Source organism: Chanodichthys erythropterus, chromosome 15, assembly GCF_024489055.1.
Source record: "Chanodichthys erythropterus isolate Z2021 chromosome 15, ASM2448905v1, whole genome shotgun sequence".
Taxonomy (NCBI): Eukaryota; Metazoa; Chordata; class Actinopteri; order Cypriniformes; family Xenocyprididae; genus Chanodichthys; species Chanodichthys erythropterus.
Genome location: NC_090235.1, coordinates 36,434,472 through 36,506,560, shown reverse-complemented (window position 1 = coordinate 36,506,560; position 72,089 = coordinate 36,434,472). Strand labels below are relative to the sequence as shown.

General features: G+C 39.2%; 1 protein-coding gene, 1 long non-coding RNA gene and 1 pseudogene across 2 annotated transcripts in view; 1 reads left to right on the top strand and 2 right to left on the bottom strand.

Annotated features, from left to right (window-relative positions):
* The window catches only part of LOC137002186 (ubiquitin-conjugating enzyme E2 E1), an 18,796-nt gene extending 18,072 nt beyond the window's left edge, over nt 1-724 (bottom strand). Inside the window, exons 1-2 of the mRNA XM_067361694.1 lie at nt 667-724; nt 1-22 (exon numbers count right to left, since the gene is read on the bottom strand). The exon at nt 1-22 is cut by the window's left edge and continues 142 nt beyond it. Of these exons, the coding sequence (XP_067217795.1) occupies nt 1-16 (16 nt within the window). The 5' untranslated portion in view covers nt 17-22; nt 667-724. The remainder of the gene's footprint in view (nt 23-666) is intronic.
* Nucleotides 725-12,106: 11,382 nt separating this feature from the next.
* Nucleotides 12,107-43,187, bottom strand: LOC137002187 (ubiquitin-conjugating enzyme E2 E3-like; annotated as a pseudogene).
* On the top strand, nt 27,307-30,342 carry LOC137002188 (uncharacterized). Its single transcript, XR_010891783.1, has 4 exons — nt 27,307-27,331; nt 27,593-27,668; nt 29,624-29,692; nt 29,964-30,342. It is a non-coding gene; the product is annotated as an uncharacterized lncRNA (long non-coding RNA).
* Nucleotides 43,188-72,089: the final 28,902 nt, after the last annotated feature.

Here is a 72,089-nt window from a genome sequence, read left to right as displayed (position 1 = left end):
AGTCCTCATCCGACATCCCGATCTATGAGAGAGAAACAAACATACACTTCAATGAGAAAAATGTAAAACACTGTATGACAGTGATATAACAGCGTATCTACGCAAAGATTTTGTTTCGCTGTAACGATGCAATGGGGTGTAACAATGTATGAATGTAACCATGTATCAAGTGTTTCGACGCGGGTTTGACCTTTAACTCCAGATCAACAACACGGCGCGATCCTGCGTGTGATTACACCTCGGTTCATCTTATAAAAAAAACGTAAAACAGCCTCTAAACGGTCGGACGTTAATCCGTCGCTCGTGTTTGTGTTTGATCCACTCAAATATAACGCTGAATCTGATCGAACAGAATCAGTACACAACGCGATCAATGACAAGAGATTAAACCGAAGGAAGTCAAGCACAAACACGCATCGATGTCGAGTTCACCAAACTCCAACTTTACTTCGTTACACAAATCCGGTGAATAGATATGGTAAAACACAGTAAATGTGTCGTCATAACTATAGGATCGTAGTTGTCCGAGCTCAATCTTCATATAACATCGATGGATAACTGTTTCTGACCCTTACAATACAGCCGACATTAAAGGCATCCTAACGCACCACCGATGTAAATATAATCAAATATGAAGTATATTGTAAGGTTTGAAGAGTTGTATACCTCTCTTTGTGTCGGTGTGTGTCCGTGGACGCGCGTGTCTCTCAGAGCGGAAGTGCTGCTGCAGCAGGCAGACACACACACGAGAGAGAGAGAGAGAGAGAGAGAGAGCGTTAACAAACGACTCTCAAACACGTAATTCATTCATATATTACCAATTAACACAGTCTTTTCATATAATTTATGCACATTCCACTCAAACCTATTTTTGTTATTTGTTAGTATATTTTATTAATGTTTCAATTATTGTTACGTATAAATTTATACACACACACACACACACACACACATATATATATATATAAGAGAGAGAGAGAGAGACACGTAATATTATACATATTAATAACATGAATCATTTCAAGACTGTGAAATACTTGTACAAAGTATTTTATATACATACATTTCAACATATTCATTAACGACCTAAGGAAGCTTTTATCTTAAAACAAGACTTTTTTGCCTTGCTGTTTGCCTTTCTAGTTTTTTAAAAAGTTGATTATATATATGATGTAAGTGTTTCTGTGATTTGCATAAACACAGTCACGTGAACACATACAGTATAAGTTGCACACAAGCATGGAAACTTGGAGACATTTGTGTAGAGCTTTGGCATGATCCAGATCCTTTATCCTTATCCTTATGCAATTTCGGTAATTTTTCCAAAACAGGTCAAATCAGAGATTCTTAGCTGTTTCTGCTTTAGGATCCATATTTTATATTTACATCAAGTGATTGTTCAACACAGTACCACACTTGTTTATCATTACTGTTGTTTAACAGTAAACAAAAATATCCGCTATTCATACAGTATTACCAATAATGGCATATAAGCCCAACAATTTGTAAATGTATTAATATGACAGAGGCTGAACAGAATAATGGACAACTTTGGTTTCTAACTATCTCTTGAATATGGATGATTTCATGCTATTGGCCACCAAAAACACATTGTGGCTGAACAAAACGAATTTATCATGGCTGCCAGTGAAGGAGTAAAGCTATTTTCCATAGTTTCACCAGACAGATGGCCTGTTACATCAACAAAAAATATAAGTGATGAGCCTGTTTATTTTATGATTATATGGTTGTTTTATTATTTGCTTTTGCCGTGGTTCACGACCATCAGAACGGACCTGCAACCCATTTCCCATCTATTTAGAGCCTTGTATCTTATGCTTGCATGAAAAATGTTCCTCTCTGGTGTTATAAGAAGATCTGAGGGTCATGCTTGTGATGCAATACTGGTCAAGTAAAATGTGAGGTCAAGTTCCTTCCTTTTTCCAGGCAACCCCGTTATATAGGAAACCCCCTATTATTCCATATTTGATCTTCGCATAAAAACACACCCTCCTCACATTTAGAAAGGGGAAGGTGAGCCGATCTACTTCCTGTCTGTCTGCTTTACAGACTCTCAATGTGATGTTGCATGGTGTATTCAGTGCAGCATGAGGTCATGTGGCATACAGGGAAACAACAGCATGCAGCGAGAAATCTTTCTTGATGACTTTTATTGATGTGGGCAGATTGTCTGCTAGCAAGCAGCAGTCAGACTATTATTGAGTTACACTCAACAACCAATGCCACATACACACTTAAAGTCAATAAGTTACTCTTTAATTGCCATTTAAAATGGTTGTTTTGACTCTAAAAAAAAAACCCAGAAAGAGGGAATGACTTCATACAATCGCTAGATGTTCTGGTTATGGTCAAATTGGAATATTAGGTCATATTGCAAACAGTGCAGTATACTATATACTGCATTTTTACATTGTCACGTTTAATGCGTGTATTCATAATGTCAAGTAAAGAAGCCTATAGTCTCTGAGTGCCTGCAAATGACAGGGAACTATGTCAAAATCTGAATGGGTTTTCCAGAGTACCTGAAAATCCATCTCAGTTCTGTAAGAGTTCTTGTTTTTTTTCCATTTTCTTTTTTCCGTTATTTACTTTCAGGAGCAGAAATGACAGTGAATGTGAGTATGTGTGTGTATGTGTGTGTGTGTGTGTATATGTGTATGTGTATGTGTATGTGTGTGTGTGTGTGTGTGTGTGTGTTCCTTGTATTATTATTTAAATTTTATGTCATTTGAAAATGTAACTGTCAGTAATTATATTTTCTCTCTTCAAACCCACAGTAACAGGGCCTTCAGTCCCCTCATATTTAAGTCAATATTTTTGTACATTGTGCCAAAAAAAAAAACCCTACATTTTTACAAATACATTTAAAATATTCATCTTGACAAGGCCATTGTAAACAAAAATAAAACTACATGAAATGAGGTGTTAAATTAGGGAATGTTTAATTCATTAAAAGCCAAACTAAGCAAAATGTAATATTTTTTGTTCTATATCCTACTGAAATGTAATGGAGATGCAAATTGTCTGTAGGCTATATGATATTAAATGCAAAAATTAATATTTAAAATTAAAGTGTAATGGTGATATTATGGACTATATACACATTACATACAAATGTTGCTTTGCAACAACTGCATGTGTGGTATGATGGTTGTGTCATGAACATTCAAAGTTGCTCATAACAATAGCATTGTGGTTTTGATGCCCGTCATATCGGAAGGTGGATGGAAATTATTAACAAGCCACAGAGCACCACTGACAAGACTATTAGTCTGGTTAAATATGTGGTAAACCATTTATTTACTGAAGGAAAGCTTTAGCCGTGGTAATTAACAGCAGTCAAACAGTGCAAACACTTATTAGAATAGAGTAGAAATGAGTGGTCACCAATATCACAAAGAAAAAAAAAATGTCCTGTTTAATGTCCTAAAAACAGGCTTCATGTTCATCAAGTAATACATCTCATTCTTTGTTTTTCTTAAAGGGTTATTTCACCCAAAATTAAAATTCTGTCATTAATTACTCACCCTCGTGTTGTTCTACACATGCAAGACCTTCATTCGTCTTCAGAACACAAATTAAGATATTTTTGATAAAATCCGATGGCTCAGAGAGACCTCCATTGCCAGCAATGTCACCGAACCTCTCAAGATCCAGAAAGGTACTAAAGACGATAGTCGACTAGACTACAGTGGTTCTACAATAATTTTATGAACCATCAAGAATACTAGGTGCTCAAAAGAAATAAAAATAACGACTTTGGTCTACACGTTCTTCTCTTTCATCTGGGCCTTTGACATTCGCTCACGAAAGCACCACGACGCATGCGTGGGAAGATGACTTAGAAGCTGGCATTCTCACATATGACCCCGAAGCACAGCACTGTGTTTGCAAGCAGAGGAAGACGCGCTGTATGCAAGCTATTGAATTCTACTTTAATTGTGCTTTAGGTCTTGGTGTAGTGTTTAAAATGGTGCTACAGTTTGCATTTACTGGATGCCCGAACCGTGAGAAACGAATAAGAGTAGGTAAAAGAATGTGTATCATTCGTTCATTCATTTTTCTATATAAAACCAAAAATGAAAACAGAAAATGACTCGTTTTCCGATTTTCGATTTTGTGCTCAAATTAAAAATGGAAAAAACTGATAACGAGCCCTCAAATTACATTTTGGTTTTCTCATGCAAGTGGCTTACCGGAAGTGATAGTTACGCGCGCGGGGAAAGCGTCAAAGCGAGTGACGTGGCCGGACTGAAGTAGTTAACAATGCATATACTAAAATACAATAGAAAGATATGAGACGAAATAATTAATAAATATAAATGTGCAAAACATATAGGCCTACAACAAATAAATGCAATGTAAAAGCTAAGGAAACTGAATCATCATATAGAATATATAAAGTTGCTCAAAATATTGGCCATATACAGTGTTAATGCAAAAGTACATTTACATTTAGTCATTTAGCAGACGCTTTTATCCAAAGCGACTTACAAATGAGAGTAGTAGAAATCAATCAAATCAACATGAGAACAACAGTATGTAAGTGCTGAGTGAAGTCACAGTTATGTCAGTAAAGTGCTCATAGCATTTTTTTTTTTATATATATAAATAAATAAATACACAGATAGGAGAAGAATATTAGTCAAGGTAAGTGCTACTACTACTGGGTCAAGTGCTGACGAAAAAGATACGTCTTTAGCATTTTTTTTGAAAATGGCTAGAGACTCAGCTGCTCGGATAGAGCGTGGTAGGTCATTCCACCAGCCAGGAACAGTCCCGGAGAACGTCCGTGAGAGTGATTTTGTGCCCCTATGTGATGCCACCACAAGGCGCCGTTCACTTGCAGAACGCAAGTTTCTGGAGGGCGCGTAAGTCTGAAGTAGTGAGTTAAGGTATAGCGGTGCAGAGCCAGCGGTCGTTCTGTAGGCAAACATCAGAGCCTTGAATTGGATGCGAGCAGCTACTGACAGCCAGTGCAGACTGATGAAGAGAGGAGTGACGTGCGCTCTCTTCGGTTCGTTGAAGACCAGTCTTGCTGCAGCATTCTGGATCAGTTGTAGAGGCTTGATAGTGCATGCTGGAAGGCCAGCCAAGAGAGCATTACAGTAGTCCAGTCCGGATAGAACAAGAGCTTGGACAAGAATGTGTGTGGAATGTTCCGATAGGAAGGGTCTAATCTTCCTGATGTTGTACAAGGCAAATCTGCAGGACCAGGTCGTTGCTGCAACATGATCTGTGAAGGTTAGACAATCATCCATCACCACTCCAAGGTTTCTGGCTGTCCTGGAAGGAGTGATGGTTGAAGACCCAAGTTGAACTGAAAGGTTGTGATGAAGTGTTGGGTTTGCACCGACCACAAGCAGTTCCGTTTTTGCAAGGTTGAGTTGGAGGTGGTGGTCCTTCATCCAGGCAGAAATGGCTGTCAGGCAGGCTGTGATGCGACCAGCAACCGTCGGATCATCTGGTTGGAATGAGAGGTAGAGTTGTGTGTCATCAGCATAACAGTGATAGGAGAAACCATGATCCTGAATGACCGATCCTAGTGATGACGTGTAGATGGAGAAGAGAAGTGGACCAAGCACTGAGCCCTGAGGTACCCCAGTAGCAAGATGATGTGACTTGGACATCTCACCTCTCCAAGATACCCTGAAGGACCTACCTGAGAGGTAAAACTTGAACCACTGGAGCGCGGTTCCCGTGATGCCCTTCGACATAAGTGTAGACAGAAGGATCTGGTGGTTCACTGTGTCAAAGGCAGCAGACAGATCCAGCAACATGAGTACTGATGATTTTGAAGATGCTCGTGCCAGTCTCAGGGCTTCAGTGACTGAGAGCAGGGCAGTCTCAGTAGAGTGGCCACTCTTGAAACCAGACTGGTGGTTGTCAAGGAGGTTGTTCTGTGTGAGATAAGTAGACAGTTGGTTGAATACAACTCTCTCAAGTGTCTTAGCAATGAAAGGAAGAAGGGATACTGGTCTGTAGTTTTCTAAAAGTGCTGGATTCAGAGTGGGTTTCTTAAGCAGTGGGGTAATCCTAGCCTGCTTAAAAGCTGTGGGAAATGTTCCAGTGTGAAGGGAGGAATTGATAATGTGAGTGAGTGCAGGTAGAATTGAGGAGGAGATGGCCTGAAGAAGATGAGTGGGGATAGGGTCTAGCGGACAGGTAGTGGGGTGATTGGAAAGAATGAGTTTGGAAACATCTGCCTCAGAAAGCATGGAGAAGGAGGGGAGAATTTGTGTGTTTTCAATTAAGATGTTCTTGTCAGTGTGTGGTGTGGAGAATTGGCCGCTGATGGTTGTTATTTTATGTGTGAAGAAAGTGGCAAAGTCATCAGCTGTAAGAACTGATGTGGGAGGGAGGGGAGGAGGGCAAAGAAGAGTAGAGAAGGTTTTGAAAAGTGTTCGGGAGTCATTTGAGTTGTTAATTTTAGTGTGATAGGAGGTTTTAACATTGGAGACATTTGTAGAGAAAGAAGAAAGGAGTGACTGATATAAGCTAAGGTCAGTACGATTTTTAGATTTGCGCCACTTCCTCTCTGCAGCCCTGAGTCTAGACCGATGCTCACGGAGAACATCAGAGAGCCAGGGGGCAGAGGGGGTGGTGCGGGCTGGTCTGGTTAAAAGGGGTCAGAAATCATCTAAGCAAGATGATAGAGTGGTGCAGAGAGTATCAGTAGCAGTGTTAGTGTCCATTGATGAGAATTGGTTAGCGGGAGGAAGTGTGGATGAGAAAGTAACTAGTTATTGTTATTATTGTTATTATTATTATTATTATTATTATTATTATTATTACTACTATTATAGCTACATGAATTATTGCACTTATTGAAAAGTCACATTATCTTTATTAATTCATGTAATTAAATAAAATGCATGAATTAATAAAGCTATTTCGTTAGGGCAATATATTTATATTGTCCCTTAAAACTCCTAAAATTTCGTATTTCGCAAGACCAAAAGCTATGGAAGCCCGTTTCCGCCACTAAAAAATAAAAAGAGTAATTGCGACTTTTTATCTGAGAATTCTGACTTGTTTTCTCAGAATTGCGAGTTATAAAGTCAGAATTCTGAGATATAAACTCGCAATTGCGTGATATAGTCAATTCCTTTTTTTTTTCTCAGTCAGAATTGACTCTGTACCACGCAATTGCGAGTTTATATCTCAGAATTCTGACTTTATAACTCTCAATTGTGAGAAAACAAGTCAGAATTCTCAGATAAAAAGTCGCAATTACTCTATTTTTTATTTAGTGGCGGAAACGGGCTTCCATAGCTTTTGGACTTGCGAAATAGGCCTACGAAATTTTGTACAGTTTTAAGGGACAATATAAATATATTGCCCTAACGAAATAGCTTTATTAATTCATGCATTTTATTTAATTACATGAATTAATAAAAATAATGTGACTTACTTTTCAATTAGTGCAATAATTCATGTAGCTATAGCCTAATCAGCGTGCGATTTGTGAACAAAACAGGGGGGATTGTTTTGAAGTTTTTTTTTTTTTTTAAATCTATATTATATATTTATATATATATGTCAACAAATACATGCATGCACAGTTTAGAGGCAGCTTTAATCGTATGTTTGGTAATTTCATGACTTAACTTACAACGGAACATTTTTATTTTTATTTATAGGCCTACATAGCTTTATTTAAGCTATAATAAAGTAATAGCGCGCGCCGGCGCATTTGCTCATGTAATTCTTGAGTGCGCACCATGAGCACAGTATAACGGCTAATTGAACAGTCATGTTAATTGTTAATTGAGTTTAACCGACATAGCTTGACAGCATCTCATCTGACCGCAGTTCACTGTTGTTCAACTGAAGCTCCTCGTAGTCACCTGTAGCCTACCTTTTCCGCGCTCGTTTGACTTGAGGTAAGGTTGGAATGCGCGTCTGAAAAATGTCCAGTTTGTTGTGGTCGTCAAGAGACAGCTCTATATAAACGCAGCGTTTTACTTTGTGATGTTTTAAAAAAAATATATATTTTTGGTATTTTATATGCTCTTTTGGTGGTTTGTGGAGCAGCATCACCCGGGGGGGATATTTTTTTATACCCGGGGATAAAAATAATTCAGCAGATACAGGGATACACAGACCAGACAAATCGCACCCTGGCTATAATAATAATAATAATAATAATAATAATAATAAATAAATAAATAATAATAACTTTTGCATTAACACTGTATGGCCAATATTTTGAGCAACTTTATATATTCTATATAATGATTCAGTTTCCTTAGCTTTTACATTGCATGTATTTATTGTATATGTATATGCACATTTATATTTATTAATTATTTCGTCTCATATTTTTCTAACTATTGTATTTTAGTATATGTATTGTTAACTACTTCAGTCCGGCCATGTCACTCGCTTTGAGGCTTTCCCCGCGGGCGTAACGATCACTTCCGGTAAGCCACTTGCATCCAATGAGAAAACCAAAATGTAATTTGAGGGCTTTTTTCCATTTTTTAATTTGAGCACAAAATCGAAAATAGGAAAACGAGTCGTTTTCCGTTTTTTCATTTTGGATTTAAAAAGGAAAATAAAAAATAAATAAAAAAAACACTATTTTTTTTGTTTTTTGATTTTATATAGAAAAATGAATGAACGAATGATACACGGATTTAAAAGTGCCGTAAAAGACCTGCGTGAAGTTGGCCCCCCACCCAACGCAAAACGTCGGCAAAATAGTCTCAATCGTTTGTGCTCTGTTTGTGCCGTAAAAATTTGTTTGTGCTGCTTTGGTTTTTTTAGATATTAAAAGAATATTTATAGGTCATTCTGAGGTCACCCAGCCCCCCCACATGTTCCAAATTCACCGAAAATAGTCTCAAACGTTTGTGCTTCCTTTGTGCTGGTTTGTGCCGGTAAAAGTTTCGTTTGTGCTGCTTTCGATTTTAAAATATTAGACTTTGAATTACAGGCGATGACGTCACTCAGCCCCCCAACAAGCTCCAAATTCACCCCAAATAGTTTCAATCATTTGTGCTTCGTTTGTGTTGGTTTGTGCTGGTAAAAGTTTCGTTTGTGCTGCTTTCGATTTTAAAATATTAAACTTTGAATTATAGGCAATGACGTCACTCAGCCCCCCACATGCTCCAAATTCACCCCAAAATAGTCTCGTTTGTTTGTGCTTCGTTTGTGTTGGTTTGTGCTGGTAAAAGTTTCGTTTGTGCTGCTTTCGATTTTAAAATATTAAACTTTGAATCATAGTCGATGACGTCACTCAGCCCCCCAACATGCTCCAAATTCTCCCAAAATAGTCTCGTTTGTTTGTGCTTCGTTTGTGCTGGTGAAATTTTCTATTGGACTGCTTCGGTTTTTAATATATTAAAAGAATTGGCTATTCATTCTCAGGTCACTCAGCCCCCATATGCTCCAAATTTGCCCAAAGTAGTCTCAAGCGTTTGTGCTTCGTTTGTGCTGCTTCCATTTTTTTTATTTTAGATAGCCTATGTTTATTAAAATAATATTTATAAAATCTCAGGTCACTCAGCCCCCCACATGCTCCAAATTCACCACAAACAGTCGCAATCGTTTGTGCCGATAAAAGTTTCATTTGTGCTCCCTCGCTTTATAAATATTAGACATTGATTGCATTGAATTGAATGACACTGAACGGCTGCAAATGCAAATCGCATAAGAGCATATTATAGTGACTATTAGGCTATATACCAAAGCATATAAATAGGAGCAATGGGATTTCAAATTAAGTCTCTGTTTGCTTTCTTTCTTTTCAGTGACAAGCGCGTGTCAGAAACGGAAAGTTAAATGGCGTTTCAGGGCGCCACTCATGCGAAACAAATATTAAAGAACAATCACATTTTTACCCATGAATAAAATTACGAAAAATCTAGCTTTTTCAGTTTTCAGTTTTTTTTTCACACACAAACACAAAATCAAACTCTTATTTCTCTTTATTTCTTTTTAAGTAAAAAATCAAATCAGCCTATACCATGGCGCACGGATGACGGACCCGGACCTCAATTAAACATCCAATATTGTTATTTCATTATTTCTTTACAAAACCAAAACGAAAAACCAAAAACAAATATAGAATTATCATCAAATAATTATGTAATCATGATCAATTATCCTTCAGGAAACAATATTATATAAACCTTTCAACAACGTTGTAGGCCTACTTGTATTTTTGTATTATTAAAGCACGTTTCAATACAACCGAAGTTGTCCAAAGGGCTGTACATTAAAATGGAGAAAATACAAGGCACAATTAATATAAAGCATACAAAACATAAAACACATACACATCTAGGAATCAATCACTCATCAGAGCACAATACTTCTCTTGTCCGCGGAGGCGCCTGCGCAATCCCTTCCATTGTTTTCTGATATTTTAGGTTTTACTAATGAAACACAAATTATGGTATTATTTATAAAAATAAAAAAAACAAACAAAAAAAAAACTGCTTGTAATAACGAGTGAAACATAACGAGTTGCATCATTAGGCCTTTTAAGAATAAAATACAAATAAATAAATTTCCTCAATGTTGTTTTAGACCACATAAAGCCAAAATGAGTATTTTAGGGGCCACCCACACATTCGAAACGAATTTTAAAGCATAAACTAATTTGTTTAACCCATAAACCAAAAATACAACAACAAAAAAACTCTTAAAGCTCATTTTCTTTGTCTTATTGGCCTATAGGCTTAATTATTATTATTATTATTATTATTATTATGTCTTTGTTTATTTTCAAGTAAAATCAAATTAAACGAATGTCTTTGTTTTTTTTTTCGATTTGGTTTAGTTATACAGTTAAATAAGTCGTTTTTTTCTCGACATAGGGTAATTAATTGAAGGAATTACACGGACTGATGCAGCTTTTTTGATGCAACACGCGCTTGTCACTGAAAAGAAAGAAAGCAAACAGAGACTTAATTTGAAATCACATTGCTCCTATTTATATGCTTTATATAGCCTAATAGTCACTATGCTCTGAACGGCTGCAAATGCAAATCGCATAAGTGTCATTCAATTCAATGCAATCAATGTCTAATATTTATAAAATATATATATTTTCACCAGCACAAACCAGCACAAACGAAGCACAAACAAACGAGACTATTTTGGGCGAATTTGGAGCTTGGTGGGGGGCTGGTGACGTCATCGACTATAATTCAAAGTTTAATATTTTAAAATCGAAAGCAGCACAAACGAAACTTTTACCGGCAAAAACCAGCACAAACGGAGCACAAACGTTTGAGACTATTTTGGGCGAATTTGGAGCATGTGGGGGGCTGAGTGACCTGAGAATGACCTATAGCCTACAAGTTATTTTAATATTTTAAAATCGAAAGCAGCACAAACGAAACTTTTACCGGCACAAACGAAGCACAAACAAACGAGACTATTTTGGGGTGAATTTGGAGCATGTGGGGGGCTGAGTGACGTCATCGCCTATAATTCAAAGTTTAATATTTTAAAATCGAAAGCAGCACAAACGAAGCACAAACGTTTGAGACTATTTTCGGTGAATTCGGAACATGTGGGGGGGCTGGGTGACCTCAGAATGACCTATACATATTTTTTTAATATCTAAAAAACCAAAGCAGCACAAACAAATTTTTTTTAAGGCACAAACCAGCACAAACAGAGCACAAACGATTGAGACTATTTTGCCGACGTTTTGCGTTGGGTGGGGGGCCAACTTCACGCAGGTCCTTAAAAGTACCTTTCACCATTTCCCATCGAATGATTTTGAGCGACTGAATCTATGGCCGCTGGCCATTAATCAGCATGTTGATTTATCGCTTCGATACGTCAAGCAAATGAAGTTGTGCAGTGAACATTTTTCACCAGACAACTTCAAACTGGGTCAAGGAAACACTCAACGACTTCTGAAATAAACCTTCCTCTTCCTCAGCTTGCAAAACACAGTGCTTCACTTTCCGGTCATATGTCAGAACACCGGCTTCTACGTCATCTTCCCGCACATGCATCATGGTGCTTTCGTAAGCACACGTCAGAGGCCCAGATGGAAGAGAAGAATGTGTTGAACAAAGTCGTCATTTTTATTTTGTTTGTGCACAAAAAGTATCTCGTCGCTTCATAAAATTGTAGAACCACTATGTAGCGTAGCGTTTGGTCCACTGTTTGGCTATCCTGTCGCGCTTTGGTCTGTTGGTCAGGTACTGTACGGCGATGCTTCCTACCAGAGGATCAACTGTAAGGAAAAGGAATAGTGAGGAGTTAATAGTTTGGCCCCCTTCACACTATTGTCTGAACTGGTCTATTATGTTTTCCTACTTTAGAAGCCTTTTTTATAAAGATGTGCATAGAATGATCCTAAATGTTAAAGTACAACAGTTTCCAAAATGTTCCTATGAATTCATAAAATGTGCACAAGTGCATCAAGACATTTACAGATGCCCTTATGGTTCTGAAGTAGTATAGCACTCAGACTTTCTGTATAAAAGGTGTGTGAAGGGACATTTCTTCAGGAAATCATTTATATAGAATAATTTCAGCAAAATTGTTAAAAGAATTTTAAATTACATTTTCATAATGTTCAATTAATTGAATTGCTGGTATACGAAGTGCCAAAAAGTCTGTAAACATGGTCATCAGCTGGCGTTCGCATAACACTTTCATATCAGTTTCTGCCTATATAAATCATGACTTGTTCCTCACTTTTGACATAGGATAAAATCCATAGAATTCAAGTTCAAATATGTTTGTGCATATACATTATAAAAGAGGACCCCGGATCCTAAAAAAAAAAAAAAAAAAAAAAAAAAAAGGCCAATCAGATTGAGAAAGCTCTTGCCACTTTTGGTAGGAGCAGGTGGTCTGTGGGCTTTCTTTTTGAGAATGAAACTACACTTATGATTCCAGCATGTCTGATCACTGGTTTAATGTGGGAAAGGAAAGTGTGTCAGGACGACTTCAGAGGGGTTAAAGGTTGTCCAGATGTAGGAGATTGTGATTGGGATGAAAGCCTGTAAGAGGTTAAAGAACTGTCATTGGCCCTTTCCCCCACGATTAATGAGCTGAATCTCATAGATGTCACAAAGACTGGAGGGGATGGGCACACAACATGGGGGGAGGGTTGGATATCTTGATTCAGACCCAAAGCCTGAGCTCAACAGCAGGGAAACCGGGGGATGGGTGTGTGTGTGAGAGAAACACTTAAAGGGGTCAAAGTCCTGATAGAGTTTTTTTTTTTTTTTTTTTGAGCAACAGTATAGTAAATTAGTGCTGCATGCTATTCTCAACACAAATGCTGTTTTCTCACCGCTGTAATTTGTATGTTTAAGAAAGCATCCAATTACAGGAGTGCAGATATATTCAAACCAGCTCTTCAAGTCAACACGATTTTACTCGTGTCTGACCTCCACAGAATAAGAAATTAAGATTTTCGTGTAAAAGGTGTCTTTGTAGCACTCACAATTCATATACACAATTATGTCTTTCATGTTATTTAAACCAAGGTTTATTAGAAAGTATAGTTAATATGGTTACAAACCACTTTCCCTTTAACAATCAGAATAATGTCTGATGTCGTTTTCAGCAATGTGTAACAAAAAATAAATAATTGAAATCCTGAAAACAGAATTTCATTTCTTTTTTTGTTTGTTACACATTGCTGAAGACTGTGCTCAGACCTGCAAAATCAAGACATGTTTACGAAGTACATTATTATAGGGAGGTCTGGGGGCATCCTCCCCCAGGAGAAAATTGTGATTTTAACATGTAAATTAAGCATTCTTGTGCACTCTGACAAGAAAATAAAGACAACAGTACTGGACATTGACATTTCACAGTTGGAATTGATTTTGATTCCGGAGCTTGCGATTTGATAACCTTCAATTCAATTTTGATTAATTTGGGGCCTATCAGGCACAGTACATGGCAAATTTCTCTCAACTAATAAACTATACAGGGAACCACAGCTGGTACATTATAATAATTGATTTGTAAGCTACTTATACATTACACATAAGGAAGTTACATTTTAATGACGATTATGTTTCTACTCATTTTTATATAGGCCTAAAACATTTAAATGGTGGCCGTCATAAAAAGGATTTAAACATTCAATATTGAAGCACGTGTTAAGAACAAATACAATGAATATGCAATAGCCTATAGTGCATTTATTAAAATGCTCCTCTCAAAGTTCATTTTTGTAACCAACTAAAGAGTTTTTGGACATTGAACAGCTTTTCTGAGGTAAACGTGATGGTAAATGTAACATTTTTACAAGCTGTTTTATTGATGCCTTACCGTGGTTGAAACACTGATTGATCGTTTATATGTGACACGATAGGGATTTCGATAAGTTGTACTGTATCTTTCAACATACCTTCGGATGTTCATTCATGTTTATTTTGTGTTGTAACTAGTAGACAAGGAGCTCTGAGACATTACTAGCTAGCAAGGATAATATAATATAATATAATATAATATAATATAATATAATATAATATAATATAATATAATATAATATAATATAATATAATATAATATATGTATTTTATACGCAAGTTGTGGAAAGGAAAGAATCTGAAACATGTAGAAAAATAAGGTGTCTAATCTACATCATTTACCAGCAGTGAAAGCAGCAATAATGGAGAATCTGTTATGTAATTAGACTAGAATATGCAAAATAATGCATTTTTTTTTCTCCTGTAGCTCAATGACCTTGCTTATTTAAATGGAATGAATGAGCACTGAGCTTATGTTCAGAGATGTCTGTGATATAAAACTGAATGCCACTATAAAGATACTCATCTACTGCACATTGTACATGCTCTGAAAAATCAATACATCTACTGAATATTGAGTTGTTTGGCTTGAACAAATAACAGAACTGTAAACCATTAATTATATTGACAATGGGACAATTACTAGCCTTGATGAGCATTTAGAACATTCTATTTGTTTTAAGTTCATGAAACTGACATAATATAAATTAACCAGGGGTGCATTTCCTAAAGCCAACTATGGTCGCAAGTTCAGTCATTACCAGAGATCAATGGAACATGCAATCATAGTTGGCTAACAATGCTTTTGGGAGTTTGAACTTTAAATTTACATGGGCATAAACAGTTAAGCTCACAAACCATCACAATGTTACAAAAATGTTTTCTAAAATTAATAAAACCCAAAGGGATAACCGATGCAAAAAAAAAAAAAAAAAAAAGATCATTCGTTTCAGCCATGGTGCATGACGGGAACTAACCCTATCTTCAATATCGTGTGCAAGACAATCAAATTGTATGTAACTGCACTTAATTTGAAATATCAAGAAAGCTGTCATGCTTTTTGTAGTACAAAAGCAATCTAAAAAGTGTTGAAAAATGAACTTACCTTAAACTTAAGTTATGCTAAGTTAGAGTTCACAGTCTGTAACAATCAGACATTTTAGGTGGGCAACATACTATACTGACAAATTTATTTAAGAGCATCAAGTGGTTTTTATACTAAAACAAAAGACCACTGCATGCATTAATTTCTACTTTAAAAACACAAGAAATTAAGCACACACACAAGCTAATTATAAAAAAAAAAAAAAAAAATCTTGAATAACTGGAGATGTAATGCATTCTGATATCACTAGTGGTCAAAATTTTGCACTCTTTAAAGGGATCCTTCACCCAAAAATGAAAATGGTCATTTTCTCACCCACAGGTTGTTCCAAACCTGTATAAATGTCTTTGTTCTGCTGAACACAAAAGAAAGATATTTGGAAGAATGTCAGTAAGCAAACTCATACCCCATTGACTACCATAGTATGCATTTTCCTACTATGGTAGTCTATGGGGGATGAGATCTGTTTGGTTACTGACATTCTTCCAAATATCTTCCTTTGTGTTCAGCAGAACAAAGACATTTATACAAGTTTGGAACAAACTGAGGGAGAGTAAATAATGACAAAATTCTCATTTTTGGGTGAACTATCCCTTTATGAGAGTTTGAGAGCACTAGAAAGAAATTTTAACGTCTCAAATTTAAACCTCTGCAAAAACTCCCTCTAAAGTTTCAGGGATTAATTACTTTCAAACTCCGTTTCATTTAATCTGTTTAAAACACTGATTCAATCATTCATCACTTAATGTAAACTGAATTCCTAAAACTTGGTACCTATGGTTTTGTTAGGAAAACTGACTAAAAAAATATCTTTGAACATGTGTACGCAGTTTTATACATGAGCATTAAGCAACTGCATATATGCCCACACCTGAAACTGCCTCTGATGTAGTCTAGGTCAAACAGGTGGAGTTCCAACATACTGATAAACACTGGAGCTTCAGCCCATGACCAGCTAACAGGTGGTATTTAGCCCTTTCCAACCACCACTTCTCCTTAAACAAGTTAGAAGTGTGTCATATAGGTGTGTATCTTACCAGGGTTACAGTCTGTGAGTAGAGAGCAGATGGACAGCAGCACTTTGGAGATGGTGAGCGCTGGGCTCCAGTTGTCCTTCAGGATGTCCAGACAGATCACACCCTGACTGTTGATGTTGCAGTGGTAGATTCTCATGCAAAACCTCACCTGAGAGATCAGAACAGGACAACAACCGTTGATGTAAACATAAAAATGAGACACTGTGTCCATTAATTAGTGGTGAAAGTCCACAAACATGTTCAAGACAGCATTATGAAAACAATTAATTTTGAGAGAAGTGAAACATAGATCAGTGGTTCTCAACTCCAGTCCTCGGGACCCACTGCTCTGCACATTTTGTATGTTTCTCTTATCTGACACACTCAGTTCAGTTCATGCAGTCTCTCCTAATGAGCTGATGATCTAAATCAGGTGTGTTAAATAAGGGATACATACAAAATGTGCAGAGCAGTGGGTCCAGAGGACTGGAGTTGAGAAACACTGACATAGATTGTGGTGGTTACTGTGATGGTGAGACAAGGTTTTGAGGAAAGAAGCTTACGATAAACTAACTTGGTGAAGCAGTGCATTGTGTCTGTGTCTGTGTCTGTGTCTGTGTCTGAAGTAGAAACAAGAGCGAGAGGATCCAAAAACAAACAAAGCACACAAACCAAGGTACAACAAACCATAGAAGAACAAAACCTGACATATAAATACAAAGACACTAACAAGGTTAACAAGACACAGGTGGAAACAATCAAGGAGAAATAAGGGAATCACAGTACAGGAACTGAACTAGAATACAAACTAAAAGTCCAACAAGGAACACAAACACAGAATATGACACTATCCTTCTTTTGTTCACTCATTAGGCTACATCTTTGGTTTGATGCCGTTTGAACTATTCATTTAAATTAACTATTTAAATGCTTTTGTGATGAAATCGATGGTTTGGTCCTGAATTATACAACCCATCAGAGAATAAATATGAAATGTAGTTTAAAAAATACCACACTTGATAAAATATTAATTAAAATGAATTAATTTAATATAAATTATTATTATATTATTTAAAGAAAAACAGCACATGCACAGCATTTCAAGCAAAATATTAAACAAAACATAAGTGTAAAATAATGAAATTAAGATCTAGTGCTGAAACTGAAGGGGAAAAAAACGTTTGTGACACTCTGAGGTTGTCAAACATTAGTGGAAAATAAAGTGATGAACTACACCTGTGTTTGCTTCAGGGTGCAACAAAACACCAGCTGATTAAACGTTATTGCAAACATTCCAGTGAAGTGAAGTTCTGAACTTCCCTAATAATATACAAATGCTGGAGCTCTATTGATTTTAGTTTGGGATATTTTAGGACAGATTTGCAAGTTTACCCAAGGCTGGGTTCTCGCTGTCCAAATGGACACTTCTCCAGTAGCCTATACCTGATCTATGGTATAGGCCTACTGTTTGCAAACATCCTGACAGTGCCCATGCTGTTTGGAGCAGTGTTGAGATGAATATGTAAGTATGAGGTTGTACGCTATGGAGTTTCTTTTGTGTCTTTTTTATTCAAACAAACATATTGTGTTTGAGAGTAAAACTAATCATTTTGTAATTAAAAAATATATATATTGCAAAAAAAAAAAGTCTTCTTAAGGTTCAAAAATAAAAAGTTGATAACAGAATTATTTGCAGTGCGTGTAAATCTTTAAAACCTTTATTTTTTTTTTGCACTTCGAGAACTTTTCATCCCAAACCCACACATTTTGCTCTCTTTTCTGCTGTCTTTTTTGCGGGTCAAAATATTTTGCTTGCGATGTGAATAGGTTTGCAAGCTGAAAAGTTTTGCAAGTTGAAAAGTTTTGCGAATTTAAAAGTTTTGTTTGCACGTGAAGCTGTAGCTCAGTGGGCGGTCTCTACCAACCAGGATGAAAGGCATTTTTCTATTGGTCACCCTCGATTGAAGTGACAAGTTGGCCACGCCCACTACGGTTTCCCGCCGCTGCTGCTGCCACCGAGAAGATAAGAGAAGCGAGAATGGCGAGCAACAGGTTTACTGGGTAAGATAACTAATTTAGTATCAAACGCAGTGACAAGTGAACTGAATGATTCTTTCTTCTTATGCTGTCCCATTTAAATACTTAACGTTGGCTAGACCAGTCTGTAGTTAGTGTTACCGTTGACTAGATTTTATTAACGTTAGCCAACACTGGCAGCCAGAGCCACCTTTAGTAACGTTTGCCGTGTGGTCGATGTCCAGTGTTGCTAGCTGAGCTGACATTCATAATCACATTGTCTGCGTCCGAAACCGCCTACTTCTCTACTATTTAGTAGGGGAAAAGCAGTAGGTGAGCGAATAAGTATGTCTGAAGCAAAAAGAGTAGGCGAAAATTACCTGCGTGACGTACTAATTCTCGCGAGATTCGGACGAGCGCCTACTTAAAGTGCGTCCTAAACCGCCTACTTACCTAATATATAATGGGGAAAAGCAGTAGGCGAGCAAATAAGTATGTCAGAAACCTCAGTAGTCATAAAATAGTAGTCGAGGAGTTCCCGGATGGCCTACTACTTCCGCCCGGATTCTTAAGTATTCCTCGCTGGATACTTTTCTATCCCAGGAGGCCACGGCTGAGGATACGTCATAAACAAACACGGAGGAGAAAAATGTGTCAAAAGTGAGTATTGAAAACCAAAAACACATTTGCTGAACTACTGTAGAGTAAACTGCTGAATGTGTAAAGATGCTAGACACTATTGTTGTGATTTTGCAGTAAAATCACGATTTATTATGTATAGATAACGGGATCTCTAGTAAACACCTTAATTTTCCAAAGTGGATTTACATATTCTAAACCATATACATCTTAAAGATGCTTACTAAATGTTTATTTAACATCTGACACGAATATCTTCTGCAAGTATTATGATTTATGAGTGCTGGATTATGTATTATGAGTGATGTGTTTGTGCTATTATTCACTGTTGTCAACACTGCTTACATTACATGAATGAAAAGAATGTAAATAAACAAATCTACAGTAACTACACAAGTTTAATCTATTTTATTTGTCCATTAGTACTGTTAATAAATTAAGGAACATTTGTATTGGATAAGAAGTGAGTTAACACATCATCAACATGTGAATGTAGATTTGAGCACATAAATCTCAGAGGAAACTTGAATCTGGGGAATGATGCCATCAAAGGCTTTGAGTGTGGATACTACAGAAATGAATACAAAGTCTATTTAAATCTAAAGTCTAGTTTATTTTAATTATTGGAATTTAAACCGTTATTACAGCACTTTTCTGATTCTTGATGTCTGTGCATTTGCTGCAAAGCTTTGGTGGAGCAGGACCTGCAAGAAAAGCTGACGACAGTATTTGTTAGGAAAAAAAGAGGAAAACCTGAAACTAAATAAAAATATAAAGTAACAAAATATAAAGTAAGATCACTGTTATTTCTAATGCAGAAATCAAGTGACATTGTGCTGTTAAAATGACTGCTTTTGTATTATATTTGTGCATTATTGTACAATGTGAATGTCCTCAGACTGGATGGAGAGACACAGCAGATCCTGGGAATGGTTCAATGTCATGGACGAGATCCTCCATCACTCCTCCTTTCAAGTGTCTCTATCAAGGACACACTGGAGGAGACGCTGCAGAGATCGAACCAGCAAACTTCTGCTGACCAGCTCAGTGGTTTAGACCATAAAACCACAAAACGAATGAAGCCACGACAAAAATTAGCAAGTAATGGTAAAAATATGAAATGCCATATGCAAGAAACAGAATGCTGACATGAATTAATTGTAAAATGTTTTAATCTGCTGATGGAGCGCACATGAATGTTTGCAGCAGCAGATTGTCCCGCACAACTTCTCCCACTCCTGCTCCAGGGTTGAGGGGTTCAGGGGTCCATCATCTTCATCTTCAGCAGTGAGGGACATGCTGATGAAGGTGTTCATCAGCTGCTTCATCAGAATAAAGCTGCAGAATTGGCACAGCTGTCTTGAGATGACAACAGGACTGTAAATACCTGATTGTTAGATCAATACATTTGAATAAAGCTTTGTTTTGTGTGTTGTTGACTTGTATATGCATTTGTCATTATTACTTTTATTAATTCTTTACTTATTAATTATGCTATTATCAGTAAATGTATATATTAAGCAATGAATTAATGCATGAATTCACATCAGCCGTGTTCATGCACAGCTGTCATATAACTAAACATTACATTTTCCTTGTTTTATTAAAGTAGTAAAATGAAAAGTAATAAGTTTTTGTCAGCATTTATCATCATTATTGTGTGTAAGTGTTAGGGTGTGTTAGAAAAGCAGCTCATTCTGGTGTAATCTTAATTTTAAGTATTTTTTACTACTTTGAGTACAAAGACGAGATCTTCGAGCAGCTGTCTGATGTTGCCTCTGTGCAGACATCACTAACACTGAGGAAAACCACTCTAGGTAGGGTTCAGTTACTGGTGCTGTGAGGTGTTGGTGCACCTGTCACTCATACCTTTATTTTTATTGCAGGATCTACAATTCGTATAGTTTGGTCTGGGGTAAAAATATCCGCTTGTTAACTCGTGACGTAAGAAAACAACAAACGGTGCTAATATACAGACATAATGTGGTGTAATACTACAAAAAATATATATATAATCATAACCTTTACCTCCATACCAAAATCCCAGATGGCCAGACAGTGATTCATCTTTTATAAATCGTTAAAATATTAACGTCTTTGACGCTGTGACCATGGAGACTGTTGTATAGACTAAGTATTTTAAACGTGTAACTTTAAAATGATAAATGTTTATTATGAATAAATAGCGCTCATAAACGGCCGCGGAGATGGCATTCTCAAATCAAACTAGCCGGGGCTTGGACCCAGAAACGGCGTTCCTTACGTCACGAGTTAACAAGCGGATATTTTTACCCCAGAACCTAGGCCCAACATCGAAAATAGTGCCTCTCAACCTTTACGCTGAGAAAATCTAAATGTGATTATGAATGTCAGCTCAGCTAGCAACACTGGACATCGACCACACGGCAAACGTTACTAAAGGTGGCTCTGGCTGCTAGTGTTGGCTAACGTTAATAAAATCTAGTCAACGGTAACACTAACTGGTCTAGCCAACGTTAAGTATTTAAATGGGACAGCATAAGAAGAGAGAATCATTCAGTTCACTTGTCACTGCGTTTATGATATTAAATTAGTTATCTTACCCAGTAAACGACATGTTGCTCGCCATTCTCGCTTCTCTTATCTTCTCGGTGGCAGCAGCAGCGGCGGGAAACCGTAGTGGGCGTGGCCAACTTGTCACTTCAATCGAGGGTGACCAATAGAAAAATGCCTTTCATCCTGGTTGGTAGAGACCGCCCACTGAGCTACAGCTTCACGTGCAAACAAAACTTTTCAATTCGCAAAACTTTTCAGCTTGCAAACCTATTCACCTCGCAAGCAAAATATTTTGACCCGCAAAAAAGACAGCAGAAAAGAGAGCAAAATGTGTGGGTTTGGGATGAAAAGTTCTCGAAGTGCACAAGGAAAAATAAAGGTTTTTAAAGATTTACACGCACTGCAAATAATTCTGTTATCAACTTCTTTATTTTTGAACCTTAAGAAGACTTTTTTTGCAATATATATATTTTTTAATTACAAAATGATTAGTTTTACTCTCAAACACAATATGTTTGTTTGAATAAAAAAGACACAAAAGAAACTCCATAGTACGCTACCTCAGCTATTTTCTGTAACACAAAACAAAAATGATGAGAAAAGTCCCAAACTGTTTCAAAACCCTGAAGCAATGAACTTTGTTTTGGCCAGTTTAGTTCTAAATTATCCAACCATCCATATCATCATTCTGAAAAGTGACATTTTGACAGAGAACAAATCTGAGTTCAAATTTTTGAGTGAATGATTTAAAGACTTACTTATAATACACAAAAATAGACTTAAGGTCATTGCACACTGAGTCCGAAATTCGCATGCGAAACTTTCGCACGTTAAAAAATAAATTCGACCTCACGTTATGTCAACCGCATTTGCACACTGCCTCCGAAACTTTCGTCCGTCAAAAAAATATTCGGATCAGGTTCGATTTTCTGCGTTTTTCGCATCCGTGGCACGCATTTTGAGAGACGTTTTGACAATTCAGAGCCACCGTACGCGAACGCAAAAATCCAGAATGCCATCTGACAAGTTGATCCACGTCGTCTACAGCACAAAACAGCAGCACTGAATGACTAACAACGTGAGGAATACAAAGAGACCGAATATAAAGACAGATTGTGCCAGTAGTAAAGCATCAAACAGAGCCACTGACATTCTGAAGTAAACTTTGAAACGCTCGGATAATCCCGCAGCTCCTTGATGAGGTGAATTCTCCTTTCTCTCTATGCAATCTCGGGATTGAATAGACCCAATATTTTCTCTTTCTTTTTCTCTAGGAGACAACTAATCGTGCTCACTGCTTGAAGACTTCATTTTGTATTGTTTTGCGATTTTTTCGCAACGCATTCATTATTACGCATCGGACTCAGTGTGCAAGGTCTCGGTGCGTGACGAATTTTTAGGATTGCGAATACGAAAAAACGCATGCGAAAATTTCGGACTCAGTGTGCAAAGGCCTTTACTGTTAATGGTGAAATGATGTAACCTAGAGAAAAAAAAGTGAATAAAAGTGTCACACTTGTGATTTAAAATTAAAGATTTAACACCACTAATTTTGTGTCTGAATCAACACTGAACTGACTTCAACTGAACAATAGCTGAAATGCATAATTATCCTGTTATCACTTTTCGTTCTTCGCTTAGGGGTAAAACGAAGTTCGAAATGCATGACCAGCGATATACTATAAAGGAACATCTGACGCCGCACTGCTAGAGCGACACTTAGATGAATATACAAATATGTGCCGTGCACTTTCTTCCAAAATAAACTTCCAAAATGGTCTAACAAAATAAACACAACAAAAATGAGAAAACAGTAAGCATTTATTATAGAAAGCATAAGAAAAGCGTCTGATCGTAACAGCATGGGTATGTTTAGCACGAGCTCTACAAATTAGCACTCCAGTCACGTCACGTCTTCATATAGCACTTTATTCAATGGATTGCTAAAAATCAAGCAGCTTTACAGTATCAAACATGAAAAACAGCGTTAGTAACTCATTTTTTTTACAAGCACAACTTAATTTTGTACTATAAAGCAGCTATCTAGTCTTTTCTCACCCGCGGAGCTCTTACCTCAACAAACTCTACAGATCAAATGAGTCAGAGATGCGCCCACGCGTGCGAAGGCGGAGCCTCAGCGCACGCCTCCTGTTACGTTATCGTCACGGACCAATGGTTGTACGAAGGTGTTTTGGTCAAGCGGCAACCTCCCCCTTTCTCTCGTGAAGCCAATACGGAAGTAACTTAAACTGCGATTCATCGACTGGCCGATAGGGACAGGCTCCAAAAGAGAGCAGAATCTCATAGAGTCCCATGTTAAATTGGCCAAGTTTATAGCAGAAAAAAACATGTTTACAAGTTGGTACAAATTGTGCTTTTGGTCTATACTGCTATTTTTGCCATTCATGACAACTCTGAGGGGGGTGAATTTTTTTATAACTTATCCGTTTAAATTATATTAAGCCTTAAAAGTTCTGCATAATTAAGGGCGTGGTCACTTGAGTGACAGGTAGAGTGCGCTGCTCCCAGATAGCAAACAGACGTCGATTCAACGTTTATTTTTGGTTGTAAAGATCAGTATCAGTCGCCGATCAAATTTCAATGTTGATTCAACGTTCACTATTTGATCGGAACATCAGAACGTTATTACGTCGAAAATATAACATCGATTCAATGTCGAAATGAGGTTGTTTCATCAACTGATAGCTACGCCGACGCATATGATCGAAATCATAACGTCTGATAAATGTTGAAACTTGGTTAGAGGAATCGGACATTGCGTGCACTATAAATCCCTTTTCGGACGGAATAGGACGTGCATGTCTTTTGTCTTATTTACTGATATAATTTTAATTCATTATAAAAACCCTATTTAAGTAAATTAAACAAGTTTATAGAAGTGGCTATTTATAATAAATCCACATAACTGAGCAGCGAAATCTAGCAGGCTCTTCTGACACTGATAAAATGAGCAGTCTTCAAAGTTTCCGTGATTTTTTTTTTTTTTTTTTTTTTTTTGTCCGATGCCATCCATTTTAATATTAAATGAAAGCATAGCCTACCGAAGATTGCTCAAACGGTATCGCAGGCAGTTCATAAAACACACGAGAAGGAGCGTTAATGAAAACCATAAATGCAACATACTGTATGAGAAACATTGTTAATATTATGAAGACTTCAGATGCAAAAGCCTCTAAGTGCCGTCTGAAATTTTCTTCTAAAATGAGCATTTTTATCAAGCTCGTAGGTTCAGTAATTATACTTGAATGGCAATTAATAGGTCCTTTTCATTGCCATTAAAGTGAAATAACTGAACATAAACATATAAGCTTCATAAAAATGCTCATTTTATAAGAATTTCAGATGGCACTTAGAGGCTTTTGCATCTGAATTCTTCATATATATATGTGTGTGTGTGTGTGTGTGTGTGTGTATTTATAAATGTATATATATATATATATATATATATATATATATATATATATATATATATAGGCCTACTGTTTATATTTTAAAAATGCATAGAACATAAAGCTTAAAAATTGATCTTCATGTTACATGTATAAATAGGCCTGTGTACATATGTAAAATATTTAAAAAATATAACCTATTCATGAATCATGTTATGTATAGTTTTTAACAAGAGACAATATTGTGAAACAACAAATGTGAAATGACTATGAGTGTACACAAAGCAACACACACACGCACACACACTGATGCCTGGATGATATGCACACAATCACATATTTATCAAAACAAGCAAGTACACACATAATTCACCCACTCGACCAATAAAAAGAATCAAAATGTTTTTTGAGACTCCATCCTATCTTACATTTTTTTTCATTCTGATTGTCATTGCTCATTGTTTCAGTATGTGTTATAATCAAAATCTTCAACGCTAGTTCACATACTGTGTTTGGTTTGAACTCTATCTCATAATACTGTATGGTTACAATTTTTTTTGTTGTTGTTGCTTCCGTCCTGTGCTCATTGTAGTGGACATGAAAAAAATCTAATATATTGTATTATTTAATTTTTTTATTTCATTTATTTATTTATTTTTTTTTACAGTTAAAGAGAATCTGAAAGCACAAAAAAACTGGCTTTATATATATATATATATATATATATATATATATATATATATATATATATATATATATATATATATATATATATAACAAAAGTAAAGTGTTGGTATAAAAATACTCCAAGCACGTTTTCAAAAAATATAAAGAAGTTCTTTTAAAGTTTCACTTTCTCATTTTGCACGAATGGGTCGATAGAACTACAAAATGCATTTTAAATTCATGATTTAATAATTATTTAATTATTTTAAATGATGTATTGTTTTAATTATAGATGTATTTATTTACATCATGTTATAATTCTACATGTTTATGTTTGTAAATGCTGCGTGACTGTGGCGTGTTTTAATGCGCGTGCGCGTTGAACGTTCGAATCGCTTTCAAACGCTGGAGCGGATCTGAGTTGCCATGGAAACGGGGAAACGTCAGGCAGCAAGACTCCGTCTCGCTGTTGTTTTCACTGATTTTAGGTAAGTTTAGTCCATAAAATCACACACATAGTATATAAAACTGTTCCTGATACTTTTCTTAAGTGTAATTGACACACTTCTGTTGAATATTTACTTAAAAGAAATGATTTAGTGTCTTTGAAAAAGTCCGTTAGCATCTCAACCGTTTTCAGAAGCGGTTGGCTAACGTTAACTATAGATTGAGCTCTTGTTTAATGAAAGTTTGGGCGTTTAATCGCGTCTTTATGTGTAGATGAGATGTTTTGATAGTTTTGTAAAGGTTTTGCTGGCAAGTTATCAATGAATGATAGTAAACATATTTATTTATTTAAACTAAAAGTATGCGCTTGCTGTACCGTTAATCGGTGACGTCACTTACACGAGCGCGAAAATGAACTGAAACTATTTCAAACATGTTTTGATCTCTACTGTAATTTCAGGGGAGACAGAAAAACCCCTCTACAACAAAGGGGAAGCTGACAGAGGAGGAAACACAGGTGAACTGAGAAAGCTCATTAAATAATTTAATATGCATTTATTTCACAATATATCTAACCTATATCACCATGCATCTGCAGTGTTCTTTTGCAAAATTATTATTATATTATATTTTTAATTTATTAAGAAGTCTTTGACATCCAAATGTAAGTGACACTGTATGTACAATAGTGAATTCTAATACTAAAAATATAAATTCTGTTAACTTAAGAAATTACTTTTTAATATTATGTATATTATTCTTCCCACCTCTGCTCTAGCTTGGTTCCTTGTAATAAACCTGTAGTAAATATTGTTGGCTCTGAGACAAATTCCATGTTGTGTTCCTAGATCCTTCCATGCAGATGGCCTCCTGCACCCCAGCAGAGCTGAGTGACCTCCTGTCAAAGGCCATGAACCAGATGACTATAGTAAGCAAAACCTCAATCATTCAGTACACTACTGTTGAAAAGTTGTGGGTCTGTAAGGTTTTTACCTGTTTTTGAAAGAAGTCTCACATTCCTTGAAAGGCCTGTAGGCTAAATAATCAGCTAAATGAGGTAACATAGGTGACAAGTATAATGTTATAATGCTTGTAGTTATAATCATTTATTTAACTATTATGATAACAGGATATCATGGTCGTTAATTTATTTTATTGTATTTCTCTAGGTCTGTTTTGAGTTATGTTTTCAAGTGTAGAGACGCCATACTGTTCCACTCAAAGGTATTTATTTATTTGTATATGTGCATGTATTTTTTACTGATATATTCTTAAATACTTTTTACTTATAAATGCTGATTGTGGTTCAGGGGGTCGACAACTTTAGGCATGTAAGTTATTTTTCTCAGAAATTTGGCCAGCTTACTCATTGCTCATACTCTTAGCCTCTAATATGTTTGAATTTATATCATCAATGCAATATCAGGGGGTAAAGATATCATTAGAGTTCTTACAGTTATTGCTGTACTATGCTCTTGTTACCAGATGAGATGTAATCTCTAGCGTTTGGAGCTGTGATTCTTCAGGACAAGATGCCATTCACACTTGATACATGAAGATGGTGAGTTTCACAATAGCTGCACAGTCACAAATCAAGAGACTGACTCAAGCTTTCATCCTTATGAGCTCACCCATATGTAGGGATGGGTACCGAAACATGGTATTAAACAGGCCCCGGGGATAAATTATGAAAGACCAGAGTATCGATAAGCTTGAACATTATCGGTTCTGCCGTCGGTACTGGAGAAATTACACGCACTATTCATTATTGCTATATAGATGTTAGGGCTGGGGAAAAAAAATCGATTCACCTAACTATCACAATTTGTTTACGATTAAAAAAAAAAACATTTTTATTCCAGAATCGATATTAATTCATATGAAATTTCTCTATTTTAGTCCTTGCCTATAGACGAGGTGGACAGAAGTTACCCACTCTTGTGTCATTATCAATGCTTGTCACATGACGTAAACCAGTCCTGCTGTTAATGAGCAGAATTACTGAAGGAAAGAAACAACAACAGAAAAAGAGAAAAACTTCCAGCCACAGCCTTAGATGAAATCAACCAAAGATAAAAGAAGACCTTAAAGGGTTAGTTCACCCAAAAATGAAAATTATCCCATGATTTACTCACCCTCAAGCCATCAAGCCTAGGTGTATATGACTTTCTTCTTTCTGATGAACACAATCGGAGATATATTTAAAAATGTCCTGCACTACAAAAAATTTTTCTTACTTAGTATTTTTGTATTGTTTATATTCCAAATATCTAGAAATTGTTAAATCAAGATGCCTTTTCTAGATAATTAAAATTACATAAAATATTTCTTGTTTTCTGGGGGGGGGGTAAGAAAAATCTTGTTTCTGTTTGAAATCCCAAGATGAAATTCAAAAATCTAAAATCTGTTACAGTTGCCGATGGATATTGCCGCGCATATTGTGGGCAGCCTATAACACATCTCGATTGAGACAGACTGCTTCAAAGCTCATATGTGCTGTGATGCACGGGATATCTGTGATCACATAAACAGTAACATCTTCTCAGCATGTTTAATAATAGAACCTGTTATAATCTGTGATTTTGTCTACACTGGATGAGGAGTGACGCAACACAACAAATTCCTGACAGTAAGCGGGCTCCCCGTTCTATTTTCAACAGTCGGTCAGCTTTTAGCTGTTGAGGCGCGACACAAAAAAAGTCACGTCTGGTGTAGACACGGTGTTAGTTGTTGTTTAGAGTTGTTTAATCCTCCTCTGCTGAGATCTTGAGAGATTTAATGTCTTTTATCTTCAGTTGATTTCATCTATAAAGCAATGTTAATTATGTTCTTAATTTGTATATAATAAAAAGAACCGATAAGAATACCGTTGAAATACCCGATCAATAATTAACAGTAGCAATACCGTTAGAACTATAACGATACCTATCCCTACCCATATGACATAACTGACATAACTTCTATGAGTCACATGAAATAACTTCTTAAGGCTGTCCTAACCTAATGTAGCTTTACCCAACCACTGCATGGAGGCTGAAAGATGGCTTCCTGAAGATGAAAGGACAATATGGACTTGAGGAGGGGAAATACTTTATATGATATGTGAGGATTAGGATGGGTGTTTTATTCCAACTCTAGTCTTCATACAACATGTGTTTGTCAGGATGGTTGTTATTTTGTAAGATTAGGGAGAGACTGTACCTCTCATTTGTGTGTCTTGTGTACTATAATTTTAGAACAGGAGCTTGTACTCCTTTGATTTGATTGAAAAGTTTCAGATGGAGCTGTTTTTTACTTTCTGTTCCCATTATGTTCATTTACATGCAAACAGCTCATGGTGAAATTTTTCTAGCATTTATATATACTACTACTATTACTATTATTAATATTGTTCATATTATTAAACAAAATTAACAAGATCTTTTAAAAACATAATATAATGACTTTATTATAAAAGGACCCACTATGAAAATACAGTTTTACAGTGTTATTCGTGTCTTTCCTTTTACTTTATAGCACATCACTGACAGGCTTTCCTGTGTAACACTGATTCAAGTTTTCCACCATTGTATTTATCCAAATGAGGTTTGTAAATGCATGGATGTTTCATATTTTGCATTAATTATTTCTCTTATATGAAAATTACAATGTAAAAGAAGACGTGACAAGGTCATTGGTCTTCTCACAAAATGCCACGTTAGAGGAATATTCAGAGGGGCGAATTGAAATAATTTCTTTTGGGCATTATCATGCCCACTAAAACTAAACCAGGAATGATAATTTGTGTTACCAGATGAGATACTTTGTAATGGGTATGTATGATGTATGATTTTGATCTGTACTATTTCTATTGCAGGTTCTCAGGGATCCCCAGTTGAAGGCATCAGGACATCAGATGTTGGCCTGGACAGATGTACCAACAGTACACCACAAAGACCTCTGCTTTTAAATGGATGGCTGATTACTACCATGTTCTGTGCGGGTATTATTATAGCAAAACTGAGCACCTGTGACAGTGGGATTTCTAATTTTAAAGAATAGTCATACATCAGTAAATTATTTATTTATTTTTTTATTTAAAAATTTGAAAGGATTTTTAAAAGTTGCAAACTTTTTTCTCCAGTTACAAAAACAGCTACACCTTTTCAAATTCTTCATTGGGGGTGCACAAATCCTATTTCACAAATTAAGAAATTCATATGCTCACATTTAAGCCGTGCTCTTCAGACACTGTAACAGTCCTGATATGTCACACTTTGCAGTATCTTTTTTATTAACATGAATTCAAATTTTAACAAATATATTCAAAATGTAAAGATATACAATCTGACAATCTGATCTTGTCATTATTAATCAATCAGTAATCAACACTGCACCACCCCGAAATTACATGCACTGTAGAAGTATGGTTTTGGCAAGAAATGAACAGTAGCTAAATATTTATTATAAATGCTACTATTTGACATTCAGTATTTTAGTCTATATTAAAGGGATACAAGTCTCTTTTATGTATGATTTTTTTTTATTACAAACTGTTTTTGTTTGTTTGTTTGTTTGTTTGTTTTTAGCTAGCACTTAATATTTCTTTAATGTTACCACATGAGAATAGCCAAACAGTGTAGGTGATTCACAAAATCATACACAAAGAAATGTGCATGATTGGCCAAAGTTTTACTGATCTACAAAAAAATTGAGCTTATGAATTTCTTAATTTGTGATTTGTAGAATAGGTTTAGTGCACCTGCAATGAAAAAGATTAAAGGCAGCGACTATTTGCACTAAGTGACAATAGCACATTTTCTTACACTAGGTGAAAATAGTGATAGATTCTATTTACACCATGTAAAGTATCAATTCTTTGCAATAAGAGTAAATAGATGCTATCTATAGGCCTACTTAATATTGGCAGATACTATTTGCACCTCAGTATTTTTGTACATTAACAGGATGCAATAATATAGAGTGTAAATGATTGTATTTATTAAAATGATTAAATGGATGCTGCCTTATTGGTAGAATAAAACCCTCCCTACACCTTCTCCTAACCCTACCCAATAAACATTTTTAATATTATTAAACACTCGTTCAGTTTAGTTCCGCTTTTAGAACATTATTTTCATTTTTATTGAAAATAAATGTGAGCTTAACAAAAGGCAGATTTGAACCTGCATCAAAAGCCAGAACTCCCTACTCTCTACTGCTGTGTCACTGAAGACGTTGCCTTCTGTGCTTCTTTTTTAAAACTTGAGTGGCCCAAAAGCTAGTGTAAATAGCGTTTGCCAACAAGGGACGCTATTTGCACTTTATGTAAATAGACACTCTGAAATTTAAAAGGTGTAACTGTTGTGTTGTGTTTTTGAGAGAGAAAGGAACTAAGTTTTCAACTCCTAAAACATTTTGATGACTTCACTGAAATATTGTCTACACCTTCCACTGTCAGTTGCTCAGTTTCACTACAATAATGCCAGATACAATACAGCATGTGCATAATTGAGTCACTGTTCTAACAGCTGGGGGCTATAGAGAACCACCTGCACTGCAAATTTTCAGGAGTGACATTCGCATTTATCCAATTACAGGAGTGAATCCGTTAAATCATTGGGGCACTTCATGAATTGACACTGGTTTACATTTAGATAAAGATGAAATATTTTAATTTTGATATAAATGTCAATAATAATTATGAAATAAATTTAAATATTCATAAACCTTGAAATTAAAAAAGTAATTAAAAATATATATTTTATTGTCCATTGTATTGAAATTGTGGGTTACATCTTTGTCACCATTTTCACCCCTGATGAGTTTACATTCCTGTTGTTACAAGAGCAAGGAACTTACATTTTAATTGCAAAGGAAAACCAATTCATCGTCTATATTCTTCTGTCCTCCATTTTTAAGGGTAAGATTTCTTTATAAATCATCTAGTGACCCATATGTCTTTATTTTTGTTGAACACAAAAGGAGAGAGTAATATAGTCTCAGTCACAGCAAGAAAAGAAACTGATGGTGTATTCTGACTCAGGCTATCAGTCTCTTGATGTTCTGCCTTGCATCTCCTTTTGTGCTCCAATAAAAATAACACATTTGGTACAAAAGAACATGACCAGTTTTATACTTGAGTAAATATTGCTTTTAATTTGTAGCTTGAGACTATTTATAATAGCTAATAATTAACTTGTATACCTCTTTGTGTGTATTTGAGAGTAAATGCCTTTTCTATGTTAGTCTTGTATAGAAGGTTTGTATGCTCTAACGATGTAGGCTATTTGTACCTGTATTTTGTAAATATTAAAGCAATGTTAACTGAATGTGATGTGTGATTATTTTGTAAACAGGCTTATCTTTTAGTATTAAGTGTTTGAGATTTTTAAAATAAGTAGAAAATGTGTTAATTGTATAGAATTATTTCACCCAAATGAAATCAACATCAACGTTGGGTAAGCAAACCAGTTAGATCGATTTCATGTTGAATTCGTGTTGATCTACAACGTCGTTTCACTCAGCTGAAATCAACATCGTTTCGACGTTAGGTAAGCAAACCAATTAGATCGATTTTATGTTGAATATGTGTTGATTCTACAACGTCGTTTCAACCATCCGAAAATCAACATCGTTTCAACGTTCGGTAACCAAACCAATTGCGTCGATTTTCCGTTAGATTTGAATGGAGTGTCTGACGTTGATTCAACATTACCCCGATGAGCAAACTGATGCCGGATCAACGTCGGAGATCAACGTCGTTTCGATGTCACGAGAAACGTCGTTTCTACGTTGATTCTATGTCAGTTTGCTATCTGGGCTGTCTGTGAGCTGTCACTTTACCTCAGCTGCCGCTGAATTTGGCATCTCAGCCGTTTTTGTGCTTTTTTTCTCGATTATTTTATACAATTATAAAATATGGCTTGCTGCCAGGGGCGGCGCCAGCCGATTTTTCCGGGGCTTCAGCCCCGAATGTTTTGAGTCAAGCCCCGAATGTAATGACTGTCACTGAGAAAATAACTGGACAATAGCCTATGTAAACCCCCGAAATCATAAGTTGCTTTATTTCATTGCGCTTTGGCTTTGCATATACTGCATACAGCCTGTAAAAATAGACCTTAAAAATAATCTAGCCTATAGAATACATTTCTTTGCTGTCGGTAGCCTATGTCGGTAGCCTCCGTTTCTTCCTCTCTGTTGAATATGCAGCAGGTAGGGGAGGAGCTAGCACAGTCAACCGCAAGAGTGCGAGACAGTCAGCAAGCAGGAATTTCAGGTTAGAGGTTTCTTAACAGTGCTCTCATAATACAATTTTTCTTAAAACATCTCTCTATTAAAATACGTTAAGCTGTTCAATACCGCTTTTCTACAGTATCCGACCGTACACAAGCCGCGCTTTCTCTCTCTCGCACATTTGCGCACACGATCAGCTGGTGATGATCAAAATAAAAGCTCAAGGATTTATCTTTTAAAAAGAAATGAGTACAAAAGTATTGTAAAAAAAGATGTTTGAACCCTTTTTAATGTCCAGGTACAAGTCAATGCTGTTTCTTTGTTCAATTTGCACACTGTACATGTGTTGAAGCTCTTAATTTTGAGTTTCCAGAGTGCACCAGATTGATGCATTTAACCTTAAAATGTACAAAATTTTCTCCCAGGGGGAGCATGCCCCCGGACCCCCCTACAGCTGGTACGTTCAATAAAGTTTTACAAATTACAGTAATGTACATTTTCTGAACAAGAATACGACAACAAAAGCTCCTTTCATGTCAGTAAAGCTGCTAATAGAAAATTAAATGTCTTTGGACAAACATAGATTTGGCCTAAGCCCCGAATGTTTACAATGTCTGGCTCCGCCCCTGCTTGCTGCATAATATTCGAGACTGATGTGTGTCTGTGTAGATGTGCATGCATACGGAAGTGACAGAACACACGTTGTTGGATCGTGGCATTGGCTGAAAGTTTTGATTGCGAGATTTAACGTTACTACAATGACAAAACCAGGAGGATATACAACTCTGACAGCACTGCTTGGATATTATAACTAAAACTGCTGCACTATTTTGAAAAAAATATACTTTGGACACAGGCTCATTTGTTTGTTAGATACGATTTATGCTCAGATTGCATCCTTTCTTGAAGAACGATGACAGAGAGCAGATCATTCAGAAGAAATGTGAAATGTTTTTTGTTGTTGTTGTTGTTGTTTTTTTTGCAATGAACATTTATATTTTACCCAAGTGCCACAGATTGGATTCATCTCGCGATCTCTATTATAAAGGTATGACGTCCCATTTGATGTTCCATGTTGTTATTTGCACACCCAACACAAATTACTGGTGTTGGAGCATCTATATCTTAAAAAAACACCGTAAATTGACAGTAAACCTTTATAACTTTCTGATGTTAAAACTTATCTTTATTAATAATTTATAACTCCTTTGCTTGCTAACGTGGTCACGTCGAGCTAGGCGGGCGTGGTTTCAGCAACCAATCACATCAGCTCAAACCACCTCCCCGCCTCTTTGCCCATTTTCAGTTATCCGGGAGTGACGTGCGGTGACGCGCAGCTAAGATGGCCGGGTCCTCATTTTCGCTTCAAAACTGCTGTTCAGAACTCTATGGGTGACGTCACGGACGCTACGTCCATATTTTTTTACAGTCTATGGTTTTGGTGCTGGCAATCCGTTTCGAACTTCCAAAAAGAACACAAAATGAACTTTGTTTTGGCCTGATTTTGTTCGAAATGACGTCACATCAGTTCTTTCTTCGATTTCATATACACCTTATTCCGCCACGCCCATTTTTAATTCTCCGCTCTTCCGCATTTTATCATCCGACTTCCGCTAAACTGACTCGGCACATCCGGTAGCTAGATCAGAAGATTGTTTATAGCGAGCTATAACTTTAGAGAAATGACAAATAACGTTAATGCAGTAAATGTTTCAAATTGGGAGCACGGAGAAAACTTTATACAACGATCAGATAGTCTCATATCGTCACTGTTAACGGCCGTAACTGGTAGACGATATGAAGAAGTGGCCAGAGGAAACCTGGGACTGTCAGGAGTCGATGGAGCAGCATGTAGAGGGTGCACAGTCTATGGTGTAGGTGAAGACGATTGGAATTATTTTAAATCAGTTTTGTTAAAGATAACTTTGTGATTTGTATTTTAGAAAATGTGTAATTTAATAAGTTGTGATAAAATCAGTCGTAAGAGTGTTTGTTGTTATCAGGAAGCTAGACACCTTTTACTGACCTTCATGTTTCACCATTTAATTTTCATATGCAGTAAACCAAGATAGAATTAATTTGCAAACTTGACATGACTTATTCTATTTAAATCAGAATACTTCATCCCTTTAAATTGTAAGAGCTCACATTATATGGTTTTATTAAAAAGATACTGACAGCTAACATCTGGCCACATTGTAAAGATAAAAGGAAACCCCATCACATATGATCATATTGTAAAGGTTTATAGAAATAATTTTAAGATAGACAACATTTGGTCATATTGTAAAGGTTCATAAAAATATCTACATACACTATTTACACTGATTAGTTAAAGTAAAACCACAGCACAGAGAAACATACCTAAAATCAACATTTATTCATCCTCTACATCAGAAATTATGTTGCTCAGAAGGGTAAAATGGTCAAATTGTCTAAATGATCAATTTTAGGGGTGAGGTTAATTTGAACTGTTGTAAGAAAGGATTTTGAAGATTTTCAGTCATATGACCCATGTACATTAGCGATGCGCCTGGTGTTGGTGGTGTCTTCTTCAGAAAGTTGCATTGCATAGCATTCACATCTTGGTGAATGCTGGAATGACACGTTTCACCTTCCATTGATATTCAACAGTGTTTTGATCTGTCTGCATTGACAACATTGTATGCAAACTGAACTTAGCTGGATGATGACATCACTGTTTACTCCAGTGCTGATATAAATTATCATCCTGATATGACCACCCTAATGATCACCCTGCAATAAATTACGACGCAGCTCCATCAGAGTCGTCAGGAGCTGATCCCAAGTGTGTAGCTGGAAACTGTTGGTGTATGTATTGGTAAGGTGCTCGGCGACTGAATGAATTGTGGTTGTTTCTCAGCAGAGTTGTGTACAATGGCACCAGCTCAACGCATTTCATTCTCATATCAGATGTAGGAGGCTTCAGACTGAGATGTGATTTTGAAGTGTAGTTGTGGTCAGAGACAGATGGATCCTCCCAGTGTGTTTCTGCATCACAGTTCAGGATGTGATCATCTTCACAGTTGATCACTGACGCTCATCGATGCATCTGTGGAAATAATATAACCATACACATTTTTTTTTTACATTAGTAATTATTGATCATGAGAATTAATGTAAGATTGCACTCATACTTTAACAGAACAGTGTGAGAGAGAGATGCATTAAAAACGAGACAGTATATACACAATCTCTAACTAGTGTTAATAGTTAGGTCAATATCAATATGAGAGATGTAGCTAGCTGGCCTGCTATCACCTGCAATCTCTATGAATTACAGGAATAATGTAAGTAGCTAACTTAAGCTATTATTAAACTATAATGTACCACAATCCTATCTTAAATATGTACCATTGTACTATCTTACTTATGAAATATATAGGTGGCAATTAATGCAAGATTCGTTGTATTTTGCAAACTGCTCTTCTTAACTGTATTCATAGAAGGGACTTCACAAATCTAATGTTAGGTTAACATGTACATGGCTAGCTAAGTTAGCTTACCTGAATCTGACAACCAGTTCAGCATCCGCCATGACTTATTTACCGGAACATCGTTGCCGAGCCATTTCTCGGGGAAAGGGTGTTTGTCAGTCGGCCTCCCATCCATGAAATGGTACGAACACGCATAAGGGCGCTTGGGTGGTCACTTCAAGTTTAGCGCCTTCAGCCATTGCCTCAGGTGCTCCTCGTCTTAAGGTGGTGGGTGTAAAGTGCACCAGAAACCTCGGACCGCTTCACATTGTATTCGTAACATCGTTGATGCCGTTTCAACTGTTCTCTCTTCTTAATCTAATTGTTATGACAGCCCCTAACTGAGCATATAATACTCATCTACCGTTACAGCTATAGGATTACCGCTAGCGACTACAACGGCTCTGGCGACTACTAGCTTAGGTCCCTCAACCGGAAGTAAGGTGACAAAACGAACGTAATGGCGCCACCCTTGTTGTCGCGGAAAATAAGGTGAATACCGGGGCCCACTTAAAGCTGCTTTGAATCAATCTCCACTGAGTAAAGGCTATATAAATAAAGGAGACTTATCCCACACAAAACAGGCAGAGAAATGCCCGGAGAAATATGTTTGTATTCTGCAGTTCATTTTTTCTGATTCTCAAGCAAAATGTATCTTTTTCTATCCACCTGTTTCCGCGGGGCGCTACTGTAAAAGAGAACGTGGGTACAACTTCCGGTGAAGCGGCGGAAGTAGCAATGGTATTTTGTGTGCTAATTAGCGAAGAGGCTAAGTGTTTTTTTTTTTTGTTTTTTTGGATCATTGTTTACTTTGTAAAGTTGCAAATCTTTATGTTTAGATTTTTTACTGGAAAAAAAATTTGATAGGATTTCTTTCAGAGATTACTCAATATATCACAAGGTACTTAAGCTTCATAAAGACTCATTAGGGCCCAGCTTAAGTGATAAATTCATAGCAATTTTCTGCACATTTATTGAGCAAGCATATAGATTCTGAACATTTTTGGTGAAACAAATCATTTTGAAATGTTTTTGAATCAGTCCTGAGGGTCACTCACAACACATTCTGTATCATGTCATCATCTCTTCATTATCTGATCATTATATCTCATTAAATCACACATATTTCCCCTACTCTCTTCTCATATTATCACTTTAATGTGTTCTTTACGGCCACACAAGATGTTAACAGCTAACTAGCAGTGAGTAGAGCCAAAGTGAAAGCTGTGCTGAAGGGGGTGACGGCCCATCTTTCTACAGAAGGCTTTCTGGGATAATTACATCTGGGAAGTTTGCTGATCTAAGATCAAGCTCTCTTTTGGACCAATTTCAGTCTCAAGGCTTTAATGATTAAATTAACTTTTTGAAAGACACTAAAAAATGGTTTCTTGAGAAAAAAATCCAGCCCATAACATAACACATCTATTTTTGTCTTCAGTTAGAGATTTCAGAACTTGTTCTGGAAAGTATGGAAAGTTATAGGACCATAAAAGCCACAGGACTGCTGTCACATCAGCAGATGAAATATAGCAGTGAGAGCAGGTAAAACCACATATTTTTAAAAGGACACCACAGATTCCCTCCCATCATCAAAAGACAAGGGAGAGAGAGAGAGAGAGAGAGAGAGAAAGAGGAGATAGACCAGAACTTGACATCAGGAAACTGGGTTTTCTAGTCTACATATTTTAAGAGGCATGTGCAAATACTTGTGATACTGACATTGTATCAATAGGATCAATTCTCACATATAAATATTGATATGTTTCAACCAGTCATTTTTTAAATTAAAGTGAAAGTTAATGCGCAAAATAAACTTAGTGGGGAAAAATGAACTGGCAGCTCTCACTCAAACAGAGAGAGCTGATATTGACAGAGACAAAATCATCCCTATACTATATACACTATATTAAAGGGTTAGTTCACCCAGAAATGAAATTTCTGTCATTAAGTACTCACCCTCATGTTGTTCCACACCCATAAGACCTTTCATCTTCGGAACACAAATTAAGATATTAAAATATTAAGATATTAAGGTATCTGATCCACACATAGGCAGCAACGTCACTGCACCTTTTGACGTCCAGAAAGGTAGTTGAAAACATGGTTAAAATAGTCAATGTGACTAAAGTGGTTCAACCTTAATGTTATCAAGCAACGAGAATGCTTTTTGGGCACAAAAACAAAACAAAAATAGTGACTTTATTCAACAATTTGAACCGTTGTCATATGTAGTGAAGTGCAGGCTTTCTTGTTTACGTCCGAATGCTGGCTCAATATTGTCCGGGTCCTGTGTCAGCATCACATGCATGTGTCATGCTGCTCACGTGTTCAGCTTCAGCCAATACTGAGTTGGCGTTCGGATGTAAAAAAGGAAGCCTGCACTGAGTTCACTATGACAACGGTTCAAATTGTTGAATAAAGTCGTTACTTTTGTTTTGTTTTGCACACAAAAAGTATTTTCGTCGCTTGATAACATTAAGGTTGAACCACTGTAGACACTTTGACTATTTTAACCATGTTTTTAAGTACCTTTCTGGACATCAAAAGGTGCAATGATGTTGCTGCCTATGTGTGGATCAGATAACCATGGATTTCATCAAAAATATCTTAATTTGTGTTCTGAAGATGAACAAAGGTCTTACGGGTGTGGAACGACATGAGGGTGAGTAATTAATGACAGAAATTTCATTTTTGTGTGAAATAACCCTTTAAAGGCACATTTATGTGAAGGTTGTTTTAAGTTCACTTAAATCAAGGTTTTGAGAACAATTGAGAACAATACATTTAAAGTTAAAAAAAAAAAATGCCATTAAACATATGCCATCTTTATGCTGTTTCAACATTAAAGAGATAGTTCACCCAGAAATGAAAATTTGATGTTTATCTGCTTATCCCCAATGCATCCAAGATGTAGATGACTTTGTTTCTTCAGTAGAACACAAATGATGATTTTTAACTCCAACCGTTGTGGTCTGTCAGTTGTATAATGCATGTCAAAGGGAATTCCATCTACAAGAGTCAAAAAAAACATGCACAGACAAATCCAAATTAAACCCTGCGGCTCGTGACGACACACTGATGTCCTAAAACACGAAACGATCAGTTTGTGCGAGAAACCAAAAACACCAACTCTAAAACACCACTATGTCCAACTGCCCTGCACATCTGGTTGGTGAGGTCGGAAAATGCATTCTGATGATGGAAGTGATCTCTCGCACTTTGCTTCAATGAGTGGGAGACATCACTTCCATTGTCAGAGCGTGTTCAGACCTTACCAACTGGACGTGCAGAGCAGTTGGATATAGTGGTGTTTCAGAAGTAAAAAATTATATAAATACTGTTCGGTTTCTCGCACAAACCGATCGCTTCGTGTCTTAGGACATCAGTGTGTTGTCACGAGCCGCAGGGCTTTTTTTTTTTTTTGACTCTTATAGATGGAATTCCCATTGACATGCATTACACAATTAACAGACCGCAACGGTTGGAGTTAAAAAATCATAATTTGTGTTCTACTGAAGAAACAAAGCCACCTTTGTTTCTGGTGGGGGTAAGTGTTACAGATCCCTTGTTCCCCTGGACTCCATTTCCCAATATCCTCCTGTTCTCCACACCTGCACCCACTTCCTCGTCATCTCCCCATCTTCACGGATCACCTGCACCTGGACTCTCTCATTAGCACACCCTTTATAATGCACTCACTCCCTGCACTCCTTGTCTGTCCTGAATGTTAGTTTGATGTGTTGATGTGTGTATCCTCGCTACTATTGTGAATAAACGCTCTTCTTTGTGGATATCCGTTACCGACTCATCTCTACCACACCAGCACGTAACAGAAGGACAGACCCAAACCGCTGGATATCCACAAGCCAACAGATGGGGTTATTTCTGATTCCGGTGGCTCCAGCTCCCCCACAGCCTCTCACGCCGACATCAGCGGCTGACCAGCTCATCAGCATCTTCCAGGTTGGACGTTCGCTGGAGAGGTATGTGGAGGAGTTTGTTGAGTTGGCTTATTTGACAGATTGGTCAGATGCTCATTTGATCGCCCTGTTTTTGGATGGACTGGACGAGGACACCATCCGCTTCTCCGAACCTGACGATTGTGTCTCCTTAGCTGATGCTATAAATTTAGTTTTGTATTTAAATTGCTCCCAATTCTTTATCCAAGAAGTTCAGGATGTTAAGTGTTCCTCTCGTCCAGTCCTTCCAAAAACACGGGCAGCCTGGCCAGTCTGCCGAGCTCCATCCTCCTCCTCATGCCCCTCCAGTGAATGTTCCCCCTGTGTCCTGCCGGGCCCACAAATCTCCACTGGGTCTGGTAAACCTAAGAGGAGGAAGAGGAAGAAGGGCGAGCGCTCTCCAGTCTCCTGCGAGCCAGTCGCTCCAGTCTCTCCAGAGCCCGCTCCAGTCTCTCCAGAGCCCGCTCCAGTCTCTCCAGAGCCCGCTCCAGTATCTCCAGAGCCCGCTCCAACCCTGTGCGAGCCGCCAGATCTGGACTGGCTTATTGACTTTTTTACCGAGCCCTCAGCTCCAGCCGCCGCCGCCGAGCCCGCCGCTCCAGCCGCCGCCGCCGAGCAAACTGCTCCTATGAACTGTGTTTTTGTATCCGCCAGCCCAAAGACTTTTTTTGTTTTCCCTCCCTGCCTCCCTCTCCCACCTCCGTCCATATGTCTCAGCACTGAACCTCCACCTCAAGCCCCCTCTCCCAGATCTCCACCTCGGACCTCTGGGCGATTACCTTCACCCCGGCTCCAACCTCCCTCTGCTCCACCGTTGTCCATCAGTCCACCAGTTTCACCAGTATCCATCCTGCCTCCACTCACACCTTGTTCACTCGTCAGCCTGCCCTCCCCTCTGGACTACACTCCTCCGTCTCCGCTCCATCACTCCGTCCCTCGGATTCAGTTGGCCTCCTCACTCCCCCCGGTGTTCGTTTTGTTGTATGTCTTCCTGCTTCCACTGCGGCCTTCTGGAGCCCCGGCTGCACTTCGGTCGGCGGAGCCTACAGTTCAGCCATCACCCGCCGGTCCCTCACCGCCACCTGGGCTCAACGGCTCTAATCCTTCGGCCCCGGACCAACCATGGCCGCCCACGACTCCTGACCCTCCATGGCCGCCCACGGCTCCTGACCCTCCATGGCCGCCCACGGCTCCTGACCCGCCATGGCCGCCCACGGCTCCTGACCCGCCATGGCCGCCCACGGCTCCTGACCCGCCATGGCCGCCCACGGCTCCTGACCCGCCATGGCCGCCCACGGCTCCTGACCCGCCATGGCCGCCCACGGCTCCTGACCCGCCATGGCCGCCCACGGCTCCTGACCCGCCATGGCTTTTGAACCTGCCCTGGAGACCTCCACTCCAGTCTGCTCCTCCCCCTGCTCTGGCTTGAGGTCTCCAGGGCGCCCACCCCACTCCCGGTTGTTACATCTACGGCGCGAGGACGCGCCTACCAGGAGGGGCAGGTACTGTTACAGATCCCTTGTTCCCCTGGACTCCATTTCCCAATATCCTCCTGTTCTCCACACCTGCACCCACTTCCTCGTCCGTTACCGACTCATCTCTACCACACCAGCACGTAACAGTAAGCAGATAAACATCAAATTTTCATTTTTGTGTGAACTATCCCTTTAATTTGGAGTTTTATTGTGAAAATATGTATTACAATATAACAATATTTTACAAATTTTAATGTGTGTAATTAATTGTGAAAAATTACAGAAAATGTGATTATATATATTTTTTTATCTATTGACAGCAATAATACAACATCCCTCCAAAAATGAAGATATATTGATTAAATAACTTAAACTTGATAGTCCAAATCATTTACTCACCCTCCGGTCATTATAAACATGACTTTCTGTATTGATTCATACACTACACTCCAGAAAAGGGAAGAGTTTGTGTGAATTTCCTCAAACTAAAACTGACATGAACAAGAGTAAACGATGAAAGAATGTACTGTAATTACAGTCTGGAAGAAGGCTCTGACCTTGGGTGGTTTGAAGGGGTAGTCTCATGTGAAAGCGTTGTCCAGGAAGAACACTCCTCCCTCATACACTGAACCTGGAGGATAGTGGACCTCCATCCTAGACATTGTCTCCTTTAGGGCCGGTACTGAAAATAAATGCAAAGAAAGTAGCTGCACTGAAACATTAGATTGATTCAAAAAGATGCAGATTATGCACTCATTTTTAGTGTGACATAATCTTTGAATATGAACTGAAAATGTGTGTTTGTGGTGCAAACTTCCAGGCACTACCATGTGTGGTAATGGGAAATTATGGGATAACATTACTGTGCCAGAATATTTGGCTACCAAAGCTTGCTGGAACTGAGGACAGCTATTCTATTAGGCTCATATGTGGATTTGGCTGTTGACAAAAAGCCTGAAGGAAAGCTAATAGAAAGCTATATCATAATTTTAGAAATCAGAATCAATCCCAATGGGAGCAAACATTATCCTATACTGGATCATTAGAAATTCATTCATTCATTAATTCAGGATTTTTAACTGCAGGGCACCGATGTATATACTGTAAATCTGTGCATGTGTAAGCAACACAATCTAGGCTTACACTTCGTTTCTTGTTCATGTAGCTGATATGAAGGTACAGTGTAGAAAACATTGGGGTCTCATTAAAGCAAACAATGCACCGATCTTATTACTGTAAGAGTGTTTATGCATTACCAACATATACATTTATTTAGTGCCAGCATCTGCCAATGAAATCCCATTTTTTGTTTGTTTGTTTGACCAGAGGATCAAGAGTATGCACCTCACCATACACACAAAACAAGGTATTTCCTGGAGCTCTGTATAAATGCCAATATAACAACATGCAACAAACAAGACATCGACTAGTCGACTGGGAGTCTGTTCACAAGCAATCTCCTCTCCAGAGATATTTCTGTCCACAGACACACATGGAGAGAAAAAAGAATAAAAATAGAGAGAAAAAAAACAGGAACTATTAGCAGCAGCCTCTGTTCAGAAACTATCTTTGGCTTCCTCTACTTCAGTGTGTGTGCAGACAGGAAGTGTGAGAGAGGATTTCCTTGTCATCATCAGTTGTTCTATTTGAGTGCTTAAACACTCACGTTTCTTTTTTTTTCTCAAAAAATTGGTTTGTCCTCCAGATGTTATTTTTGTTTTAAATCCACTTGTAATTTTCACCAATTTTATTGAAGAAAACAAATGAATAAAATAATTAAAAATGAATAAAAACAGACTGATGTGCTCACTGACAATCACGCTCAGTATTTGACTTTGCAGCTCAAGATACACTTAACAGATTTGTACAAGACAGCACAAGTCTGGAAATTACCCATATCTCCTGGCAAAAAAAAAAAAAAAATTGTGGCTTCGCTGAAGTCTTGTGTCAGCAAAAGTCTTATGTGTGAATGAGCAGAAATGAGGCTAGGAGCTCCATGACCCTGGTGTATATCACACATCCTCTGACCTTTCCATAAGCTCAAACTAATTGTAACAAGTCCCTATTGGTTCAGGCAATGTTGCCTAGCAACCTCTCCCAAGGGGATGAAAAATCCCTGTTTTACTGCAGGGGAGGATTTCCATGGTAACAACACCAATCCGTCACGACAGGATGGGAATTCTGGTGCTGTTTGGAATGACAGAGTGTGAATGGACCAGCAGTACAATTTGTCATTGAGAAAGCCACTGATAGATATAAGGCAATAGACAAGACCAGTTTAACAACATTGTCAATATGAAAATAAATTCATGAAGAAATCATTAACTATGATTATGTCACTCTTGGAGCAATGATCAATTATATGAAAATATTTGAACTCCGAAAGCACACACTGACCAAATACTCATATCGCTCTGCACAACTCATCTTCTCGCATTTTATTAAACTCAAATGAATGAATTAAAATCAATATTTCATGTATTTATTGAACTTATTTAAGAAGCTGTGCAATCTCTGCAAGTGCTGTGAGATTGGATTGCTTAGAACGTAGATTTTAATGTGCAACATATGACGACATTTTCCAAATTTGTAATAAGAATAGTTTACAAATCTGTTGTCAACAAAAGAGAAGCTCTCCCAGCAGTTTTCTGCAAAAAATAAAAAATAAAAAACGCTTTATAGTTTAAACGTTCGAAAGCAAAAAAAAAAAAAAAAGAGTTAAGAAAATTTAAATTATGTAGGAGTATGCCAAATTACAATAAACCCAGATGTTGGTTTTCCATGTTTTATGGGGACATTCGAAATGATTTGCATACTGTACAAACTGTATATTATATCCCCTAACCTTAAACCTACCTCAGAAAACTTAACATATTTTTAGATTTTCAAAAAAAAAATTATTTGTAAGCTGTTTTCCACATGGGGACCAAAAAATCGTCCCCACATGGACAAGAATTTTAGATATTGCCATCTTTGTGGGGACATTTTGTTCTTTCTTTCTTTCTTTCTTTCTTTCTTTTTTTTTTATCTGTATTTCCTTCCGGTTTCCTTTGCTGTAGTCACTAGTTTGTTTCCTTAGTAACTGATTATGTTGTACACCTAATAAAGTAAATGCTCAAGATCAAGATCTACATCTCCTCTCTTCGCCTTGACTCAGCCATGACAAGTTCATCATAACGCTATAGGACAATGAACAATTAGCTGCATTTCTGCTGTCAGGCCAAAAGTGTATACTAGTGCTAGTGTGTACCAGGGTCATCAGTCGCGTTGCCACTGTCACTTCCGGGGCTTGACTAGGGGCTCTTCTGGCTTCCTTGGGGTCAATGGACAAGGATTGCCGGCCCGCCGAATAGCTAGGTCCAAAGTGGGCCAACTGGGGCTTGATGAGTGGTCATGAACAAAGGGGGAGTCAGGAGAGGGTAGACACTGCTGCTCATTAGGGCTGAAACGATTAGTCGGCATTTTCGACCAATCCAATAAAAGAAGACAGCGCTTTGTAGTGCATAGTGCAAATGAAGTCGAACCGTAAAATGTGGGACATTACCATAGCATAAACGCAACAAATATAACACTCAGCATAACTACAATAAAATGCTGTCATGCAGGGCCACCAACTCTCATTCAAACTCACTGTTCTCACTGTCCATTTTCTCACGCAGCAAAAGATACACAGCAGAGCAAAGAGGACACAGACAACATGCCGACAGATAAGAAATTGTCAATTTTACTACGGGATTCAAACAATGCATTGTGGTTTTGGCGCTCTTTAACGTGGTGTGACAGACCGCTGTAGCGCCTTGGGTCAAGTGGCACGTGAACCTATTATCTCTTCTTCTTTGCTATTACAGCATGAAATAAACATGAATGAACATCAAAAAGTATGTTGAAAGATACAGTACAACTTACTGAAATGAATCCATCTCTAATGTAATCACTTAATCAGAGTTTTAACCACAGAAAGAAGTCAATAAAACAGCTTACAAACAAATATGTCACAAAATGTTACATTTACCTCCAGGAAAGCCATTCAATGACCATAAACTCGATAATTAGTGTGTGTGTATGTATATATATACACTCTTAGCCCGGATTTTATATTTACTTAAACTATATAATTACAATATACTTAAAATATTTAAGTTTGATTGCATTACTTATAAAATATAAGTATATTCTACTAAATTGTGGATGTAATTTGAATGTGTTAATAAATTTAAGTTAAATGCACTTAAATTATTAAGTTTTTCTCCTGACCACGCCTCTTACACATTGGTTTACGGCAGGTAATGACGCCATTTTGTCGTGGTGTGTGTGAATTCAAGGAGCTGTTGATGAGAAGTTGGAACATTTGTTTTCGCAAGTTCTACAGACATATTTTTTCCAAACATTTGCCTTTTTATCGTTTCCCCCCTGAGAGACTGTTTGTGAGCAGTGAAAATCGTTTGTTAAAGTTTAAACGACGGAACTGTTTTCTCCGGTTAGCTAGTGTTCTCTCGCGTGCGGTGGATCACCGTGCATGAACCCCTGATCGGCGAGTTCGACGCGCGTTATTTCGTCGTTTGTTTCTTTTTCACACGAGGAGCTGTTGTTGGGCGTGTAAACTTAGTTTGAACCTCTGGCTGTCGGCGAACACCGCGCCCGCGCTCCCAGCAGAGGAGGGAGGATGAAGCGTGAAAATGGTGAGTGCAATAATTTAACGACCGTGTTTTATTTCGACACGGCTTGAAAGATTAAGTTAAAGTTAATTAACGAGTTGAAAACAAAAACAGATATACTGTTTTATCTAGGTTCATAGCTTTCTTAACAACAGACTATCTTGTTTTGTGTTGCAGGTCAAGAAGAGATGCTTTGGATTAGAAGTGTAAGTATTGCCCTTATAACTGTGAAAAAGCTCAGCTATTTAAACATTATAGGCTCAAACAATGAAGTTATACAAGAACAGAACAATTTCCTTGTTTACATCTGGAACATATACATGTACATTTATATCACACGTTATGCAGAATATGTACACTTATACAGCCTTCACCAAAAACTCCATATCAGCTGTGTGTCATGTGGGTTTACTGAGACCTGTTCTTTGGCTGATTATTTTATTAATCTGCATACTGCACAGTGCACAATTACATGTAAACCATAAAATCAGGTGCCATTATCAAGACTTTAACTTTAATGTTTGCTCCTCACAGAAAAGTTGTCAACGACGAGCCTGACATCAGCCTGATGGTACTTCAATGCCCAGCTCTTTCTACAGTAAACCAGGTATGTATTGATGCATGGAGTATTTGACAATACCATTATCTGATGCATTATTATATGATAATGTCTTTGTCGATCTTTGTCTTCCTCTACTAGGTTGCAGCTGACAAGGACTCATACAGGCAAACTCCAGTGAGAATCGTCTGTGTTGATCTATAAAGTGCTCAGCTAAACCCATCATGAGTGAAGATCGTCTTGGAAGGATGTTTGGTGATGGATGAACCGACCAACCTCAGGACTTCTGTGTCCTTTTTTCTGACTGATTTATGCCCTGCAACTGGACTACCCTAACTGTATGAAAAATACTTTATATTTTATTCAGCAGGTAATGCTCAACCTAGGAAAATGTGAGCTGGCACCTAAAATGGAATACTGCCACTATTGTGAACTCAGGAGTGTGAACAAACCATATAGTTTTGATGCAGTTTGTTGTGATTCTGAGATAGACTATTTATGTGCTTAACAATAAGCTGATTTGTTAAAACTATTTTTTTCATGTTTTATAAGGAAATGTTTTCAGGACATAAAATGTTGTATTTGGAATTGAATTAAAATAAAACATAAAATTGAATTAATGTACCTTTTATTTGCTTTTTTTCTTAATTTTGTAGTAAAATAGAAGTTGCTATAAATTAACTTGCTTAGTACATTGATCTTAACTATACTATGTGTAATAACTACAAAGTAATTAATATTACAAAACATTTTAAGTTAAATGAACTTGAATTTTTAAGTTCACATTACTTAATCATTACTTAATTTTTTTAGGGCAACCAGTTTCCTCAAATTTTTTAAGTAAATTCAACTTATCCGGGCTAACAGTGTATATATAGAGGGGCTTTATTCCAAAAAATGCACAATATTACCTATTCATATTTTTACTGTTAGTATATGGTTATTATTACAATTCCCAGACTTAAAAACATCCGGGCCATATCCAGGTGAGATCGAGGACCTGCGCCTTGACACGACCACAATGCAGCCCTAGTATCAGCAGAGATCGCGTCAACTAGATCATCCACTGTGAAGGCCTCATCGACATGACAGCCAGTGACACAGTTCCTCAACAAACCGTCCATACCGGTATGATGAATACGATCCTTAACTGGATGGAACTGAAATAAAAACGTTGAATGTTGCGATCCCATCGGACTTATGACAGCTACCTGAATCGTAACAAAGCATTGTTTGCCAAAGGAGAACTGGCCCCCCGACTAAGCCTGGTTTCTCCCAAGATTTTTTTCTCCATTTTAACACCTGTTTACCACCTGATGTCCCCTGTTGGAGTTTGGGTTCCTTGCCGCTGTCGCCTTTGGCTTGCTTAGTTGGGGACACTTGACATTTGATATTCAACAGTGCTTTGATCTGCCTGCATTGACACCATTTTCTTTAAGAGCTGCTGTGCAGGCAAAATTATATACCAGTTATCAATGTAAAGCTGCTTTGACACAATCTGCATTGTAAAAAGTGTTATATAAATAAAGGTGACTTGACTTGACTTCTGAGGAGGAAAGAAAACCTAAAGGAGATTGGTCTATTCAGTTGGCTTGAAAATCATTAAAAATACACTTTCAGAAGCTGAAGTGATTTCCTTGTTTTATTTACTAGTTAAAATATTGAGTTATACTGTACTTTAACTAAATGCTAAAGTGGAATAATTGAACAAAGCCTACTGATTTATCAGTGTAATAATCGATGATTAGTTGATTAATCGTCCCAATAATCGTTAGATTAATGGATTATCAAAATAATCATTTGTTGCAGCCCTACCGCTCATTTCCCATAGCAGGCTACCAGCTCACCATTTAAGACAAATTTCCAGTGAGAGTTTGAAATTCCCCTTGGTTCCAGGGGGCACCGCAATACGACTGAAAGGGCACTATATACTACTCAGGACAACCGCCCACTCTCACTGCCTCTGGTGAATAACTGATTGAACTTCTAGCTCAAACAAATAACCTGTTAACTTAACTAAAGTCGTGTAGTTAAGAGTGTAGCCAAACATTCCTATTCAAACACACCACTGTGTGTATACATATCTGACGGCCATCACACAAAGATTAGATTGAAAATAAAGGTCAAGAGTGTTTGTAACATGTCAGTAAACACTAATAGTGAAAGTATGCAGTGGTGACTATGTTAAGTACTGTAGCATTTATTTACACAGTGATATGGAGTAAAACACACTAATACAAAGACACTCCATGGCATGTTTTTTCACTCAGTAAAATAAACATGCCCTTTAATAACTGTTAGAAGTAATTTGGCCAGGGTTCCCACACATTTTGCCCAGTGATTCAGATACTGCAGCTATGTATGGTACTGTCATTTCTTATCTATATCAAACTCACTAGAATCACTTTGATTCTGTCTAGAAGTGTAATCTGGCAGTCACCAATCCAGAGGCTGATATCCATTCTTGTTGGGAAAGTGGCCAGAGTCAGTTTCGTTCAGCTCAGTCTGTGCCAGATCGGTAACGGAATCCCTGAACAGCCAGTGCTCGCTTAATGTCCTGACACATGCAGACCTTTAACCAGACGCCCTCCAAAATGCCTCATGGGAATCCAACAACAGCTGCCTTTGTGCTCATTTACACACAGCCATTAACTTCTGTTAAAACCACATTCATATATTTGCTGTTCATAAAGCGATTGAGAGATGAAAGGAGAGAATATGCCATTAACCGGGTGTAAGGGCAACGGTTTAGTGAAGAGACACACAAAAGGGCACATTAACAATTCAAGAGTGCTGGAAGCACATCTCACATGAGAGGTCTGGGAAACCTGGATGCCCGCTGAGACAATTACAGAGAGATTTGCAGTGTGTTATAGAGAAGTGGCTTTGCTTTTTCAACTGCTGGTTTGAAACACCTGAATTTGCTGATTTCATTATAAGCTGTGGAGAAAAGCTGCAGAAGACACAAGACACAGCTTTCAATTTGAGGGTCCTTATGCAGTGTTCACTGCTCCCTACACGCTAATTTGTGCCAAGTTCACTTCACTAATTTGTGCCAAGTTCACTTCACAAAATATGTCCATTCAAAATCCCTTGCAAAGTCATCAACGGAGAACACACGATTTCTTCTCAGCCACCCACTGCAATCTGTGAAGCACGTCAGCTGATATTCCCACCTGCTATTTACTAGCTTAGTGACACCTCTGCTTATCTACACACACACACACAAAACAGGTTGACCTAGTGAGTCAGATAACTACAGCTAGTGAGCTCATTATAAATGACTGGAAAGGATTCAGCAGTGAGTCTATGAGGGATGTTTGAGATAATAGTTTGTCATGATTCACTGTCAGTATGGGTGCACTCAAGGGAAACATGCAAATGTAAAATAGATGTTTAAATAGATTTAATTCTGATATTGACCTTCTATGACTACAGTTCAATTGTCTCTGTGTTTGACACACAACTAACTACCCCCGTAACTAACAATAGTTAAAAAAAGATAAAACAGGATAAATTTGCCCCCAGAAAAAAAAAAAAAACACACCTGAAGACATCCTCATTTGTAAAAATTGGACTACATGTATTTATTTTTTTATTTATATAGGAGATTTTGAAAGATATGGTCCCCCCAAAAATTAAAATTCAGCCATTTTTTACTTGTCCTAGTGTTGTTCTTTTTCAGACTACAAAAGGAGAAAAAATGCGGATTTGTCTGCCCATGGACTACTGATGTATATAAACATAATAAAACACAACATAAATACTAGGCCTGGCTCTCTCCCGTCCTTCATTGTCATCACTCTTCTTTTTATCCTTCCAGAGCTCCTCCATAGGACTCGAGACCGGCCTCGCTCTGTTCCCAAGATTTCATTAAGTTTCCAGAAGTTTGGGGGTGAATTACAATTAGCAATATATTGATGTTACTTATTTCAAAGCTAGTTTGTCTTATTGTAAACCATTTTATGTCATCTTAAAGGATTAATTCACTTCTGAATTAAAATTTCCTGATAATTTATTCACCCCCATGTCATCCAAGATGTCTTTCTTTCTTCAATCAAAAAGAAATTAAGGTTTTTGAGGAAAACATTCCAGAATTCTTCTCCATATAGTGGACTTCACTGGGTTTCATGTCCAAATTGGAGTTTCAGTGCAGCTCAAAGGGCTCTACACAATCCCAGACAAGGAATAAGGGTCTTATTTAGCGCAACGAATTCTAAAAAAAAAAATATAATAATTTATATACATTTTAACCATAAATGCTTGTCTTGCATTGCTCTGCGATGCACCACACATTATGTTGAAAGGTTATGTGTGACGTAGGCGGAAGTAGGCTACTGCGGTAGGGCGAAAAACTTCAAGTTAGATTACTATAACGCTCTACTGGGTGGTTGTTCCTCCCGCTTGATAAATAAACTACAGCTCGTACAAAATGCAGCAGCTAGAGTCCTTACTAGAACTAGGAAGAATGACCATATTAGCCCAGTTCTGTCGTCACTGCATTGGCTTCCTGTTAAACATCGTATAGATTTTAAAATCTTGTTAATTACTTACAAAGCACTTAATGGTTTAGCCCCCCAGTACCTAAGCGAGCTCTTAATGCATTATAGTCCTTCACGTTTATTGCGATCTCAGAATTCAGGCCAGCTGATAATACCTAGAATATCGAAATCAACCGCAGGTGGTAGATCCTTCTCCTATTTGGCACCTAAACTGTGGAACAACCTTCCTAGCATTGTTTGGGATGCAGACACACTCTGTCAGTTTAAATCTAGACTAAAAACGCATCTCTTTAACCTGGCATACACATAACACATTATATATTTATATTTTCAAATCCGTTAAAGGATTATTAGGCTGCATAAATTAGTTCAGCTGGAACCGGAAACACTTCCTATAACACCAGATGTACTTGTTACATCAGAAAAAGAATGGCATCTACACTAATATTAGTCTTTCTGTTTATCCCGAGGTTTACCGTAGTCAACCGAATTCGAATTATTTGTCCAATCCAATGCATATTTTATGCATTAAATTTATTGTTAAATAAACAAAATCACTGGTTTAAAAAAAACACACCTTAGTATCGATATTTTAATTTGAGTATCGATACTTTCAATACTCAATGTCAGTATCGATATATCGATACTTTATATCAATCTGCCCATCCCTAACTGACACTATTCTTTAAAAGGAAAAATTATATACCAATTATCAATGTAAAGTTGCTTTGACACAATCTGCATTGTAAAAAGCGCTATATAAATAAAGGTGACTTGACTAATGTGCAAGTTAAATATCATTGTTTTTAATTTTTTATTTTTTTTTTGTAAAGGGTGTTTAGCTTAATTTTGCACATTTGCTTTGTATACAATGGATTGGTACTTCCGCCTACATCACGCATGACCTTTGTAACGCAGTGAAAGTGTACACTCTAAATTTGCCAGATCTGGCACCCATCCCATGCCAGAGTACACCATCGAACCATGGCCCAGGTCCTCTAGTGCACCGGGACCCCACGCTCCAAGGCTCAGGTCCTCCCACGCTTCAAGGCCCAGGTCTTTCCATGCTCCATGGCCCAGGTCCTCCCATGCTTCAAGTTCTGTCATGTCTTGTTTTGGTGTTTCATGTTCACATTTCAGGGTTTATGTTATAGTTATGCTTTGTTTCATTGCTTTGTTTGTTTTCCTTGTTTTGCCATGTGTTTTGTGTCAAGTGAATGTCATGTGCTTCTCCTGTCTCCTGTGTCATGTTCTCATTGGTTGTTCTAGTCATGTGATTTCAGTTCTGTCCTGTAATTGGTTCTTTGTCTTGATTGTTCACAGGTGTTCCTTGTTTGTCATTAGTGTCTTTGTATAAATAGTCCTCATGTTTAATTGTTACCTTGTCTAGTGTTGTGAATGTAACCTGCTGTCAGGTTACAGTCTAAGTCAAGTCTGCTCAAGGTCAAGTCTGCTCAAGGTCAAGTCAAGTGGTTGTCTTGTTTGCTTGTTCACTTCATTATAATAAACTGCACTTGGGTTCTCACTACACTTGCCTCCAGTAGACTCCCTGTTACAGATGACATGGGGGTGAATAAATTATCAGGAAATTTTTATTCAGAAGTGAACTAATCCTTTAAGGCCCCTCTGGAAGTGGAGTCCCCATAGTGGGCCCCGAACCCCTGTTTGAGAACCCCAAACCCCTGGTCAAATAAAGGCCCTGATATACTTCAAATAAAATGAAAGAAAAAACTGATGTAATTTCAAACAAAATCAGGCCAAAACGAAGTTCAGTTTGTGTTCATTTTAGGAGTTTGAAATGGCTTGCCAAAGCGAACTCTCAGGAAAAGTTTGCTTCAGTTGCAAAACACCTTCGTACTACAATTGGCCCGTGATGATAACGTAATAGGAGGTGTGCGCTGAGGCTCTGCCTTCTTTCACACAGAACTCTTCTCTGAGTCTTTTCATCATTTAAGTTGGTTTCCTTGGAACAGTTGGAGCGCATTGTCTTGAATTTAAAATCTACTACATCTATATATGATGTTCTCCCCACTAAATTGTTAAAAGAGGCAATGCATGTTATTGGCCCTAGCATTCTTTTAATTATAAATAGTAGCCTACAATCTGGCATAGTACCACTTGAGTTCAAGCGGGCCATTATTGAGCCAGTGTTAAAAAAGACTACTTTGGATAGTCAGGATCCGAGTAATTTTAGACCGATATCGAAACTTCCTTTTATGAGTAAGATTTTAGAAAAAGTAGTCCATACTCAACTCATAGATTTTTTAACTAACAATATAATGGATGTTTTCCAGTCAGGTTTCAGAAGTAACCATAGTACTGAAACAGCACTAATAAAAGTCGTAAATGACATCTTAATAGGAAGAGCTTCAGGGAAATGTGTTGCTTTGATGATGCTGGATTTGAGTGCAGCTTTTGATACTGTTGATCATAGGATTTTGTTAGCACGTCTTAGAGATGATGTTGGTATTAATGATGTGGCCTTGAAGTGGTTTGGTTCTTATTTAAGGGAAAGAAAATGTTCAGTTAAGATTGGGGATTGTCTTTCTGATACTGTGGATGTTTTGTGGGTGGTTCCCTCAGGGATCTATTCTTGGACCGACCTTGTTTTCTTTATATTTGTTGCCTTTGGGGTATATTTTTAGACGTCACAATATTAATTACCACATCTATGCAGATGATTTGCAGTTATATTTCTCTTTGGATAAGCCTGCTGCGTGGGACAGTTTCAACAAATGTTTAAATGAAGTGAAGATATGGTTGGTGAGTAATTTTCTGCAATTAAATGAGAATGAAACTCAGATTTTAGTTTTTGGAAACAAACAGTCTACTGAATCTATTTGCGAGTGAAGATTTTGCTCCCAGCATAAATGGTTATGCTAGGAACCTGGGTGTCATTTTTGACACAGAACTTTGTTTCCACCGACAAGTAAATGCTGTCGTAAAATCATCCTTTTATCAGTTAAGGAAGTTGTCCAAGCTGAAGCCTATTCTTTCTAGAAAAGATTTAGAGTCTGTTTCATGCCTTTATTTCTACGAGGTTGGACTATTGTAATGCCCTATATTTGGGCTTGAATGCATCTCTTATAGTTCGCCTTCAGTATGTTCAAAACGCTGCTGCTAGGCTTTTAACTGGCACTAAGAGGGATCATATAACACCTGTGTTAATTTCTCTACACTGGCTTCCGGTGTTATATAGGATAGAGTATAAGGTCCTGATCATTGTGTATAAGGCCTTACATCAACAGGCTCCTGATTACATTAAAGCTATGCTGTGTCCGTACAAATCCTCTCGTTCTTTGAGAGCCAATGAGTTAATGTTATTGTCTGTTCCGCGAACACGGTTAAGGAGGAGTGGAGATCATGCATTCTCCGTGGCAGGCCCTGTGTTATGGAATGGGCTTCCAGTGTCTTTGAAATTGGCTCCCTCTTTGGATAGTTTTAAAGGACAATTGAAGACCTTCCTTTTTTCTAAGGCTTTTGCTGTATGATATCTTTCTGAGTTATTGTGTATGGTATTATTGTATTTTTAATCTGCCTGTTTGATGTTTATGTGTCACAGACACGTCAGGTTCCACCTCACTCCCTTACCCGCGCACTCAATCACCGGAATTCTAATCACCGCCACCTGAAGCTCATCACCACAGTCATCAGTCACACCATAAGAACCCCACACTCACACACACACATTGTCTGGTCTCGTTCGTGATACACCCCGTTGTTCACTTACCTCAAGGACTCTCAAAACGATACTTACCTGTCTACATCATCTCCTTCGTCTCCATTGTCTCCAGTACACCTCGTGTTCCTACCTGCCTGTGTGTGTGAGTGTTCCTGTCTGCCATCTCCGGCGTCTCCTTCCACCATCACCTGCATCACAAAGAAAAGGACAGTATTACCTCTCATTCTTCTCCAAGACCTTCCATATCTATAATCCCTTACCTGTTTGCTCTGCTGATTGTCACAATAAACTGCCCAACTGCTTTTATCTCTGCTTCCGGTGTCTCTGTTGTAACATTATGATTTTAATTTTTTTTATATAATGCTCTTTATGTAAAGCACTTTGGTCCATTGTTATGGTGTTGAAAGTGCTATACAAATAAACTTTGATTGATTGATTTGATCTTTTAAGCAATCTATTAAATAAAATGCCATATAAATAAATGTGACGTGACTTTACTGGGGCCCATTTCAATAAGGAGGTTTAACCAACTCTGGGTTAAAACTTGCACTCTGAGTTGACTTACTCTGAGATGGGAAACTCTGAGTTTATGGTATCAGAACAGCTAAATTGAGTTAGTTAAATCAACTCTGAGTAGGTTGACTCGGAGTTAAATGCGTGCACCACGACTATGAAAAGCCATGTTCAATGGAGCTCCGATATTACGGTTCACCATGGTAACAACACCCGACAAAAAGACATCTGAGTCAATACAAGTTTAATTCTTATCGCTGTTATAATATCAGAGGTGAAAACAGGCAAAACAGTATTTTCATTTTATAATAATAATTTTCATGGTATCCCACAGGCTAATAATAATAATAATAAATCAGTAAATAATAATTTAAGTGCATTTTTTTTTTTTTTTTGATTTGTGAGCTGCTGTGACTTCACAAGATAAAGTGCACACCATGGCTTGGCTGAAAAATAGAGTTGTGTGTGTGTATGAGATTGAGAGACATAAATAGAAATTTGTGGTTAGTAAACTGAAACACACTTTCGTGACCACTTTCATAGAAGCGTCTCTGAAAAAAAAGGTGTGTGTGTTTATGTGCAGATTTATAACACAGGGAAAGTAAGAGAGACAGAAAAACCATGATGTGGCCTTAGCTCTGAGCCTTGACTTCATGTACTCTTTCTGTATGAATTTAGCACTGTGCGACTGGTTATGAGAAACAAAGGACAAGAACTATCATTTTTGGGTAAAGCACAATGGCTGGATTCAGATAACAGAACAGGTAAATGGATTGGTGTCTATTTTTAAGTAATCAATTTAAACTCATGATTAAATGTGATGAATGCCTGCATATATTCCTCCTTTAGGGATAATATGAATGGATTTGAGGATTGGCTATGGGATGAGAAACTGTACAAAACATTTGGGGCAACAGACAAGGAAGAAATGATGTTTTGAGAATGTACAGCTGCACACTTCCTCTTAGTATGTTCATTTTTTGGTTTATTGTTTAATGTTTGTTGTTAAATGTCTATGTTTATGATTTCCATAAAAGTGGAAAGATGAGATCCTGGAGAGATGTACTTCTGATTCTGTGGACTATTGGCCTGTATGGATCATGTTTGGTGATGCAATCTCCAACTGCAAGTGGAAGTTTAAGTATGGATTAAATAACCATTTGTAAAGTGAAAAGACTGCTGGAGACAAATTCCAAGATGTCTCAAGAAATGATAAGCCACTACAAAAACTTGTTGTTGAGAACATCCCACATGAGCTGATTAGAACAAAACTAAAGAAACAAAGAAGGATAGGTGGCACTCTGGACTGCCTACAACAGAGATTTAATCAGCCAACCTTGCCGTCCATTGTCTTCAGTAACCTCCATCATTGAATAACAAAGTGGATACAATATGATTGTATACAAGCTAATATAATGAATTCTGCAAGGAATTCCATTCTTTACGGAAAGCTGGCTACAATCTACAATGCCTGATTCTCTCTTTGAGGTCCCTGGATTTACCTTAGTACGTGCAGACAGGGATAAAGATTCAGGGAAAAGTTTATGTGTACATAAATGATTAAAGGATTAATTCACTTTAAAATGAAAATTACCCCAAGCTTTACTCACCCTCAAGCCATCCTAGGTGTATATAGCTTTCTTCTTTCTGATGAACACAATCAGAGTTATATTAAGAAATATCGTGACGCATCCATGCTTTATAATAGCAGTGAGCTATACCAATGAGTATGAAGCTCAAGAAAGTGCATACCATCCATTATAAACAATTTACATTGTGTCAGTTACGCTTTTTTCGTAAGTTGAATACGGAAGGCGTAGGACGTAGCGCAAGCATTTTTAACTGCGAGAGGCATTACACTTTCTTTGTAAGTTGAATACGGAAGGCAGTCTGGCGGAATCTAGATATTTTACTTTATATCTTGTTAAATATGGATATTTTCTTATACAAAGGTATTGCTTCACTTCAAAAGGGCTGTGTAGAGTATGCTTATAATGGATGGATGCACTTTCTTGAGCTTTATACTCGTTGGTCCCATTCAGCACAGAAAGCTATTCACAAATGTACAGGTGGTGATTCACAAATAAATGCAGGTAGAGTTGTGCTTGTGACATAAAAACATATTTGTTTTTTATCAGCAAATCTCATTTTATATATTTGTGAATTTAATTCATTTTTGCGAAACACCTAACATACAGTATATTTGTGGATCTCATTCATTTGTGCAAACGATTTTTTTATGTGAATCTCTTTACATTTATTTGTGGATCATAATCTATTTATTTGGAATTTTGCTACAATTCTACCCCATAGTTCATTGCCATTATAAAGCTTGTATGTGTCAGGATATTTAATAATATAACTACATTATCTGCCAATTATCTGCCATAACATTTTCTGCCAATTGATGTATTTTGCTGTTTGTGGTATATGTTCTGCCAGCGGCAAATCATCACAGGCGGCTATTGTGATAGCTCACCATGCTGTCAGGTTACTGAAATTAAGTACTTTATTAGAAATAATGATGATTTTTACTTTATTAGAAAAAATGAAGATGAGCCATCTGGCACCAGCCCAACTCAAGAAGGGACAATCCGAAGCAGGGTCAGACAAGTAAGAAGGTCATAACCAGATGAACAGCAGCATAGACAGGGCAAATCAGTAGCAAGGTCAACAGCGGGTAGAGATCATGCACAGGCAGACAGTCCAACACAGCAATCAGAGCCACGGTGTAATCCAATAATCAGAACCAAAGACGAGGATGAGAGTCAACACCGGGAAGGGCAATCTGTTGACTGGTGTGTTCTGATGAGACAAAAACCACAGCACTCACTGGGCAGAGGAGAGCAAACAAGACAAACTAATCCAACAGACAACATTGACGAAACTGTAATAAACCTAAAAGTAGAGGCATGTGTGAATGCGAGTAACACACTGGCAAGAAAAGAGGGCTGAAGGAAGAAAATATAAAGCTGAGAAATCAAGGAAAGAGTAGAAACAGCTGTGAGGCACAGATTGTAGATTGCAACTGCCACGTGGAAAAACAGAAACAAAGACTTAGATTGAAGAGAAGGAGAGATCAAACCTGAGACCTGACAGATGCACCTGTGATAGTGCTTGGTGACATAAGCCAGTGCAACTTGGAGACAAGGATTTGAACATTATGTAAAAAAAAAAAAAATAAATAAATAAATAATTCAAAAAACAAAATTTATATATATTAGACAAATGTTTTGTGGATGTCACAGATGCTTATGTGTCTAGTCCACCGAAACTGAATTCTGATCATAATGTGGTATATACATTCTTTAAAAGACTTGCACTACATCCCCAGTGTGGCAACCAATTTTTCAGGCTTCTATAGACACACATACTGTTCCTATAAGGAAACTCAATACCAGTGTTAATTTTGACGGCAAATTTTGATTTAGTTTTAGTCATAGTCTTTTGAGTAAAACGTCATTTAGTTTTAGTCATATTTTAGTCCTCGGAAATTGTTTTAGTTTTAGTCTAGTTTTAAATATCATAAGATTTTAGTCGACTAAATCTACAGTAAAATCTAATTTAGTTAAATTGTAATGCATTAAGCATTTCTCTAACAATACACAGATCCTATACACTGATATAGGTACATCTGATATTCCCCAAACTGTTTGTTCACCCAACTGTACTTTGCTCGCCAAAGCGCCAAAGCGTTCAAGTGCAAAAAGACACGAAAGATGAAAGATATTTCAGTTAATTTTTATTTCAAGTAATGAAGATTTATTTGGTTTTAGGTTTAGTTAACTATAATAACCCTTATACTTGTAAAATATATTGAATAATGTGTCAAATAATGTTCTTAGTCTTTCCTTCCCGTGACAGAAGATACAGTATGAATAAAATGAATAGTTACTATGAATAAAATAGAAATTAAATTAAATACAGTTTATTGTGTAAACAAAATAACAATAATGACAAGGAAAAATAATAATTATAAACCATCCCGAAATACACCATGATTCTTATTCTGAAATATCTGCAGTCTGCACTGTAGCAGGCTGCTCATGAGGGTGATATATATGCATTCTTACAACCGTCTAAAACATACTAGCCTACCATATAAACATCATGTAGTAACCATTGTCATAATTCATCAACATTAGCTTATAAGCAATCGCTTGGCATAAATATGCGCTATTCATTAATTGTGTAGCAGTCTGAAGTGCAGCTGCGCGAGCCTGTAGAGGGCACAACAGCGCCGCGTTTCCCACGGTTAGATCAGCACGTTACACTTCAAATGTGCGCATCTTCCACACAGGACAGCAGTCCTGACTGGATATCTTCCCAAATCGTCCCTCTCTTTCATTTTCGTCTCTTTTTTATTCGTTGACGAAAATTAGAGTAGATTTTAGTCATAGTTTTAGTCATTCAAAATGTATTTTTATTTAGTCATCGTCTTTTTTTCGTCTGAGAAAAAATGTTTTTAACGAAAATTAGACTATTCGTCAACGAAATATACATATTACCATTACCCAAATTCCCGTCATGAATATAAAGATTAGACTAGTAGCCCTCACTTTAGTAATTAGGCTATGATATACGTAGAAAGAATGTTATTTCAATATCTAGCAACTACAGTTAAAGACAAACTTGATCCATGTCATTTTGCATACAAGCAGGTTTGCAGTACAGCATATGGTCACACTTTAGTTTAGGGTCCAATTCTCACTATTAACTAACTATTAACTATAACTTTTTGCCTCAATAAATCCTAATTACTGCTTATTAATAGTTAGTAAGTTTAGGTATTGGTAGGATTAAGGAATGTAGAATATGGTCATGCGGAATAAGGCATTAATATGTGCTTTATAATTACTAATAAACAGCCAATATACTAGTAATATGCATGCTAATAAGCAACTAGTTAATATTGAGAAATGGACCCTAAACTAAGGGTATGTTTACACTACAGCGATATGGTTAAAACTAAGAAGTTTTTCCTTTGAGTTTTCAGCGTACAGACAACACCATTGTCAAAACGATCCCCATTCATACGAATCCGTGAAAACGACTAAAAACGCTGTATTCTGCTGGCAGGCCATTAGATGGCGATGAAACATTATAGACTGAACATATAATGCGCATGTGCATGACATCCTTGTTTTCACAGATTCGCGTTTTTGTTGTTTACACTGAGACTGTTTTCAAAAATGTGCACTTTGTAACGTACTCGGTTACTAACGTAACCTCGGTTCCCTGAGATACGGAACGAGTACTGCGTATGGGGAAAGGTCTCCCTTTTTCCCCGCTGCTGAAGCCTTTTTCAATAACGCAGTGTAACTGCACCGTCATTGGTTCACTCATAGACAAGTTGTTGAACCAATGGCGGCGCGGCATAGCTGCGCGGCCTATGGCGACAAAGCGCGCAAATATTCCCGCCGAAATGGGCGGGGTATAGGGCTATATAAGCAGGCGTTTCGCCATAGGATTTCAGTGTCAATCGACTGAAGCGACGACCCTGAGCCGCAGCCTCGTGGCACGGCAAGTGACGCAGTACTCGTTCCGTATCTCAGGGAACCGAGGTTACGTTAGTAACCGAGTACGTTCCCTTTCGATACTTCACTCGTACTGCGTATGGGGAACGAATTCAACCACGCCGTGCCACGGCTGGGAACGATATAGCTTGCATTTGGCCAACCCAGAGGGGGGCCAAAAGGACAAGCGGAGGCAAAGCCTAACCGAACCCATGGTTACACTGAAGGAAGATACTTCCTATGGTGGCGTGAAGCGGGACTTGTTGGAGGCCGACAGGACCCGAGCTTGTAAGGTCGGGACATCGAGGTGATAGAACCTGACAAAGGTGGACGGCGAAGACCAGCCGGCCGCCTCACAGATGTCTTGGATGGAAACTCCGTTGGACCAAGCCCACGAGGAAGCCATTCCTCTAGTGGAGTGGGCCCTGACTCCTATGGGGCAATTAGTGCCCAGTGAGGAGTAGCACAGGTTAATAGCATCCACTGTCCAACGGGAAATGCGTTGTTTCGAGACCGGAGACCCTTTGGTGCGGCCGCCAAAACAAACAAAGAGCTGATCCGACTGTCTGAAAGACTGTGATCGGTCTATGTAGGTCCTCAATGCCCTGACTGGGCAGAGTAGCTGCAGCTCTGGTTCGTCCGCCGAGGGAGGAAGAGCAGAGAGCGAGATGACCTGAGCTCTAAACGGAGTTGAGAGCACTTTAGGGACGTAGCCATGCCTAGGTTTCAGAACGACCTTAGAGTCACCAGGCCCGAATTCGAGGCATGCAGGGTTCACAGAGAGGGCCTGCAAATCGTCAACACGCTTTACCGATGCTAGTGCTAGTAGCAGAGCGGTTTTTAGCGTTAGGGGCCTGAGGTCGGCTGAACCCATTGGTTCAAATGGGGCTCCTTTCAAGGCCCTGAGTACCAATGAGAGGTCCCAGGAGGGAATAGTGAGAGGGCGAGGAGGATTCAAACGCCTAGTACCTCTCAAAAAACGGATCACAAGCCCGTTTCGTCCCACCGATTGGCCAGCAATAGGAGCGTGGAACGCTGCAATGGCTGCTACGTAAACCTTAAGCGTGGAAGGGGAGCGCCCCATTTCCAAGCGTTCTTGGAGGAAAGACAGTATGGAAGATACGTCACTCTCCACAGGGTCTATGTTGCGTGTTGAACACCAATCAACAAAGATTGACCACTTCTGGTCGTAGAGGCGCCTCGTAGACGGGGCTCTAGCCTGAGAAATGCTATTTAGGACGTCCTCGGGGAGGCTAGTCGGCTCCCATCGAGGGACCAGAGGTGCAGAGCCCAGAGCTGCGGCTGTGGGTGCCAGATTGTTCTGTTTGCCTGAGAGAGGAGGTCCCGTCTCAGGGGAATCGGCCACGGGGCTCTTAGAGAGAGCCTGAATAGCTCTGAGGACCAAACCTGGTTCCTCCAGAGCGGGGCCACCAGAAGGACTCTGTGCTGGTCTTCTCTGATACGCCTGATGACCTGGGGGATCAGTGCGATCGGAGGGAAAGCATAAAGGAGCGTGCTGGGCCATGTGTGGGACAGAGCATCTACTTCCTTCGAGAAAAATGTTGGGCAATGAGAGTTGTCTTCTGAGGCGAAGAGGTCTACCTCTGCCTTCCCGAAGAACTCCCAGATCGTGAGGACCACTTGGGGGTGGAGCATCCACTCGTCGGAGGGGATGTTGCTCCATGACAACATGTCCGCACCCAGATTGTTCCTGCCAGGAACATGAGTCGCTCTGAGCGACTGAAGCCTCGGAAGAGCCCATTCCAGCAGACGTTTCGCCAGAGCGCATAAGCGGCTGGACGAAAGACCGCCTTGGTGGTTCAGGTATGACACCACCGTCATACTGTCTGACCGAACTAGAACATGACGTCCCATCAAGTAAGCCTGAAAGAACTGAAGGGCTTTCATCACTGCTAGCATCTCTAGACAGTTGATGTGTAGATGGCTTTCCTCGTGGCTCCACGAGCCGAAGGCCGGTCTGCCCTCGCACACAGCCCCCCAGCCCAAGGTGGAGGTGTCTGTTGAGAGCACCGTCCTCCGTGAGACCGCCTGTAAAGGTACTCCGCGCTGGAACCATACTGGATCCATCCAAGGTTTCAGGGCTAGAAGACAGGCCCGATTGACCTTGAGACATAGGCGGCCGTGCCGCCATGCGCTGGGAGGAACCCGGAACTTCAACCAGTACTGAAGAGGCCGCATCCGAAGAAGGCCTAGCTGCAGCACCGGGGAGGCGGAAGCCATCAGCCCTAGCAGCCTCTGGAAAAACTTCAGAGGGAGATAGGCTTTGTTCGTGACAGATGCCGTGAGCTGCTGAATTGCCAGGGCGCGCTCTGGCGAGACTACTGCCGTCATACGGACCGAGTCGAAAACTGCTCCCAGAAACGAGATTCGTTGAGTGGGGCATAGCGAGCTCTTGGCTAAGTTGACCCTGAGGCCCAGGCATTGTAGATGGCTGAGGAGCATGGATCTGTGGCGTTCCAGCTCGTCTCGCGAACGGGCTAAGATGAGCCAGTCGTCGAGATAATTCAGAACCCGGATTCCCATCTGTCTCAGAGGGGAAAGCGCCGCATCCATGCACTTGGTGAAAGTGCGGGGAGCCAGAGACAGCCCGAAGGGCAGGACCGTATATTGGTATGCCACCCCTTCGTATGCGAATCTCAAGAATCGTCTGTGACGGGGGGGCTATCTGGATGTGAAAATACGCATCCTTCAGGTCCAGCGAGCAGAACCAGTCCTCGGGGCAAATGTGCGCGAGGATCTGCTTCAGCGTCAGCATTTTGAACTTCCGTCTCATGAGGGAGTGATTCAAAAGCCTGAGGTCTAGGATGGGTCTGAGACCGCCATCCTTTTTGGGGACCAGAAAGTAGCGGCTGTAAAAGCCTGTCTCGCTCTCTGACGAAGGAACCATTTCCACAGCTCCTTTTTCCAGCAACGACATGACTTCGGCCCGGAGGACATGAGCGTCGTCCGGATTGACCGATGTTTGAAGCACCCCGACGATCGGGGGGGCCGTCGTGCAAACTGGAGCGAGTAGCCCTGGTTTACGATCCCCATGACCCATTCTGACACATCGGGGATGGCCTGCCAGGCCTCGGCCCGAGTGGCTAGGGGTTGAATAATGTTGGGTGACAGACCGCCGTTGAGAGGGTCGTACACCGCGAGGGGTGGAAGAGGAAATTTGCTCTTTTTGTGATGAGGTAAAAATTTGTTCGCCGTGAAAACGGCGTTTGGAGTGGGCGCAACAGGTGTGGGCCCAGCTGTCACTTGGAGTATGTTTCCCACGCCCGGAAATAAACGAGGCGGAGGGGAAATTACTCGTGGGAGCTTTTGGGGTGGTCCGGTCGTAACGGGACGGTCTCCCATCCTCTTCCTGTCCGACGAATCAGGACGACTTCGGAGGCACCGGGTCCAGCACAATCCTGGGCCGGGGTCCCTGGCGCCTCGGGAAGGGAGGGCGCTTCGCAGGGCGCTGGCGATGCTCCTGGGGCGGCACTGCCTGTTTTGCAGGTGGGGCTGGTTTGTTCTGCTGAGCCGGCGCAGTCCTGGGGCGGCTAGACGCAGAAGCGGAGCTGGAGCGCTTAGGCAAGAAATGCCTCATAGCCTGAGACGATTTCTGCGCGGCAGTAAAGCGCTCAGTGAAGCCATCCACTGCAGGCCCGAAGAGACCAGAAGGCGAGACCGGGGCGTCTAAGAAGGCCATCTTGTCTAGGTCTTTGATCTCCGTTAGGTTGAGCCACAGGTGGCGCTCCAACACGACCAGGCTGGCCATGGAACGACCGATGGCCTGGGCCGTAGCCTTCGTAGCTCGCAGGGCAAGATCCGTGGCGCTGCGGAGATCTTTGAAGGCTGGCGCGTCGATTCCAGACTCATCCAGAGAGCGGAGGAGTTTGGCCTGGAATACTTGAAATATGGCCATGGTGTGGAGCGCAGAGGCAGCTTGGCCCGCCGAGGTGTAAGCCCGTCCAGCCAGAGTAGAGGTGGTCCGACAGGGCTTGGAAGGAAGGGCCCTCTTCGTCTTCCAACCCACAGCCGCGGGAGGACAGAGGTGAGCAGCCACCGCTTCATCTAGGGGTGGCAAGTGCTCGTATCCCTTCTCCTCAGCGCCGTCGACGGCGGTGAGGGCGGAGCGGTGCGTAGTGTGGAGGCGGGCAGAGTAAGGAGCGCGCCACGACTTCGTCAGCTCTTCGTGGACCTCAGGAAAGAAGGGCGCTGAACGCTGGCGAGGTGCTTGGCGGCGGCCTGGCAGAAACCATTCGTCCAGGTGGCTGCGAGACGGCTCCTCTGGAGGGGCCCACTCGAGGTCCAGCTCTTCAACGGCCCTAGACAGGATGCGAAAGAGCTCGGCATCCATGCCCTGGCCATGCTCGATGGGTTCCAAGGGAGGCGGTGGAGCGGGGTCTTCCGGCTCGCCAGCCCATCCTTCCGCTTCGGAAGCCGCAAGAGACATGGAGTCGTCTTGTTCGTCGTCTGTTCCCCCTGTTACGTCCTGGTAGTTCGTGCCTCTGTGTTTTTCTTTCTTCCCTCCTCTTTTCCTAGGCACGCCTACAAGAGACGGTTATTGGTTCGGGAGGCTGCCAATCATCATCAGCCCATGTGACGTCATGCTACCCGCTGCCAATCCTGGACCGGCGCCAGAGTTTAAAAGAGCGGCTTGTTGGACGCGAGGATAGCTCGCTTTGCTCTTTGCTCTTTGCTTTTCTGTTTTTGTGCTTGTTAGATCTGCTTGTTGTTAAATTCCTTCGGTACAATGTCATTCTTACGTTGAACAGTTTTGAGCTGTCATTGTTTTCTTTGATTTGTTCTTTAACTTGTTTTTTTCTTTAAGTATTATTTCGACTGTGTTGCTCCTGATCTTTGGGAATGGACAAGGTAGTATGTCACGTGACGTACATGTGCAACACTTAGTGACTTCAATGTATAGATACACCAGTTAGGAGTGAGCGCCACATTTGTATGTTATGTTTGGGTAGAAAGTGTAGGTAAGTTATGGCGTTTGACGCGCTGAAGACTTGCTTTCTTGTTTTTCTTTTCTTGAGTTAGGTTAGTTTTGAACCTGAGTTAGCTTGGGTCCCTTTTTGGTTTTGTTCTTTTCTTTTCTTTGGCGACTCTCTTTTGTCCTTTTTCCCTGGTTTATTACTTTTGTTTCTTTTTCATGTAAATATTGTCTTTGTTTGTTTTCTTGTTGTTGTTATTTGTTAGTATTGCATTATTGTATTATTATCCTTAACTCACACCTTTATTTTCTTTTTCCTTGATTGTAAATAAACTCCGTTTATTGGCAGTTTTTGTAGCGTCTTGTCTTTAGCCATCACCACTCGTACGCGCAATGGTCACAATCTCAATGTTACCCCTTCTAACCCTAGACTTAAATTAAGAAGTTGTAACACCCCGAATGAGACGAGGTCACTCGCTTCTGTGGAGGGACGCTGCTCAGGGTGAGAGAACAGAACGGGAGAGAGTTCCCTGGGAGGAGAGGGCGAGGCACGCGGGGGCTGGGCCGGCGTGAGCTCGCTCAACTCCTGGCGCTGAGTCGCTCTACCCCGCTGTCTTTTCCTCGCCGGCTCGCGGGAGGAAGGAGACGGGAGGGCGCGAGCGGCGAGATCGCCCTCAGTGAAGAAGGCGACCCGCGAGCGCAGGGAAGCGAGACTCATACACTCGCAGTGCGGGCATGAGTCTCCAGCGAGCGCGCCGTCTGCGTGGGGCTTGCCCAGGCAAGCGACACACTCGCTGTGTCCATCGTCGTCGTGCAGGGGGGCCCTGCAAGTACCACATGAGTGGCGGGGCATCGTGAGACGCCGCTGCCGTGAAAACGGCAATTGGGTGGCTCTTTTAGAGCGGCGAGGGCCGCGGAAGCTCTTAGAGCGGTGAAAACCGCTGAAAATCGCTCTTTTAGAGCGGCGTTTAAGCCTCAGGCGGCGCGCCGGATGGCGGCAGGGGACGCACAGGAAGCGGCCGGAAGCGGGAGAAGGCGGCTCGGCGACGGCGCTAGAAGCTGCAGTCCGCGAGGGCGCCGGCGCTTTCTTCCACCGGCGAGTCCAGGCGAGTCCGCTGCGGGAGCCTCTTCAGACGGCGGCGAGAGCAGAAGGCGGCGAGCTTCTTCGGCTTCAGGCGGAGATCAGCGAAGAGAAGTAGATGTCGTCGCTGAAGGAGAAAACACTGAAATCCTATGGCGAAACGCCTGCTTATATAGCCCTATACCCCGCCCATTTCGGCGGGAATATTTGCGCGCTTTGTCGCCATAGGCCGCGCGGCTATGCCGCGCCGCCATTGGTTCAACAACTTGTCTATGAGTGAACCAATGACGGTGCAGTTACACTGCGTTATTGAAAAAGGCTTCAGCAGCGGGGAAAAAGGGAGACCTTTCCCCATACGCAGTACGAGTGAAGTATCGAAAGGGAACCTGTTTTGAAAAATTTGCGTTTTCAGGCCATCAAAACGCAGTTGTCGTGAACAGCCAAATCGCATAAAAAGTTTTCAGTTTTTTGGTGAAAATGGTGTTGTGTAAACGGCCCCTAAAGTATTACAGAAAATAGGCTATGCAGTAGCTGGTGCTCTGGGTCATATCATCTTTATTTAGACAAACCACTTAATACCTATGTAAGAATTGAATGACGATTCTTTAAAATAATTCTTTAATATATACTACTGTATATAAAAGTTTGGTGTCAGTAATATTTTTTTGAAAGAAATTAATCCTTTTACTCAGCAAGGGCACATTAAATTGATCAAAAGTGACAGAAAAGACATTTAAAATGTTATAAAAGATTTATATTTCAAAATGAATGCTGTTCTTTTATAAATTCTCTTCTCTGATTGTGTTCACCGGCATGAGGACAAGACAACATGTCACTCACATGAGATCACAGAAATAGCAAACCACAGACGACAGACAAAATCAAGTCCTGCTCACATTTTCTTCTTTTCTGAGAAGCTGTTTTACTCAGATATACATCACAACAAGGAAGAAAATACTATCAAAACTTCCTTTCATCCCGACTTTAAATGAGTTTTATATAAACTGTTTCTTTCCTTGTTTTCTCTCTCTCTTTTTAAATGAGCTAAAATATTCCTCTACTTCCTAAAGTGTTTACTTGCTCTTGTTCCGTTTAAAGGCATTAACTAGCAGAATCCAGTCCTGAACTCAGTCTAGGTCTAAAGGTCAGGCAGCATTTCCTCTGCCAGGACAAAAGGGGTTTAAACGAGAGTGTGAGAGAGAGAGAGAGAGAGAGAGAGAGAGAGAGAGAGAGAGAGAGAGAGAGAGAGAGAGAGAGAGAGAGAGAAAGAAAGAGAGTGTGTGTGCCTGTTGGCACAATTCGTGCCTGTCCAGTTCTCCTGGCATGACCAAAAACAACCCACCATTAACCAGCTATTCAGAATGTCCATTAAACTACAGACAGATGTACACTGTAAACAGTAACTGTGAATTACAGTGAAAGACTTCTACTCTTCATGAATAACAGTCATTCGCAGAACTGCCTTTATTACTGATGATCACAGCAGCATTAAATCCATGACCAATTCTCACAGAAATTATACACACAGAACATTTACATGAGAGAATGTCAGTCAGTTGGTTATGATCCCAATATATCATTCTTAAAGTTTTATTTTGCAATAGCTGACTGTAGATTATCCACTTATTACAAAGGACTTTTCCTTTACCTTATTAGTTTATAGATTCTTATCATCAGAAGTGGCTGTGAACTTCTATTTTGTTCTGTTCTGTTAGTTCCCGTTTTGTTGCGATTTCATTGGTTATTTATCTCCTCGTTTGTGTCTGATTATGTATTATTTACACCTGTCAGTCATTGTGTTCATCTTGTATTTAAGCTCCCTGTTATGTTCATTCCCTTGTCGGATCTCATGGTATGGCATTTCCCCCTGTTTATTATTAAAGCCCGCTTTATTCATCATGTTGTCGTTGTGTGCTTTAATACAGCCACAAACTGTGACATCTGCAACCAAAGTGACTTTTATGGACTACTTAGTTAACATATTTTACACATCTATTTTAAGTTTTTTTTTTTTTTTTCCCCCATTCAGCTCTTTGTGTCTAAACTGGTTCCTTTTTCTTCTAAATGATGCATTTATTTTCCTTACTTTCACTAGACATCAAAATTTCATGCTCAGCATTAAAAGTAAAGTCATTTTTAGTCATAAAATGCCATGACTGGTGCAAAATCAGAGAGAACACTGCATGAAACGTGAAGCTGGTCAGATATACAGTTCAGCCATCATTACACAGAAATATTTGATTGCTCAGTTCATATATTTCCAGACAGCCATGCAATAATGAGAAGAAAATAAAGAAGAAAGATGGAGAGAAAAAACAGCGCTTGGCCAACCCTGTCCCCTTGGGATCCAACATTGTTTTCCGTTGGCAGCTGGGGGATTTGTATCAAAATGTGATCTGGATTGTTATGAAAGGATATGGTAATTAAATAAAACGGTGCAAAGGAAAGCAGCCACATACTGCATCTGTCGTGTGCCTTTTCCAGCACCACTGTCACATTTAATCAATTACACTCCATCAGGGTGACAAAAATCATTACAACTAGTGGATGATCCTCACAAAAGGATGCTGTGTTTTCGACAGTGAAAATCATTTTCAAATAATCACTTTATTTAAGCTTACGCTTAAAACATTCACCAAAAGACCTGATGGCTACAAAATACATCTCATCTTACCCAAGCAGGGCCGGCGATTGCTATAGGCGAACTAGGCGGTTGCCTAGGGCGACAAATATGTTGGGGGCGCGGGCGCGGGCGCCCTCTAGGGCCGCCGTTACGTTACGTTAGGCAAGTGCACAGTTGATGAAGAAAATGAAGCGGTCTAATAAACCCTCCGGTGCACAGGGACGAAAACGGAGAAAGCAAGAAGATAAAAGGAAAACCCAGTATAGAGGTAAATCTTCTCATCTCAGCCATTAGGCCGTGTGTCCACCAAAGCGTTGCTAGGCGCTCTACTTAAAACGCCCGTCTGTGAGCGCTTCAGCTGCGCAGCGTTTTTTCCGTTGAGACGCTTTGTTGCTATGATACGGAATATCCGCGGCACTGTTACTTATAACTGATTTTGCAGGTAATTTGTTTCAGACTTAAAATGTTGACACAATGTGAAATTACTGTGCTATGTATTTACTGAGAGCAGCAATATTAATTTCTCATCCATTTTGTTCCGTTCTCTGCTTGTTAATGTCTTTGTACAGCAAGAATGTTGTGACAGTTGGTCGGTGTTGTACTTTCCAATAAATGTGCAATAAATTAATGTTTGCGAATTTTAAGCAGCGACATGATATTGACAACCAACGATTGTCAACTTACAACATTTTTCATAGTCGATCAAAATAGGCAAGTATTGTTTTAATGGCATATTTGTTACTTGTGAATGTCCACCGAATGTCCAATGTAGTGTGATTAACAAGGCTATTGAATACGGATGTCCGAATGTGCGAATATAAAACCAACTTTACCGAAGTCACATATAGTATTCCAGGCCCCAGTGAAACACAGACCACTGAGACCAGGGATACTCAGCCTGAAGCAAGTAAGACCCTTGAATAGAGATTGCTAATGTGTCGTCATCATGACGTATTCCCGGTGGTGAACGCAAAGCATTTTGGGAATCCGCGGCACAAAGGCGCCAGACTTATTTGCATGGAGGGAAGAACGCAGTGTTCAAGATGCCGTCTACCTGCTGTTTTATACAGTAACTTCAAGTCGCTGCTGCAGGCACAAGTCTTTTTTACAGATGGATGCAGGACCTGGAGATTGTAAAAGTGGGGCAGAAAACTGTCGTCCGTTCAAATGTATGCTAATGTTTTAAGCACCACACTCCTCACTCGCTCATCTATCTGCATGCAGTCAGAATTCAACAAACCAGCGTGTGTGTGTGAGATTTTGGTTGGGTGACAGTTGTAGGTTACAGTTTGACAAGTTAACATTTTGACAAAAGCACAATGTTGTGTTTTATTGTGTGTACACAAATATAAGTAAACACTTTGCAGTTTGAAAGATGTCCTGTATTAACAAAATGACGGAGTATGTTTATATGTTTCTACCATAGACTGTAAAAAACTGTTCGATCGCGCCCGCGCCTCCCTCTCTCTCTCTCACACACACACACACAGGCTGGTTTGTTGAATTCTGACTGCACGCAGATAGATGAGAGAGAGCGAGGAGTGTGTGCTAAAAACATTAGCATACCTTTGAACGGAAGACAGTTTTCTGCCCCACTTTTACAATCTCCAGGTGCTGGACCCATCCATCTGTAAACCTGGGCCTGTTGCAGCGACTTGAAGTTACTGAAAAAATTATATATATATATATATATATATATATATATATATATATATATATATATATATATATATATATATATATGGTGGCCACTTCCATAACACCAAAAAGGA